This window comes from Triturus cristatus, chromosome 2_1, assembly GCF_964204655.1.
Source record: "Triturus cristatus chromosome 2_1, aTriCri1.1, whole genome shotgun sequence".
NCBI classification, from domain to species: domain Eukaryota; kingdom Metazoa; phylum Chordata; class Amphibia; order Caudata; family Salamandridae; genus Triturus; species Triturus cristatus.
In genome coordinates, this window is record NC_140581.1 from 618869606 (window position 1) to 618941694 (window position 72089).

General features: G+C 44.5%; 1 pseudogene; it reads right to left on the reverse strand.

Annotated features, from left to right (window-relative positions):
* Positions 1-17754: 17754 nt before the first annotated feature.
* Positions 17755-46090, reverse strand: LOC146865690 (zinc finger protein 821 pseudogene; annotated as a pseudogene).
* Between the last annotated feature and the right edge of the window lie 25999 nt (positions 46091-72089).

A 72089-nucleotide genomic window follows, 5' to 3' on the forward strand; every position in this document is an offset into this window, starting at 1 on the left:
AGTGCGCCTCTTTTCATATTTGACAATCTATGGGAAGTTTTTCCTTGCTCTAGTTTGCTGAACTAGCTTCTACCATCCTGTTCAGCATTATTTTAATTTCTCTTACAGTGAAGATATACACACCATTGAAGAGAGGGTTGATTCAAGATCAGGGTTAGGCAGGATTTACTCTGGTGGATCAATAGGCTTGAAAACAATTAGTAATCAGTGGATTGTAGGGCTGCGTGATGCATGAGAGGAAAAAACAGATTTTGTATCCTGGAAGGATTAAATGAATTTATCAAACATTTAAGGCATATATACAAGTGAAAAGGGTTTGGTCAAATTTGAAGTCAGGATTCCACTAGGCTAATATACATTAGACCTTTTTTTAGACTTCACACTCTTTTGTCACAAATAATTCTAGGGTCGGGAATATTAAATTCAATTAGAATATGCCTAGATCCTAGATATTTACTATCCTGTTCATAACAAATAATCCTACTACAAAGCATGATTGCAGAGAAGAGGCATGGTATGAGAAAAACAAAGAAAACCACTCTGATCAATATTCCCAAAGCAAAGAATAGTCATTGGGAATATAATTATAAGCAGCACTACCTAAATCTATTTTAATAGCTAAATAAATGGTGTTGGGACAGAAATATTCCCTGCATGGTGCTCAGTCATGTCACCTGCCCTAACTGTGAGTTTCTGGAATCCCGGTGTTTGGATTTTGGCCTCATGTTGAAGTGTGTGTGAAGGCCTAGGCCTTTCCCTTGACATAGGGCAGCCCCGGAACTGTCCGGGACCTGGAGAATGCCCCAAACACGCTCTCCTTAGTGGAAATGGACTATTGTTCCTGGTTGTACAATGTATAGCCGTGGTTGCAGAATACGTTTTTTGAGTAATCCTATGGTGTGACTAGCCCTGTTTGCCAGGGTCACAGGAGTGGTAATATAGCAGCCCTCTCATTCAAAGTTCAACTGCTACAAGCTTACCCGGATCATTTCTCTAATATCTTAGCATGTGTGCATTGTATGTTTAAGTATGGTCTGCATGTTACACAGCTATTGTGTGTCTGAGTAAACCAAAGTGAATAGGCCTGTGGGTCTCATTGTGTAAGCCCCTTCCTGTTCATGTACCAAAGACAGTGGAAATGTATTGCTGGAAATCCTGAGGCTGAAGGAAAGGGTCCTAGACACTGGAGTGGGGAAAGAGGAGAGAGGAGTCCATTTAATAATTCAGTAAAATTATTTTGCTTTAAAGAGCTGCTGATTAGTCTTCCCGAATACTGCTATTTGTTAGATGGTTGGAGTGAAAGGTTGGACTCCAGTCCCTATTGTTCAAAGTCTGAAGAGTCCTTTAGAAGAGACCAGCCTTTTGTTTCTCTTCCTAATCACTGATTGTGAGACTGATAATCAGGTGCAAGACTCCTCACGCTTATTTGTGCCTTGATGTAATGTGCACCGATGTGGAGAAGACCCTGCTGTGAGGAGCATCACTCAACACAAAGGCTGAGTCTACAAGACAGCCTAAACAAGTCACATGAAAGGGGAATTGATCCAAACCAGTTATGACTATGGAGGCAGTGAATACATATCCCTTTCCGATGTAAGTCAATAAGACTGGAAGCTGTTGACCCACTTGTTGTTCCAGTTCCACGTTTTCTCTGACCAAGTTGGGGTGCTTCACATCGTACCCAGAGGTCTACTATACAACCTGAGCTGATGTCTGCCTGACAGCCATCTTTCAAGAGGTATCATCTGGTGTCTGATCTGGAGGAAGAGATGTCTCTCCACGCTAGAACATCTCGAAGTACCTAGTCTGGAAGAAAAGGGATGGCGTGAACCAACCATGCTCTGGGAACTGACTACCAGCGGGGGCATGAACAGTCAATCTCCGTGCTTTAAATCAATCTAAGAGAGACTCTTGAGATTGTGAATGGAATGCACCTAGTTTCAGCCAGTCACCCTCGCTGAAGCAAATGTTCTGTGGCACTGCGAATGTATGCCAAAGTGTATTGCTGCATCAAAATCTACCTGCACAGTCCATTGGCACTTGCCCCAAGTCTGCCGGAGATGGACTGTGTGCCAGAGTGCCTGTGCAGCTGTCTGAGGCAAATATAGCACCTTACATCGCACGCATATACAAAGCATGCAATTACAACAACTGCGTTATTACATTGCAGTACATTACTTGCTGTAGGGGGCGTGCTGGATTTAGGAATAGTATAATTTACTATTACAACGCTAGAATTCACAACAGTAGGGAAGGTGTTGGAATAGAGAATTATACTATTCCTTAGGTTAACACGCCCCCTACAGTAAGTCGATGTAACGACTTGCGTCGTAATGTACTGTGATGTAACAACGTGGTTGTTACAACGACTGCGTTGTAATCACATACGTTGTAATGCATGAAATGTAATGGTTCTTTCCCATCTGAGGCACTAATCAGTAGTGTGCCTGAACAGACACTGCAGACCTGTAACTGAAAGCGGGCTGCCTTGCCATCTCAACCTGAGAAGTCTGCCCAGCTGAGTTGAAAACTCGCCAATCAGCCCAAATGGAGGAGGCCCTTTCGAGATGCATTGGGCCCAGCATCCAGTCGACTCGTCCTGTTCCTGGAAGAGGGCTGCCGAATTTTGCTGTCAATCCCAGACGCTGCAGCACAGCTCCACACTTGCTACCAGAACCGAAAGAGAGGACTGGTGCGCATACCTCCAGTGCTTCTTCCCACCTTAAGAGGAAGGCAAAGATCAAATCACACAGAGACCTAGTCACACACAGAGGCCAAGTCAAGGCCTACTACGAACTCATAGTTCATGACATAGAACAGGCTCAGAGACTGAATGCATGGTACCCCCAAAGAAAAGGAACAAGAGGACTACACCTGTGCTTTAGACCCACACATGCATTGTCGAATGCTAAGAGAGAGTGTAGGTAGCTGTTTTGGATGTCTCTTTAGTGCTGAGCCAGCTAAATCCCCACAGTAACCTCCATGATAAAACTTTGACTGCTACCCACCACTACTACTGACAGTCAAGTGCTGAAGGAAGCCTAGTTTGCAGAACCGTAGTTGGATGGACCACAGGCCATCAGAGGAAAACAGCCGCAGGCTCCACAGCTTTGGCCCAGTAGCCCAGGCCTACCCCGAGTGGGGTATGACAAATCTTGAAGGAGTGAATTAACTAAGAATATCAGATGAGCTGGCTACAGAGAGCTTTCGCTATTTCGAGAAATCTCATGTCATCATTTATTCAACACACCACACTTTGGAAGTGCAGAAAAACAGTGGTATTTGAATCATCCCCCTTCCAGCATTCACTTTCATGTGTTTTTCATGGTTTTCCATTGCTAGGAAAGACTGTCCATCAAAGACTTGGCATTTTGTGGATGGATATGTCATACTATTTGTGTTCCCATTACTCTTTGGTGACGGGACATGAAGTAATCCTTTTTTAGACTGCAGATGCAACATAACATAAAGGTAGCAACTGAGAGCCGGTGCATTATGTTCCTTGATGAGTAAACATTTGTTATTCCGAACCAAGATGTGTCATGGAGCGAAGATAAGCTTTACAATTGCAGGTTATGTTATATTCTGTGCTTACTTTGCTGACCTAACAACGTTTTAACTAGTGATTTATTGTTATATGTTTGTTTAGGAAATATATGGTGCTTGTATGTCATAATGTCATAAGACACAGAGCTATAGCTTTACATATATTATTGTTCAGAAGATAAAGACATCCATGCATAGGCTTTCTTAAAAAGTCAATAAAAGAACTAGCCCTTTCTCTTTGTCCCAGGTATGCGCTTTACAATATTTTGCTGCGTAAGGCCAGGGGGCCAGATATAAGATTGGTTTCTAGCAGTCACGAACGGAAAATCGGTCCGTTTGCGACCGCTAAATAGGCTTTTCACAGGCACTAACCCTATTTTGTGAGTCAGTAAGTTACTACCAACTTGCAAAATTTGGTTTGCGAGTCACTAATAGGAAGAGGCATGACAAGGGTGTCCCTTCGTAATAGTGAGTCGCAGGGAATGTACGATTGTTCTGTTTAATTTTTCTTTTTGAATCGCATCCTGTTTTTTATTCGAGGAAAACAGGCTGCATTAGCTTTATTTAAAAGCAAAGACAGACATGGTGGTCTGCTGTCCCCAGCGGGCCACCATCCCTGTGTTATTGCCCATTCCCAATGGGTCGCAAATTGCGACCTGCCTCATGAATATTGATGGGACAGATCCACTGCGACCCCATTGGGAATCAGTAATGTGTCTTAGACATATTAGTACATTTCATTATGGGAGTCTCTAATTGCGAGTCGCAAAAAATCACAACTTGAGATTGTATTCTGAATCACTGGTTCCAGCTGGTAAACTGCAAACTTGAACTGCGCATTTATTAGGTATTATCCTAAAAAAAACTGATTAATCAGGTCCTTCTCCTCGTGGTGATCTCAGATTCCAATGTCTTTTCTGCTCCCCTTTATCACCTGTTTTCAGCAGGTGGTAAGTGGGTTGTTGGAATGGCAATGTGGGTCACATGGTGGGAGTTAGGGCGGGGTCGGGTTTAGGTTAGGCCATACTGTGCCTGGGAATGTTGCTTGTTTCCCCTGTAGACTAGAGGAAGAAAGGCAGGTGGGGGCCAGACTGTACCTGCAGTCCCTGCATTAGAATCTGAGGTGGTTTTACTGTTATTTCATGCACTTGGTAAATTAGCGCCCAGTGTTCCCACATATGGTAATTTCGGGTGCAGGAACCCCGTCTCAATCGGATGGGTCCTTATGTCTTTTAAGTTCATCCCTTGCAATCTTCTGACTCATTTTCAAAACACTGTTCGTTGAGAGTACTGCTTGATCGGGCTATTGCAGTCTGCTCAGCAAAATGGAAACTTCCTTATATGACTTTATTTCTCGGACAGCAACCCACACAAAGTCGTACATCGACAGCACTTCCATAAACTGCTAGAAGTTTTGGCTTCGCCAATGTAGGTTCTTTTTCGCCTCTGTCCCAATGTTTTTTAGTTTTAAAGCACAGCTGTGATTGGCATGTAGTCCTATGTTGTACTGAATGAAGACAGAGCGGGGTGTTGAATTATTTTAATACGCAATTACAGTTTCCAACTATTATTTTTAATATTACAGAAAATTAAACAATTTTGAAACAACGTGATTAAATTAATGTTCCTTGCATAATCCTATACCTAAATTACAACCGTATCCAGCATGCACGGCATTAATCTAGCCTTACAAGATTCACTACTGAGTTATTGAGGTCACTGGAGAAATGACACAAGAATATTAGGTCATAAATATTTAATGATTTCAGTGCAGGATTCACAAGGAAGAGAAAAAAACAGATACTATATCTCTGAACCCTGTTATGAATTTAATTACGTACGTGGTTGTTGTTATTTTAAATTAATCTACCCCAGGAGACAAAAAAACTGCTACATCATAATCTGTGCAGACTTGAAAAACTCAGTCTTGATCTTCACATAATTACACATCTAACACTTTTTCACTCATTAAAGTTATATATGTAGGTTTGTAGGCTAAGTGCCCGTTCACAAACAAACAAATGCATAAACTACACTTGAAGATTTGTACTCCTGCATTAGCATATTCTTATGTATTTTAGGTATTCACAAAACTTTCTTAGGCGATGACTGGAAAGTTGCTCCAGTCGCAGCTTTCCAGGTGTAATAATGGAAAACCGTTATGCTTTTTAGGTCTGGTCTGCGTGAGCATGAGCTTTTGCATGCACTCTCTCTTGTGAGACTCTTGTATTCTATAATGGACTCGGTACCCGTCAATTGCTTACTGTTTGATTACAGCGTTGTCACCCTTCATTTCTGCCTTTCAATTGGCCTGTGCGTGCCATGTGTCACTTCCTTTTCAGTCAGCACTCAGTGCATGGAGCAAGCACAGATTACTGACATTTAATTAGTGTCCCTGCGCTGCTTGCATTGTGATTCAGGTATTATTTCTGGTAGTCAGCACTGGCCGCATCATAGCGCTTTTTTTTTACTATCCTCCACGTGCACCATCCTGCTTCTTCGCCCCGTATTGCCCCAATTTGTCTCTCCCTACGGAGGCCGCCGTTACCCACCGTCACACAATTACCAAAGCCAAGAGCTCGCTCCCATTGGCTTTGCCAAATCATTTTTTGCATTTTCTCGTCTGCTTCCAGAGTTGTGGATTTTTTCCCCAAGGATGACGTTGGAGAGTATTTTAATAGGAGGCTGCATGACAATGCTCCTGGATAACCAGCGCAGGTCTGGCAGGATGTTTCAGACAGCATTTGCAAAATGTAATTTGAGCCACATGTGTCACTAAAAGACGATTTGTCAATGCTTATCTTTCTGGTGAATGTCTCCGAGGAACAGCACACTGAAACTACCCCATTTGTGGGCCACCGCTTGTGGATATTCACAAATATATTCATGGTCCATTTCTAACCTAGACAAAATGTAGGAACAAGTGTACTTGTGTTGAAAATGTACACAATATTCATGAAAAACTGCAATTCTTCCAAAGAGCCTCCATGCAGATTTGGTGAATTTCAAATTAAATCATACATTTTCTCCTGTGCACAGCTGCAAAAATGTCATATTTTAAGTTTCTATTAATATAGATGAGTGATGTGTCTACTTTCTTATATTCTGGTTGAAATGCTTGTCATTTAATTTGTTGAATTCTATTTTGTTTCCATACACACAGATTATCAATGCAGGTTGAGTTTTATATTATCCCTGGGAAAAGATTTGTAAAATGCAGTAGCCAAAGAGTAACAAGCACTGTTTTTTCATCAAACATCACTGCACAGCCACAAACCATTGCTGAATGTGTCAGAAAAACATCCTTAGCTCTCAGACTGGAGGACAGGTCCAACAACGGCAAAGAGCTCTTCAACATCGTCAAAGAATTCTCTAACCTCTCAGACGCCACCAGCTCCATTTCTTCTTTGCAAGAATGCTGAGACAACCTCTCCAATTTTTCCACAACAAAATCCTCAATATCTAACGCAACTTCAACCCCCAACACAAGAACTCATCGACCAGCTGCCCCTACACCATCACCATATCGGACTACCAGATCACAAACAGGAAATCCCTCACCCCAGTAGACACAGCTGAAATCTTGAGCATCTACTCCGAGGCCCCAACTGGCCCCTGCCACCACATATCTTCACCCTTGGACGAACTCTGATCACTTCCCACCTAACCGCCATCATCAACACCTCCATCCAAAGAGAAATCTTCCATGGGAACTGGAAACATGCAGAAATCATGGCTCTCTTGAAAAAAAACACAGCAGACCCAAAGGAGCTTAGCAACTACAGACCTCCTCCTGCCCTTCTCATCCAAAGTTGTGGAAAGAGCTAGCAACAAACAACTCTCCAACCACCTCGAACAGCATGACCTACTGTTAAATGGTAGCGGCAGTTTCAGTCGATAACCTTTCAAGTATTTGCCCGGCGGTAATCGCCTCTCATACCACTCGATAATTTACCAATAAAAGAGGCAGGCGCCGGAGACTGGAAGGCAGGAAACAAAGTTTTATTCCGTCGGAGCAGAACACATCAGATCAGACAGCAAGGTATCGTCACGAGGTGCTCTAACTGCATCTCTGAGACCTGGTCTCTTATACACTGGTTTATTGCTTTATTACACATAGTACATTCTTGAGATTCCCTTGATGCATGGGGGAATATCCCCTGAAGCCCCGGTTCAGATCCGATCCCATACATAGATACAGTAGAAGTTCCCACCCCACCCACAGTAGGAGATGGCTATTGCGCAGCAGGGTATTCCGTCAATTCCCGGGGGTGTGTGTGACGGGTCGGGTCTCAGGGGGTAGGGGCTTTGATCTACTGTAATCCCTTTGATGTGGGGTATTTCCCTTACAGTAGGGGCAATAAACTGCATCCGCAGGGCTAGGTGATGGCCTGGGACCAGTTCGGACAATGGGGCGCAGAGGAAGGGGGTTATCAAAGGAGAGGCATGACCATGTATGGGTTGTCGGTCGGAAGTGGTTCCGTAGCAGGGTCGCGCAGAAGGAGAGGGTTTATGGCCTGTATGAGAGAGCGGGGGTGGCCGGCGCGCGGGGGATGCTTGCAGCGTCAGGGGAACGCACTGGCGAGTGACAATGAGAGAGTGGGGTGCCTAAGATGGCGGCCGTGCATTCGCTGTGCGTGGTGCTGGGGAGAGGCAAGATGGGGCAGATAATGTTCAGTTTGTAAGCTAAATTTCCACAGTCCTCCCTTTTAACATATCTCGCCAGCTTGTCTGGCCAATATTCACCTTTGTTAGCCTTTCAGTTACAGTATCGTCAATGTTCGTCATACATTTCTTAAAGATACAGAGTCTTTAGGGCAGGCAGGGGTAATCTGACACTTTTGTACATTGTCTCATACAGTTTGATAAAGTAGGCGAGGAGGAGGTACATTCAAAATTACATTAGCTGTGCCGCAGGTCAGGCCCAGGCGAGTGTGTTCGAGTATGAATAGGATACTGTCCCAGTGTATAGTCGGAAGTGTTTGATGCAGCATCATGAAAACTCAATAGGAAGATAGTTAAAAAAAAAGGTGGTTGGGAGAGGATTTTCTACTTAACATAGGTTCTTCTTTCCAGTGTCCTATTATAAAGAGCCATCACTGGTAAGCTCTTGTTGTTGTTCTTCTTTCGTTGGCACTGTTGAGCACCGGCGGTGGAGCTAAGGTCCAGCTCAAATCCGATTTCTCACGTGGCAGGGTGTGACCACTCACTGTTCTCTGATCACAGTCCTGTTCCTTAACACAGTTCACCACAGGTACTTTGAGACAGGGTGCCTGCCTTTTGTTCTTTGGTAGTAGGTCAAAGTCATAGTCCAAATGAAAGAGGAAGAGAGAAGGGGGTGGCGTGGGATCGGATCAAAAATGCGGACCAAGGAGAGCAGAATCTTTCAGCACTGGGCCCATCAATCGGGCCCGACGGGTTGAGACTTCAGGCACGCTGGTCAGTGAGCAGGGGCCTCGATGTAGCCCTTCGCGCTTATCGTTCTGATAATGGTGTCTCGTCTCACGCCCTTTTTGCTTCGTCGCTTCCCCCTTGGTCGATGTCATAGATGCTTTATGATCCGCAGCCAGGCTGTGCGTCACGTCCGACCCCTCTCTTCCGATGGCTGCAGGTTATCTTTGAATGGGTTATAAGAAACGAAAGTCTTAGAGATTTTGGCAGGGAAGACATTTACATACTTCATCCTCTCTCCCAACCACCGAGTAGTTGCGGAAATGCTCTTATCTGTTACTATATGATTGGTGTCTATTAATTCTGATGTTAATGTGCGTGTTACTAATCTATTAATTACTGCTGTGGTGCAGGGTTCTGTGGGTGTCCCTGTCCATCGTCTGGCCTTCTAGGTGTCGGTTTCTGCGCCCTATAATCGTTGCAGGAAGCCTGACATCTGTCAACTTTCTGGTTTATTAAAAATTCGAACCGGCTTCTCCGGTGGAGGCTCATTCGCCTCAACATAAGGTTTGGTAGTACACATCTTCCTCCGAGGACTACTAAGTTTATGAGAAAGTAAGTGCGAGGTGCTACTGTCATGCGTTCACGAGTATCCCTTTCGGGGAGGAACATAAGCTAAGCATTATCTTTGTTGGGGACAATAGGTAACCCTGTATCAGTTTAGGCGATGGATTATTAGAAAATAGGGCCATCAGCCGTTTCGTTCGAAATACTCTGAGACGGCTAGTATAGGGCTGGGGTTATTTTTGGGAGAGCAGGGTGCTTTAGACATTCTATTTCGGGCTAATTGGTCAGGGGTAATTCTGGGTGGTGGAGATGGTATCCTTTAAGAACAAAAACCACTGACATATAGTCCCCGTGTTGAGGGTCAGATTGGGAGACATCAGTCGTCTTACCTGTCCTTTCCTTCTCAGCCGATTAGGCTTAACGTTTGCAAAAAGGAGAGGTAGTAACGTGGTAAAGTATGGTCGTTTTTGTTTCTGTCAATTTGTTCGAACACCACTGTGTTCAGGCCAATTATACACTTACCGAAGAGGTATGTGTCGTTAATTTATTCAAAAAGAGAGAGAGAGCAAGGAAGAGCCCTTTTTGAGAGGGAGGGGGAGAGAGAGAGAGCGAGAGAGAGAGACGTGTGTATCAAGTAGGCTATTTGGCATACATACGACACAAGACGAGAGAGAGAGAGACATGGGTAAGATAATAGGCCACTTGGTGCACACACAACATGGAGTAGCATGGGTTTGTTCCATGTAAGAAAACACAGGCGGGGAAAAGACATAAATTCGGTGATCACGTGAACACAAATGCCGGGCAGGGTGTGACAGTACATGCATCAAGACGGAGACTCAGGGCTGCGTTGAGCATGGGGACCTCTCCTTTCCTGTCTTCTATTCCTATGCATGCTGCGTACCTTAGTATTTTGTAGTTTATCTTAGGGGGTGTCTGACCCTTTATTCTCCTCCCTTTGATCGGTGGACGAGCGCTTCAATCATACAGTGACGCTCTCTTCAAGTGACCCAAATATAAAATGCATACACATTCATGCCGTGTAGTCGTAGTACACACGCACAATCATATCATACAGTTTTTCATGTCCCCAATGGTGGTCTGTAATTTTACGCACTATCTCACAATGTTTGTCTATGTTTTCCCTGATATTGAACTCGGTGCGGTCCATGTCCACTCCACTCTCCAGTCGGAACTTCGTTGTGACCTATAGAGGGGAAAAAGAGGGGAGGGGAGGTGCAGTATTCAAAATACCCCAGCGCGCGCAGACACGAAAAGGTTCTACCTACCATGTACCAGGCTAGCCGCAGGGGTGGGTAATACCACGGACCTATTATTCTGTAGTTCGAGGCAAAGATGCTCTAGTTCATTCATCTCCTAAATTCGGGTTCCCTGGTCGTACATGTATTTCTCAATTGGTCGTGTATTATGGTGCAAGATACCATACCTTGCGTGCGACATATACCTTAAGTTATAGTTGATTATTGATTTGACAATTCTTGGAAAAAGGGCAGGCGTGATGGGTACAAATTCCGTTAAACAAAAATATTTTAGGCAAATTGAGTCTGTATTATCTGTATGCTTTCGCTTAGGAGTGACAATCTTTTATTTAAAAGAGAAACCTTCAACAACCCAGATGATTAGTCATGACACTGATTCCGTAATTCCTTTTTAAGAAGCCCTTTATTCAAAACAATGTCAGTGTAGAAATACGGGCCTACAGCCGCTATAGGCCGGCCACGGTGTGAGAGGCGTCGAGCAACATGAGCAACACTATATTAACATAAAAATCGGTTCCCCCCTTTCCCCCACCATCATGTGTGAAAGCATCGCGTACATATATATATATACCTCTTTTTAACACAAATGTCACGTGACTGGAACGCCACAAGGAGTTGTAGGCCACTCCTACATCAGCGCCATCTTGGGGCGGGGTCGGGCCAGTGCACAGTCTAAGTCTTTCCATGAATTAGCTGTTGAACCAGAATTCCTTTCGGTAGTTCGAGAACTTTCGTTAGCGTCAACTTTGCGTCAGCATGGCGTCACTGCAACCTTGTAGCAATGCCATGGTTCGTTCTTAGGGCGGGGCGGCAGGCGGGTTCTTCCGCCGACGCTTCGAACCAGTCTTTCTCACTGCACCAAGCGGAGGCAAGGTGGCTGCCGTCCGGGGCAAAGAGCAATGGCGGCGGTTTGTCCTTACCGGAAGTCCGCGGGAGTCGAGTGTCAAATGACTCCGGCCGATACTGCAAGGCTGAGGGGAGCATCTTGTCAAGGGTGGGGCCCATGCCCAAGCAGACAAGCTTTCGAGTCCAGAATTGTCTCACGGTGGGCTTTAGGCCTGGATCCGGAGGAGTCGACCGCCGGAGTTCAAGGGCAGCAGTAGCAGCAGCTCTTCGGTACAGTCACCGGAGAGGAGCCAGCAGCAGTAACAGCGGCAGTTCGGATTGTACTGCCACCGGGGTCATTCCAGTAGCAGTGACAACAGCAGTTTGGATGGTACCACCACCGGGGTGGGTCCCCGATTACCTTGCTGCGGGGGCCCACTCCCCGCGTCGGGAGCTAGTGGCGATCCTGGTGAACCCGTGCTTGGGCTGTTGTCCGGTGGTCGCGTGCAGCGGCAGGGTGCAGCTCAGCTGGCCGGTGAGTCAAAGACTGTTGGGTGCAGCTTAGCTGGCCGGCGAGTCAAAGACGGTTGGGGTGCCCTCATCAGCTGGCGAGCCTCCACCTGGGGAGGTGGGGGAGGCCCGTCCGCGTCGCTTTCCCCGGCCAGGGCACCCCTCCGTTATTGAAGGAAGAAGAAAAGAATGGGAGGATCCACACGACGTGGCAGGGTGCGATCCAGCAGACCGATGAAAAAAAGACGGTTGGGGCGTCCTCATCTGCTGGCGAGCCTCCACCTGGGGAGGTGGGGGAGGCCCGTCTGCGTCGCCTCCCCCCGCCAGGGCATCAGCCCTCATTAAAGAAAGAAGAAGAGAAAGCGGAAAGGCCTGCACAGCGTGGCGGGCTCCGCCTTGGGGTTGCCAGAACTTCGGCGCTTCGTATAGCCTCCGGCCTATTCGCACAGTCGTCCGCCACTGAAGTCAATGGATTTTTGCATGGCTTTTATAGCCCAAAGCTGACCAAAAGAACCGCCCAAAACAGGCCAATGTTGCAATTTCGAGGAAGGAGAGGCGAGGACGGTGTCACGTGGACGTTAAGGCTTTGGGATGGAGGTTGCAGCAGACTGTCATGTAAATAGTTGTTTTAAAAAGTGTTTTAACCTGTTTACCCTGTTGGTGTGTTTGTTATATCTTATAAGTTATTAAAATGTTATAACTATACTACTTCGTTGGAGTGTTTGTACATATTTGCAATCTGATGACGAGCACAAGGAGGTTACTGTGCAATCGGAAAAATAACATAACCCAATTGTGCGCGATCTAGCCCTAGTTTGGTGACGTCGATGGTGGGTGTCAGCAGGCTTCCGTTTGTGCGGGATTTTGTCATGCTTATTGGGCGGGGTGGGCAGTAGGGCAGACATGTTTAGGTAGCGAGAATAATGGAGTTGGGCTACCTCGTGGTCGTCTCGACCGTGAGCTTGACTCCTTCCCTTGGTTTCATATGTCCCACAGAGAGCTAACTCCTAGCGTTACTTTAGTTTTTGTAAGGTCAAAAAGGATCCTACCAGTGCCTTTACTATCTTGTCGATTCCTGTTCGTTCATCCTTCGCTAGCCGATTCATTCTGGTGGACTCTTTCTTTCTCATCTCTGGGTTGTCTAACGTTATAGCCGACGTTGTGTTCAGCACAGGAGGCTCGGCCAGCGCGGAGGCCGTGAGGACCGAGGCCCCTGTACTGCTTTCGCTCGTGTTCGGAGGTTGTGGGTGTTGCACTACTGATTGGGAGGGTGCATACGGAGGGGGCATGTAAATGATCGGGGGACCTAACAGTAATTCGTCATTCGTTCGCTGCTTGGAGGACAACTCAGGGTAGAGCAAAGAAGGGGTCCTAACAGCGTACTGGCCTGAGGTTTCGGGCTCCTGTCTTAGTTTAGTTTCCCTTCTCTCCTTTATGTCTTCTTCTAACTTTCTAGCGGCAAGGTGAGCTGCCTTTCGTAATTCCTTTTCTGCTTTTACTTCTTCCCTCTTTTTCCGTTGCGTTGCTTCTTTGCGCCACATGCCGATACTGTCAAGCATAGTAGGCGTCGTCTTATTGCTATGCAGAGCTATTTCTAGCGCTTCTATCTTATGGTCGTCGAAGGATCCCATCAGTGGCCACTGACTTTCGGGGTCCTTCTTGGTATATTTATGCCACAGCTTGCTATAAGCTACGGCGACTAGTCCATATTTAGTGAACATGTCCTTATTAGGGGTGCCTTCCAGTGGAGCCGGGTGGTTCACCTCTAATAAGCGGTCCGGGCAGAACCAACTACCAATCAGTGGGGAGAAGATAGGCATGACGGGTTTCAACGGGGACAAAAGTCAGCACTGCCTATCTTTTCACCGCTTGCAAAGACTAGACAGAATATCTCTATTCTTCGTTATTTGCAAGCAGAGAATACCTCCAAAGAACCAATATCGAACAACTAGTGTTCGGACAATCAATCAATCAATCAATGGGGAGATAAAGATGGGCACGACGGGTTTCAACGGGGACAAAAGTCTGCGTTACCTACCCTTCACTATTTGCAAAGACTAGACAGAATATTCCTATTCTACGTTATTTGCAAACAGAGAATATCTCAAAAAGCACTATTCTTCAAAACAATCAATGTTCGGACAATCAATCAATGGGGAGATAAAGATAGGCACGACGGGTTTCAACGGGGACAAAAGTCTGCGTTACCTACCCTTCACTATCTGCAAAGGGAGAGAGAGAGAGTATTTCTACTCCTCCCCGTTTGTAGACAGCGAATATCTCAAAAAGAACAATCAATGAGCAATACTAGTATTTCCAAAGCTTCAAACAATCAATCAATTATTTCTCAATTTGTCGTGTATCACGACCTTACCCGGACCGCGTGGACAGTTTCTCGTCTTCCGCCTCCAGCGCCCGATCGTCCTCTACTCTCCGGCACTCCTGATGGTCCCCAGTCAGGACCGTAGATCACTCGAGAGAGGTCTGCTCGGAATCAGTGAAGTTCGGATGATCGGCTGCCAGACGAGGGTCTATTGGGCAGGAGCTCTCCCGATCGTTGCAGTCGTTCACTCTGTCGTCGGGACCTCTCCCACTGGATCCACGTGTCGCTGATGGGCCCCACGTTTGGGACGCCAATTGTTAAATGGTAGCGGCAGTTTCAGTCGATAACCTTTCAAGTATTTGCCCGGCGGTAATCGCCTCTCATACCACTCGATAATTTACCAATAAAAGAGGCAGGCGCCGGAGACTGGAAGGCAGGAAACAAAGTTTTATTCCGTCGGAGCAGAACACATCAGATCAGACAGCAAGGTATCGTCACGAGGTGCTCTAACTGCATCTCTGAGACCTGGTCTCTTATACACTGGTTTATTGCTTTATTACACATAGTACATTCTTGAGATTCCCTTGATGCATGGGGGAATATCCCCTGAAGCCCCGGTTCAGATCCGATCCCATACATAGATACAGTAGAAGTTCCCACCCCACCCACAGTAGGAGATGGCTATTGCGCAGCAGGGTATTCCGTCAATTCCCGGGGGTGTGTGTGACCGGTCGGGTCTCAGGGGGTAGGGGCTTTGATCTACTGTAATCCCTTTGATGTGGGGTGTTTCCCTTACAGTAGGGGCAATAAACTGCATCCGCAGGGCTAGGTGATGGCCTGGGACCAGTTCGGACAATGGGGCGCAGAGGAAGGGGGTTATCAAAGGAGAGGCATGACCATGTATGGGTTGTCGGTCGGAAGTGGTTCCGTAGCAGGGTCGCGCAGAAGGAGAGGGTTTATGGCCTGTATGAGAGAGCGGGGGTGGCCGGCGCGCGGGGGATGCTTGCAGCGTCAGGGGAACGCGCTGGCGAGTGACAATGAGAGAGTGGGGTGCCTAAAATGGCGGCCGTGCATTCGCTGTGCGTGGTGCTGGGGAGAGGCAAGATGGCGCAGATAATGTTCAGTTTGTAAGCTAAATTTCCACACTACTGGACATCTCAATGTCTGGATTCTGCAACAACCACTGCCTGGAAACTGCTCTCATCGCAGCAACCGACAACATCTGGCCCAGTATGGACAAAGGAGAAACCGCCTCACTTATACCACTCAACCTCTCCAAAGCCTTTAACAATGACTGCCACAGCACCTTTATCACAAGACTCCACAACTCTGTAATACATGGTCCCGCCCTGGGATGTCTAGCCTCCTTCCTTTCTGTCTGGACCATGTTACTCAGTTTCCCATCCAGCACCTTCAAACCCAAGAACCTCATCTGCAGAGTCCCTCAAAGATCAGCACTAAGCCCTACCCTCTTCAACGTCTACATGGTACTACTCACCCACATCATAAGATCCCATGGAATTAACATTGTATCCTATGCAGAGGACACCCAGCTAATCCTATCCCTCAGGGACAAGACCGACTTCAACACCTGCATGTCAAACAGAGAAAACAAAACAGTTGAAAAAGGACTGCCTAAAGCTAAACACATATAAAACTGAAGTCTTGATCTTCTGCAACAAAAGCTCTCCATGGGAGTCCTCCTGGTGGTCAACAGACCTGGGTCCCACGCCCACCCCCACCGACCATATCGAAAACCTCAGTACCATCATGGATGGCAAACTCACAATGACAAAACAAATAAACCCTGTCACCTCTTCCTGCTTCTTCATCCTATGCATTCCCTACAAAATATTCCACTGGTTACCTACTGACACCAGATGTATAGTCACCCAGACCGTCATCACCAGCAGATTGAATTATGGCAACACACTCTATGCCAGTATCACAAATCTATTCTTACAAAGACTCCAGACTACCCAGAACTCAGTCACCAGACTCATCCTCAACATCCCCCACAAAGCACACATCATGCCCCAGCTCACTGTCTACCAATCCAGAAGAATGCTAATTCAAAATGCTCATGCACGAATACAAAGCTCTCCACAACGACTGACCTGCCTACCTCAACCACCGCCTCAACTTTCACCAACCCACCAGGCAACTGTGCTCATTCTCACTCCTTCTTGCGCACATAGCCAACATTCGCAGGAGAAAGTCAGGAGAATGCTCTTTTTCCTACATTCCTGAAAAGGGATTAATTCCTCTCTTGACAGCAGGAAATTATGACCATTACCAGTGTGGGATGGGTTTGAGGAGTTTGTACATTTGTAATGGTTCCTTAGGTGTTCACAAACTTTATGGGCTGACAATAACTTGTAAATCCAATACCCAACCAACACAGTCCAATACCCAACCATTGCAAGGCATTAACTTCCATTTAATATCACACCATCAAGGGGTATTATTATGCGAGAGCAGAACAATTTCTGACTCCAGTGTTACCTTTTGTGGATTCCTTGCAGTCGTAAACCCAGGCTATAGCATATGTACACAAACTTCCACATGAAATGGCTTATTATAATCAGGCCTACATGTTTCCTCTGTCAGCTTTGGCCATTACCTTTAATCTGGTAAAGATAGCCACCTAACCAGTTCCTCCTCCACCCAAATAATATGCTTGTCTCATGGAGCGATGGAGTTGACCATTATTGTCCATTTATTCTGAAACCTCCTCCACTCCCATGTTGTAGTCATGGAGGGTGTCAGGCTTAAATTACTCAGCAGCAGGCTATCCAGAATTCCCTGACAGGAAAATCTACGATGGTGTTAGTGGGTTTCCTACTTGTCCATAGTGGCTGCAATTTCCTTTCTTCTACCAGCTTTGGTCCCTTATCCCTTATATCCCTGTGGATGAAATTTTCCCTTGACCAACAATGTAACACAAGAAAAAGATGTGGTCACCTTCACTGCCACTACATCCATGCACAGACATCAAGCTAATACTCACAGGAGAAAGCTAACACCATGTGTAGGAGGGACCATTTGTTTTTAACTAGCTACGGTGAAATAAAACCTAATCTTGTTGTATGGAATTGCAAATTGAATGGACTTTAGAAATAAACCAGCAATTTCAAGACCAGGTATCCTTTTAACCTATGAAGATTCTCAACAGGAGCACCAGTTAAGCCTTAAAACCCTTCATTTTTACCACCTTTTGCTAGATCTAAGATATGAATGTGCCCAGTCCTCGCGGAGAATGTCGTTCACTTTATTTTCATCCCAATTTAGTACCCTCACAGTTAGCACTTATCAATGCAGTGCATTACTTGACTGCTCTTCAAAGACCATTTTTCCCAGCAACTGATTGTCCAGGTGAGTACCGCTGACTGCAATTTAAAATAAGTTCATCTAAGCGGGCAATGCTACCATAGCAGAGGGATCCTGCCCACAGCATCATATCTTCTTCTTCTAGTCCCCGCATTAGCTGTTTTGCCTCACGGTCTTCGATGAGAAGGGCTTGGCTTTTTCTTTTTGTGGCCTCATTAGCACATTTCTGCCACAAGCCCTGAGGTCTTGCTAAAGACGTTGAGTTTGCTGCTTATCTGTCTCTCGCTTCCGCTGCAATCTTTTAGCTTCACTGTCAAACTAGCTCTTCACTTTCCTCTCTTCTGGGGCCTCACTGTCTCTACTGCTCTATTTGGCTGTTCGCTTTAGCCTCTATAGCCTCACATCTACCGATCAATTCTGCTGCCGAACTGCTCTTTTTGTGCATGCTGGTGGGTGTTTTTCTATTAGCTTCCTGTATGCCACACAGTTATTGCACATCAGCAAAGTGCGAGCAGGGTAGACAGCACTGAAATTCATGTCATTGGTATCCGAACTCCTGGAAACATCGCTGATATTCTGGGTCCATGTGTGTGGGGTGAGGGCCTCTGGCCTCACTTTTGAAGGTGTAATGGTTGGAGAATCAGGCACCACACAAAGCACAGTCTGATCACTGTATCGAGTGGCACAAACAGACAACTCCATGTCCTCAGGAAGACCATAGAACAGTCAAGGATTTCCTCCAACAGGCTACTGTATTCTGGGAGGAGTAGTCTTGATTCATTGTCATCGTACGGGGTCATTACCCTATTATCAGGCACTAGGTGGCTGCTGAGGAGATACTGACAAGCCACTCTTAGCCAAGGTGGGTGAAAGTTCCATTCGCGACCTGCACCACCATGACAGGCACACTCTACAGACAAAGCGCATGGAGGGGTGTAGTGCTAACAAAATTGACAATATTCTCGTAACACTTTTCCTAGTAACTTCATGCCGATTTAATGAAAATACAAATCAATTTAAACTATCCTGTTTCCTTGGCAGACGACACGGTTCTTACCTGAACATTTCTTGCTGAGAATTCACGAGGAACTGCCTCCTGGCATGTCGAATGGAGCCTTTGCGACCACGCTTTGTTGAATAGCTTGGCCCTCCAGTCCCTCCCCTGTGTCTCCTGACTCTGAGCCAATCTAGACGCTGCTACTTGCTGCTTTGTTAGTAAACAGCATGAGAGCAGCGAGAGGATAGGCTTGGTCGGGTGAGCCCAGCGCTACTTAGGAAACTTGGGGGCTCTGGCTGTAATCGCCCCCGGTGACCTAACATTCTGCAGATGGTAGAGAGTTCGAGTGCGCATGTCTGGCTGGGTACAGCAGGGCAACTGGCCAACCCGGCAGGTGCACTTCACTTCAAGGCCCAGCTGTCAATCTGAACCTGTGTCTGTTAAGCCCCACCCACGTCCTCCCTCACTGAAGTTGAAACTGAAAGGCAAGCTCGCCCGTGCTGCAATGAAATAAGCAGTGCACTACTGTGCGCTAGGGAAAGGAATTATTGAATCAAAGCATTTTTGGGGCACAGGGGCAACAAAATAATCAGGTGGGCAACACCCCCATGCCCAAATAAAAAAACACCCCTGCAAGCCCCTCTTTTGTGTGATTGTCTGAGAGGAATACACGAAGGCTAACTGCCAACTACATCTAGTCTTATCACCAAGGAAGCAAGCTGCAGGCACTAAATGGTTAGGATAAGAACATTCAAAATGTCTAAATTTGGCATTTTCAGAATTATGATTTAAAATCCGACTTTACCAGTAAAGAGGATTTTAAATTCTGATTCCTTAGACACAAAACATTATATTTCTACCTGCTCCCCAACAAAAGTTATCACTTACTAAATGTAATAAGATAAACCAATATTATCCTATGGGAGAGGTGGCCTCACAGTAGTGAAAAATGAATTTGTGAGTTATTCACTACCAAAACATGTAAAATATTAAAGTATATGACCACCTTTTTAAACACAGTGTACCTTGCCCTGTGTGCAATTTAGAGTCTATCATAGGGGTGACTTATATGTATTAAAAAAGTAGTTTTGGGCTTACCAAATAGTTTATTTGGCAGTTTGAAACAGCACCCATAATGCAATGGCAGGCCTGAGACATGTTTTAAGGTGGTAGCACAATAAGTGCTGCACACCCAATAATAGCATTTAACTTAATGGCCCTGGATGTATGATACCACTTTACAAGGAACATATAAGTAAATCAAATATGCAAATCAAATGTGAGTCAATTTTATCACGTTTTAGTGAGTGAGCACAAGCACTTTAGCATTGGTTATCAGTGGTAAAGTGCTAAGAGTCATCAGGCCAACAAAAACGAATACAGCAAAACAGGAGGGGAGAAGGCAAAACGTCTGGTGGAAGATCACCCTAAGGCTGGCTGGCCTAACACTGATGATGCAGTATAAGGGAGAAAGGGTCCCAGGATATACAGACTTAATTAAAAGCTGACACACAAACAATCACAAAAGAATACAAAAAGAATGCTGACAAAGTGTTATTTAATCACACTTTGGCAAAGTACACATTTGCTAATAAATACAATAGACTTTGATCAAATAGTGCGGAGTGCCAAGGAAGGGAATAAGGGGATAGTGAATTGAGTGAGGTACGAGGGGTAAGTGACATATAAATTGTATAAAAACGTCACAATTCAATTGCAAGGCAAAACAATTTCAAGCCATAACATCCAGATCAAATTCATTGGATTGAATAGTAGAATTATTTACAAAGACCATGTACAAGCAAGAACACAGTGTACATTACACTGTTGGAAGTACTGGCGATGGAGTATTGTCGACGTTTCGACCCCTGGACATAGGTAGGTAAGTAGGCTCCTTACTAACGGGGTCTTCTTCAGGACAAAGACAGTGTGACAAGGGGAGTGGCACCTAAAGAAATATATATATTAAAATATTTTCAATTCGGAATCCCAAATAGACGGAATCAAAGGGACTCAAAATGGGACAAGTGACTATATTTACCCAAATAGAAGGTGAACAAGTATTCAATAACTTCTTGGCGTCAAAAGGCGCAGGGGCTGATAAGCTCCCGATGGGGGTAGAGTGAGTGACACCTAGAAAAGAATTATAAAGTGTCATAGTGGAGATCCATAAAGCACATATAGGATTCAGAAATGATTAAGTTAGAAGAACTTACTTAATTGGCAATGTCGAAAAAGTCGGGGAAATTAATATCTCCCGAATCAGAAACCATGGCGCAATCTCAGTGGCGACAGTGAAATTAATCACAGAGGAATCCAGCCTCTAAAAATAAAATAGAGGAGTAATAATACCAATGTCTTAAAAAGCCCAAGCCTAAAGGAAGTACAGCTTAAGGGACAGGGAACCCACACACTTCCACCAAACAACATTGCTTTAAAAAGTGCGCTGATGATGGTCAGCTCCTTCTTATATACCTTCAGCTGAGTCTTTCCAGTGATATAGAAAGAACGTCCGAGAATGCAATTCAGCCACAGTCCCAAACTGGACTCTGATAAAAATATAGGTTACAATAATGGGGGCACTGATCTGTGGTCAGTATCCTGCCGACCAGCCACAGTGCATACATTCCCTTGCCTGTTTGGGAGGTATGGGAACTCAGATTTAAATGACTGTATCATTTTCATCAATAGGCTGTACCTAAGCAGTCTGAAAGAAGCAGAACTGTATAGATATTCCAAGTTTGAAACAATAGCATCTACGGTACAATAGTCTATACTAGAGAATACCCAAATGTAGTGTCTAATATACTCCATCTGGAAGGCCTGATATTTTTTGAATAACCATATTTTGTTATACAATTTGATGATTGGGATATGGGCATGACCTGAGACACAGATCACCTCCCATTGGCCCACCACACAACATGGTTTTATCCTGTTGTCCTGAAGGAGGAGGAATCTTACTACCCTTTTCCCACCAAAATGTACATTGACTGCCCTTTTGAGAAAACCTAGGCCACAATACCACAATGCAGAAATTGGAGATCTTTCCCTGTTGAAACAGGTAGTAAATGTTAATTGTGGATGGGATTGGAATGAGTGGTGTATGTGAGAGAATATGTTTGTGTTGTGCATGTATGAGAGATTGAATTGCGATATGGGGTTGGAAAAAAGTTATAATTGGGAATACAATTGATATGTACACTGTGTAATGCTTTTGATTTGAAATGTAGGTGAAATGTATGAAATAATCTTTTTCTTATTTTTTTGTAAAAATGTGTGTTTGACAAGTAACAAAATCGAAATGTATATGGCAATAATTGTAAATAATGTTTTGAACATGTAACATGGTCTGGACACATGGCCTTTTAATATTAAATGCATACATTCTGCCTTCAAATCAGACTTTTATATTTTTCTCAGCCTTTACAACTTATGTGATGTTTTGTAGAAAACATGGTAGCTGTCTGCAAATATTTAAATCCATGTTCTTAGCAGAGAGCTACTTTTTAACTATAATAAAACTACTGCTTAGATCAAGTGGTTTATCAATCCTTAAACTTTTCCTGTCTAATGAATCAATATAAAGCACAGCAGCATGAGATTTAACAGCTGAACAATTTTCCATTTTTATGCTAATGACACTTAAAGACATTTGAATATGCTTTCTAATTGTGCTATTCAGAGCCTTTAAAACGAATGCATTAATGGAGAATGTGGTTTCTCAGTTACTATTGTACAAAGACAATGTGCAATTATTGAAATTATTAAAATGGCAGACAATACAAGTAATTGAAAATATTTCAATTAGAATTTTTCTTGTTATATGAACTAAAACAATCAAACTCTAGGAACAAGTGTGTCAACATTATTATAAAATTGGCTTATTCAAGTATAGATCTTTTTAAATACACTGAAAAGTACAAATACTAATGTGACAAAAGATTTTGTACTGGTGCCTGGCAGTTCCTCCATCATATTTGTTTTAATGAGGAGAGTATAAATTAAATTTGTTACCAGCTGGCCCATGCAAATATAAGTTTACGATTAGCGAAGAAGCTCGTATGAAGCGGAAAATTATTTGGCAAGTGTACAAAATTGCAAATGACATGGTCAGGCCTTACTTTTTACAGCACAAATGTTATTAACATACCCTTTCTCCAATCTCCATTAAAGCAAGTGGGAGTGATGGAGAGAGTTAAAGCTCTCATTGCCAATTACCTGAAGAAACTGTGCAGCCTATTTCGGGTATTCATTCAACTGAAATCAATTGTGAAGCATTGCTTCAATGCGCTCTATAAGCCACTCTTTGAACTTCAGTGATTTTTAGTGATTGAATGACATTTGTCGATAAGAATGCACAAATGAAATTCATATAAAGAAACTTCTGCAAATGCAGGATGTGGCTTCCAGCTCCATATATTTGAGAAATTTTGAACACAATGTGCAGACAGAAAAGTCTGGATTAGAATTGGGGTATTCATACCTATTTGGCCAGACGCAGAAGCTTTTACCCAAAGGATTTGGCTTTATGGCCGGAGCTGCTGACTTTATAACTGGGGAATACATTTGGAGCCTTGAAGTCGGCTGAACATCCTGTGATTCTGTGCAAATAACTTAGGGCCTCATGTACGATTTGATTGATTTGATTTGTGATTTTGTATAGTGCTGCAAGTACCCTGGGTGTCTAGGCGCTGCCTTTGATAAATACTGAATGGAGGGAAACAAAAAGATGGAGTTATGCAGTAAACAGCCACGTTTTTAGACCTTTTATAAAATTAAGGAGATTAGATTCTCTCTTCAATGAGGTAGGCAAGGAGTTCCATAAACTGGCAGTTGTAGCAGCGAAACTCTTTCTTCCCCATCTAACCTCTTTGACTCTAGGGACAATTACATTTCCCAGTTCTAAGGGCTCTGGTTGGAAAGTAAGGCTTTAGATATTTCTTCAGCAGTGTGGGCCCCATATTGTTGAGGGATTTAAACTAGGCCTGGGCCAAAATTCCGTTCCGTTCGTGGAAATTGCGATAATTTGGCATTTTCGCGTTCCGCGGAAAGCGCGAAAATGTCAAAATTTCCACATTCCGCAGCTTAGCGATAATTTGTTTCTTGCTCGCGCTGTAAAATAATACATTCTCGCGTGTGCGCGATCGCCTTACCTGAATCTCCGCGTTCGCCGACAAGTTTTCCCGTTCCAGTCACGTTCTCCACGAGATGTTGGATTGTTGGTAGCCATTTGCGCTGTCTCGCGACAGTTCGCGCCCGCAGTAACGTCATGCGTCACGCGATCACGTCTTTCTTCTCGCGATTATGCACCGCGAGACAAGTGAAAACAAGATGGCCGCGCCCACGAGCAACCGCATGGGTAAGTTGGCGAGCCGCGACCACGCAGAAAAAACCGCGAACGGGCGGGAAAAAAACTTCGGCATCTTTGCGATATTTCCGCATGTTTGCGGAGATTTTTAACATTTTCGCGATAATTTGCGAAAGTGAATTTCGCAAATTCCGCCCACCCCTAATTTAAACGCGATACATAGTGACTTAAATTGAATCCTCTTGGCCACGGGTAGCCAGTGGAGTTGGGCCAGGGCAGTGGAGACTGAATCAAATTTAGGTATGCCCAGCAGCATTCCCACTGCTGAATTCTTGGCCATTTGAAGTGTGTTAATGCTGTGCCTCGAGGCACTGGAGAAGAAGGCGTTGCAATAGTCCAGTGTTGAGGTAATCATCACTGACACGACCATCTTCCTTAATTCCAAAGGTATTGTTGGGAGAATTTTCCTCAAAATTTTCATGATGAAAAATCAAGCAGAGGTGAACAAATTGATTTGTGCCTCAAAGGACAACTTGGTGGCAAAAAAGACACCTAGATTTTTAGCCTTGTGCACTGGGTTAGGTAAGGGGCCAAGTTGAACCGGACACCAATTATCTGTCCAAAATGATGGATTATTCCCCAGCAAGGACTTCGGTCTTAGAGGAGCTCAATTTCAAACAGTTGTTTGTCATCCAGTTTTCTATGTGGCTCATACAGTCACAGAACCTCAATGCTATCTGGCTGATAGAGCTGCTCACCGAGACAATAATCTGAGTATTATCCGCATAAGACACAAAGGCAAAGCCATAACTTCTTACTAGGCTAGCAAGAGGAGTAACGTAGAGGTTAAATAACGTTGGACTCAACGAAGAGCCATGGTGAACCCTGCACGGCAGTGTAAAAGGAGGGGATACCCTGTTCCCCAAAGCAACTTCCTGAGATTGCTCATACAGAAAGGAGCCTAGCAGGGATAACGCCTTGCCCTTGACTCCTCCCTCTGTATGAACCGCCAGATCAACGCCGTTGCCTCCACCAGTTTCAACTACCTTCTGATCCTCCGTAAGACCTTCAAATGGATCCCCTCCAACTGCAGAAGGACCGTCACCCACGCACTCATAACCAGCAGACTTGACTACGGCAACGCACTGTACGCCAGAATCAACAAAACTCTCCTACACAGACTCCAAACCATCCAGAATGCTGCAGCCAAACTCGTACTCGGAACACCACGGCACGAGCACATGACCCAACACTTGCGCAGCCTGCACTGGCTCCCCATTGAGAAGAGTCACTTTCAAGCTCCTCACCCACACTTACAAAGCCCTGTACAACATCGGACCCAAATACCTCAACGAGAGAGTCTCCTTCCATGCACCCAAGTGAAACCTCCGCTCCGCCGACCTTGCCCTAGCAGAAGTTCCCCGCATCCGCAGAAAGAGAACCGAAGGAAGAGCCTTCTCATACATCGCAGCCAAGATCTGGAACGAGCTACCGGTGAACATCAGATGCTCCCCAACCCTGCACATGTTCAGGAAGGACCTCAAGACCTGGCCTTTCGACTGATCCGGAGCCAATTTCTTCCCCCCGCGCCTTGAGACCCTCATGGGTGAGTAGCGCGCTATATAAACCCCTGATTGATTGATTGATTGACTTTGCTGCAAAAATAATGTGCGTCATGGACATGGTGCCAGGTGACCATGACCGTGTTTTGTTGGTCTTATATTGCACAGTCTTTGCCAACATTGTAAGGTACAGGCAGGTGTCCCAACACACAATAGAGATGGCTGTAGACTCCAGTATGAGACAGCACTCTCTCCAGCAAGGTACTCTACAGCCCTGTGAAGCTGTTGGTGGGAGGCCACATTAGATCACAAGCACATGGGTGTAAAACTAGACTACAGTCTGAGTTAACTATCAAGGCCAGCCCACTCCTGCATGGGCCTTCCCAGCTACGACCTAATGAGCATTAGTACCTCAACTGACTCACAAGGGCATTCATTCTAACAACCGACCTGTCAATTTAAAAGAGGCTGAGACAAAGCTGCAGACATGTATAACTGCAGGTCGCCAGGCTAGAGGAATTATTAAGACTGCACTAAGGCACTAAAGCCACACACATTTCAGTTTTAACTGTGTGATAAAGTCTGGTCCTATGTGGAAATGCGTCAAAAACAACTACATACGTTAATCTGAACCCAGACACGTAGCACATGTCAGATCTGCTGCAAGTGTCTAAGCATCTAATGTTGCTGTCTCTGCAGCAAACACAACAGGCCTATAATTCCTTAGAATGCAACCCCCTGCTGGTGGGGCTACATGAAGCACTGGTTAAAGATAATAGAGGCAGCTACATTTCCCCTAGTGAAGGCCCTCGAAAACATACTCTCTAAGTGGCCAAAATTCTGCAAGTGAGACAATTGCAAACAAAGCACAGGCCCACAACCATTCAACTTTGAAAAAACAAAAGCCCTACAACTTATGAAGGTTCCTTGAGAGAGCCAAAATGATCCTTTGGGAGTCCCTGAACCTCCTTCCATCACTTACAGTACACAAGGTCATTTTTTTTGACACAGGGAGATTAAGGGACAGATGTAAGACACATTTTAGTTGTCCTAAATGGCTCATTGGGCCATTTGTGACCAGTAAAATCCATTTTCAAATGTACCAACCCTATTTTGCGAGTTAGTAACCTATTACTGACTCACAATATAGGATTTGCAAATTGGTATTAGGAAGGGGCATGTCAAGGGCGTCCCTTCCTAATACAGATTCGCACTGGTGAGAGGAATGTTTTGTAACATGAATGCGGTCGCAACACATTTGCAGTTTATCACCAATTTCAAATTGGTGGTAAGCCATGTGCAAACAGAAAAGAGTCCCCAAGGGACCCCTTCTCCTTTGTGAATGAGGGTGCCTACATTTTTTCAGAGCGGGCAGTGGCCCCATGGACCACTACCCACTCTGAAAAAATTAAAAGAAAACTTTTCATTTTTGAAAAGTATCCTGTTTTCCTATAAGGAGAACAGGCTGCATTCCCCACCCCTCTATAAAAACTGCTTCATTTAAAAAGCAGTCACAGACATTGTGTTCTGCTGACCCCAGCAGGCCACCATCCCTGTAAGTGCTGGAAATTCTCAATGGGGTGCAAATTGTGACCTGCCTCGTGAATATTAATGAGACAGGTCCCTTGCGACCCATTTGGTAATTGCAAGCATTGTCTCAGACACTGTTGTACGTCAGGTTTTGAGACTCGCTAAAAATCGCTTTTTGTGATTCACAAACCCTGATGGCCGTACAAGTGACCCCAAGGGTCACATGTACGGCCATTGCCTTTTGCAACTCGCAATTTGAACATTTTAGCAACTCACAATTTGGGAGTTGCAACAGCAAAAGTACTTATGTGTCTCAGACACAATCTGCAAATCCCAGTGGGGTCGCAATTGATCTCCTTCATCGATAGTCATGAGGCGTTTGTGACCCATCGGGAATGGACAATAGCACAGGGATAGTGGCCTTCTGGGGACAGCAGCTCAATGTCTGTGTTTGCTTTTTAAATAAAGCAATTTAAAAAAAAATGCAGCCTGTTTTTCTTAAAGGAAAACTGGATGTTTTTCAAACACAAAAATGAAACATTTCAGTTTCATTTTTTAAGAGTTGTCAGTAGTCCGAGGGACAACTGCCTGCATTTAAAAAAAGTTTTTGCTGCCAATCACAAAGGGAAAGGGGTCCTCTGGGGACTCTTTCCGATTTGTGAGTGGCTTAACACGTACTTGAAGTAGACAGTATACTGCGATAGTTTTGCGACCCCATTCTGGTTGCAAAACAATCGTATATGCACTTGCGACTTGCTATTAGGAAGGGACGCACTTGCCACGACCCTTCCTAATAGCGCCCCGCAAACCCTAGTTTGCATTTTTTAAAATAGGGTTGACATATGCCACAACCATTTTAGCGTACGCGAGCGCTTGAATCTCCGTTTGCGATAACTAAAAATAGTCGCATAATGTAAGCTCTGCGCCGCTTGGGTTAGCCTTGATCTTATTATTTGGGAAGGAAACAAGTATTAGGATATCACTGCGCTCACGCTCAATTTTTATCTTAAAATATTTGTCATTGTTTTTGTATTTTTACTGCCATCTCTTCATCATAAATTGAATTTTTGCTCTCACGCAGCGGTTGGTTGCTGCAGTCTATCTGATGTGGGTTCGGCTCGCCGGTCCGCCGCCGGTTTTCCGTTTGTTGAAGGAGAGCTGGGACATTTAGAGCAGTGCTTGACTCACTTCCAGCTGACAGTCATCTTGGGGAGGTGATGGTCTAGCCTCTCTTGCTGCTGATCTTTATTTAAAATGGGTGAAACCCGGGTGCACAGTGGACACATAAAGTAAGCTCTGCACCACTTGGGTTAGCCTTGATCTTACTGTTTGGGAAGCAAAGAACTATTAGGATATTACTGCACTCACACTCAATTGTTATCTTAAAATATTTTTAACTATTTCTAAATTTTTACTTCCATCTCTTCATCATATATTGAATTTTTGCACTCATGCAGCAGTTGGTAGCTGCAGTCTATCTGGTGTGGGTTCGGCTCTCCGGTCCGCCGCCGGCTTTCCATTTGTTGCAGAGAGAGCTGGGATGTTTAGAGCAGTGCTTGACTCACTTCTGGCTGACCGCCATCTTGGGAAGGTGACGGTCTAGCCTCTCTTGTTGCTGATCTCTATTTAAAATGGGCGAAACCAGGGCACGCAGTGTGTGCGCCGCCTGCGTGCTGACGGCAAGCCCGTCTGCGCCTGGAACGCGTTCTGCGCCAGTCATGCTGCCGGTTTTGGCCCAGCGACCCCTGATGGGCCATAGTCAATTGTTGTGATGTTCCAGAGGTGCACAGTGCTTAGCCATATCTGCAAGGCCACGTAAAGCCACTTTGCATGGCTTTTCATGGCACTGCGTTGCCTCACACTACGATGGAGAGGCATACCATGGGCATTACAGTGAGTGTTTCCACATGACACCCATAACATTTGCCACATTCCCAGATTTGCAACGGGCTGTAAACCTGGGAATACGTCAAAAACCTACGCCTCCCCAGGGGAGGTGCAACAAAGAGAAATAACTTTATTCCTCCTAGTTTGTTCTTCTTTCTATGTGTGCTGCATTGAGCAGCACATATTGAAAGAGGAAATAGTTTCAGTTGATTGCTTTTGTACAGGATGGTGTCTATTCAACGCAGACACCTTTGCAGCATGGTACAAGGGTGCCTGCATTGGAGCAAGGCAGCCAATAGAGCACCAGCACAGAGAAAGGGGACAGGAACTCGTTGTATCTGATAGATACGGTGCATTCCTGACCTTTATTTTGGTGTAGGGCAGCACAGCGGGAAGGCTTGCGGTGCTGCCCTATGCCAAAATATTGTAAATGAGGCCCATGGTGTCTCTGCAGTACTGTGGTTTATAATGCTGATAACAAGGTGGATATTACTTCTCACTGTTCAAATTTTTCCAAGTAATTCAGAACTACTCGACTGCCCAAGGAAAGAAAAAAAACATGATTAGGCAACAATTACCATAATCCATTGCTAATTAAAAGAGTGCCTTAAAATCATCAAAATGCACAGCACTTTGAATTCAAAGGACTCAAATAAAAAGCTAAAAAACCTCAAGTTCCGACATAGCAGGTCAGCTGTGACTAAATATAACTTCATGCAGATTTTGAATAAATTAGCCCCTTGTATTCTTTAGGTTGTAGGTCGTTGACTGCCCCAAGAGTCCTCCCTCAGTCCAACTGACAAACATGGTCAGGACCTATGGTCTGCACCTCAAATCATATGCAGCTGACACCCAAGTTATCGTCTCTCTGTCCGCAGACCCCTCCACTACCAAGGCCAACTTCCTCCTATGCATAAACAGCATCTCCAGCTGGATGCAAACCAACTGCCTCAAACTCAAAACTGACAAAATGGAGCAATACATCCCCATGTGACTACTCCTTGTGGCCAGGAAAACTCGAACTCTCACCCATTCCCACAGAAAACGACAGGAACCTCTGCATCATACTGGACAGCAAACTCACCATGAAAAACCAGATCAAAGCAGTATCCTCAGCATGCTTCCTTACTCTCTGCATGCTCCAGAAAGTCTGCAAGTGGCTCCTAGCCAGCACCAGAAGCACTGCCACTGATAGCCCCATTACCAGCCGCCTCACACCTGCTAAAGAGACTACAAACCATTTGAAAAGCAGCAGCCAGACTCGTCTTCTATCACCCCATATGGGCCCACATACCCCCACTCCTCAGGAAACTCCACTGGCTTCCCATCCACAAGAGGTGCCAGTTCAAGATGGTAACCTCCAATACCCAGCAGAATCAGGGACCAGCCTACATCAATCACTGTGTGAACTTCCATCAGCCCCCCAGACAGCTGTACTCCACCTCCCTCTCCCTCACCTAAACCCCCACATCCACTAAAGCAAGAGCGGCAGTCGCTCTTTCTCCTGCCTGGCCGCCCAGATTTGAAACAGCTTACCTCTCCTCCTCCACCTCCAGACCTCCCCCTCCCTGGAGGAATTCAGAAAGTCTGAAAACCTGGATGTTTGACTGACTCCACCCAGCAGCAGAAACCTCCAGCACCTAGATACCCTCTCTGGTGATAAGCAGTGCTCTACAAATCCCATTTCCCTAATTGATTGATTTAAGTAAGCATTTGCATTTTTTATGCACATTCCTGCAACTGAGATGCAATACATTTTCCAATTGTAGTTAATTTATAAATGCTTGGGCTCACATCATTTAAATCAGCCAGTTTTGCAACAAAGTGCTGCGTAGTGTGTTTTGGTCATGGACACCGATTTACAAAAATGTGCAAGGGGTAGCAAAGTTAAGTCTTAGTGCTGACACCTATGATTTCAAGAAGCATGTCCTTAACCCAGGAATGTGCAGTAGCATTTAGAGCAGGGTCTCATCCTGCAGCATGATCTGTAACACATCGAAAGCCAGAGTGCTGAGGAGAAATAACTCCAACGTGCCTGGATGTCTTGTACCTGCAGAGCCTCAAAGTCTGGTGGCCTGCATATTGGGGACTAATAATACTTCATCCCAAGCAATGCAAGGAATGCAATTGTCTTGCTCTCTGCTTTGCACAGTGAATGGGCTGGACTTGGTTGGAATGATACAGCATCGGAAGTGGGAAGGTATTGCAAAGGTCATATCCTGCTGCTTATACATTCTCTCATGGGGGTAGGGATGGAAGCTTCACTTAGAGTGAAAGCTGTTGAGTTTGACTTGGCATGAACAGTTGGGCCACAAACAACTTTCAGCTAACCTACCACATCAAGTCCAAACTATTATGTAAGATGTTAAAATTATTCAGGGGAATTGTCTGAAATACCTAATGATGCATGAGAGAACTAGTGTCAGATGTATCTAGAACTAGTCACGAAATACTGGTCTCAATTTGTGATAGTATTTTTGTGACAAGTGTTTTTTTGTTGCAAACTGACCCATGTAAATACTTGTGGGTCACAATTTGCCCTACATCATGAATATTAATGAAGTAGGTCGCAAGTTGTGACCCCCTCAGGAATTGCAACCGTCACAGAGATGTAATGTAATGTAATGTAATGTAAAATGTATTTCTATAGCGCTGCTATCACTCCAGGGAGTATCTTGGCGCTCACCCAACCCAGATGGAAGAGTTGGAGGGAATAGACACAGTTTACGCTAAACACTACACATTTACACCATTGCTGCACAAGCTGCGTCGGAAAGAGAAAATACCCATGTTTTTAATGCCCTCCTAAACTGAGTTTCATGAGACAAGGATCGTAAGGAAAAAGGAAGCTTATTCCAAGCCTTGGCACCCAACACAAAGAGGGATTTGCCGCCTTTGGTTGCTAGCTTGAATCTGGGGATTACAAGCAGATTCTGACCCACAGACCGTAGGCAACGTGCCGGATGGTAACGTCTGAAGCCATTACATAAGTATTTGGGTCCTTGAAGTTGAAAAGCCCTAAAGGTGATTAAAAGGATCTTAAAAAGAATCCTTTTGCCGATTGGTAGCCAATGAAGCGTGTTCAGTGCTACTGAGGCTGATGACTTACGTGGCCAACGTAATACTAGGCGGGCCGCTGCATGTTGGACCATTTGTAATCTGTGGAGTACCGATTTATTGGCTCTGTTGAGGTTAGCAGACCATTACGGCTGTGACTGCTTTTAAATAAAATAATCTTTTTTTAGAAAATAGGCAACCCATGGGACATGTTACAAAAAAAGAAAAGTTAAACTAACATTTTATAAGAGAAGGCAGTGGTCATTCGGACCATTGCTTTCTCTTAAAAAACATTGGGGCTTATTTACAAGTCCCTTGCACCACAGTGCATCACTTTTTCCCATATTTAAAGTGATGCACCGGCAGCGTAAGGGACTTGTAAATAAGCCCCATTATTTTTAGCATGCACAAAGGTGAAGGGGTCCCATGAGGACCACTTCTGTTTGCAAATGTCTTTCCACCTCCTTTGAGGAGGTTGCAAAATATTAATGTTTGGTGACCAGAATTTTGTCATTATACATTCCTCTACAATTCTGTATTTGGAAGAGATGCCCTGAACATGCCCCTTCCAAATACAGAATTGGTATTGGGTAGCAAACCCAAATTGTGATTTAGTACCCTGTTACTGAATCACAATTCTTCGTTTGTACATAAGAAAAGGCGTTTTTACTATGGCAAATTGTCTCCTTCTGTGAATAGGTCCATTTGTGCTTCATACATCTGGCGTTAGTGGGGTGGAGAGTTAAAAGACTATTCATGCCCTGTACTTTAAGTGAACAGTTCTCAACCTTTTGGTGTCAAATAGTTTGATCTGGGGCTACTTGGTTGATCTCTTAAGTTTATCCAGCTATGAACTTGAAACATTGCATTCTTTAAGAGTATTACTGTCGAATGATGCAGGCAGTCAGATCTGTGCAATTTGAGCTATGGCTGTGTTCTCCGAGGCCTGAGTCTGCAAGCTTTGTGAAACCTGAGCTAAAGCTCAACTCTAAGAAGCAAATGCCTGCAAAATCTGATTAACCTTAGGAATAGTTTTGTTGTCTTAAACTAACTCCAGAAAATACTGTGAAACTTAACTCATTATATTGATGTTACTTTTTTGTGTATTTGTAGTAAAAGTTCACTCATCCAGGCCGATTACAATGTCGGTCGGAAATCCTCCAACCGTTAGTCGGAAGCCTTCGGACCGCGGTTGGAGGCTTTACAACCGTCAAGGTCGGTTTTTGGTCCAACCGCCCGATTACGATGTCAGCAGTTGGAACGTAAACCAGCTGGTCATGCTGATACGTTTTTGACCGGACTAATCCAGCCGGTGGGGACTGCACCGTAATCCCCCATGGATGGTGTTTCCGCTGTTGGGATTACAATGTTTCCAACAGCTTTCCTGTGCCAGCCTTTCCAACACGAAAAGGCTGTTGGAAACCGCCCCTAGCAGTGCCCTCTTGCCTCTGTGGCCTATGGTTGGTGGTCAAGGGGGTACCTAGGGTAACCCCCTGTAAATACCTGCACTGTGTAACATGTACCATGGGGTGCCTGCCACAGGATGCAGGGTTTTACAAACACTACCATTTCTCTATTGGAGCCTGTATTACAGCCAGTTTATGGTTGTTACACAAGCTCCCACAGAGAAAAGGGAGTATGCGACCAAACAGTATTCGGTTGCATCGTAATCAGGTGGTCGGAACAGCCAACTGGAGGTCGGTCAGTCCCAAAAGTGCCACTGTGTTGGGTAAGAGGCAACTCTGACCGACATCGAAATAAGCCCCATAGTGTCACACCTACAACACTGACATATCATACATAAGCATGTAAAAAGTGTCAAGGTCACATATAGGTATACTGAAAACGTGTAAATGTCAAACACAGTCAAAAGGATAATTTAGCATCTATGTTGCAGTCTAAAATTAGACTTGGCTCAAACAGTGTACCAGCCCTGAAGTCTGGAGATCATAGAGACAAAAGCACAGTTTTGCTTTTGGCTGTCACCTATTTGCTCACAAGGACAGATAACTGTATGTGACAGCAAAGGGCTGTGATTTCTGTGCGCTAGTTTACTATGAATACTGCTGATTATTTTTTTTGTTTTGTTACAGATGATGTCTCTAAAGTGTTTGACCAAAATAATAGTTGAAAAAATATTGTGCATCATAATTATCGTGGTTAAAGTGTCATGAAGTCAGAAACATCGTGGGACTTAATCTCAAAGCTAAAAATAACTTTTTTTAGGTACTTGATTTAGTATTTCTCGATTTAGTTGTATATAATATTGTTTACTTTAATATAGTTACATAAAATATCATTACTGATTATTTTGATAACTTTTCTATTATAAATTATTATTATTGTATTTATATTCCAAGTGAAGGGCTGTGATTTCTGTGCCCTAGTTTACTATGAATACTGCTAATATTTTTTTGGTGTTTTGTTACAGATGATGTCTCTAAAGTGTTTGACCAAAATAATAGTTGAAAATATATTGTGCATCACAAATATTGTGGGTAAAGTGTCATAAAGTCAGAAATATTCTGAAACTTAGGGGTCAATTAGCATAGCGGGCGGATCGCCACCGCCCGTATGGCAGTGGCGATCTGCCAGCTAAAAATCACCACACACATTGAAATTCCCCCACCACATTACCATGGCGGGGGGGACCCCGGCGGATGGGAAGACCGTCCGCCGGTTTTCCGCCAGTAGGCAATCCGCCCGATGGCCTACCGGGCGGAAAAGCATTTTATATGGTGGCGGTGTCTGGTAGACACTGCCATCCATATTACAATGCAGGCGGTGACCTGCCTTTCCGTGGCAAAGGCAGGTGGTGATTGATATTGGGGGCCTGTAGCGGGCCCCCAAGGATTTTGGGGGGTGGGGGGTGCACATGGGGGGTACCTATGGTACCCCCCTGCAGTTCCATGCACAACATGGCAGGCACCACACGGTGCCTGCCACGTTGTGCATGGAACTGCACGACATGCCTTCTTGGCATTGCGGCAGGAGGTGCTGAGAGCACTGTCCGCTGCAATGTCAGGAATGCAGGATGCGCCCGCCAGTGTGGCGAGCGCATCCTAATTTCACCTATGGGACCCCCGCACCAATTGCGGGCGGTCCCATTCCATGACACGATGGCGGGCGGACAAAGTCCACGTGCCATCCTAATGATGCCCCTAATCTCAAAGCTAAAAAATAACTTTTTTTTGGTACTTGATTTGGTATTTTTAGATTTTGTTGTATATAATATTGTTTTCTTTAATGTAGTTACATACAATATCATTACTTTATTTTGATAACTTAAAATATTATTGTAATTATATTTGTGTTTAATTTGTTTTATATAGTTTTTTATGGTTATATATGTTTTATATTTAATTTCGAAATTGTTATTTTAGTAATGAGTTTGTAGTCTTGTAGGGAAATACGGTGAGAAGTTTTTTAGCATGTAAAATATTATTTTTAATTGATAGTTTATTAATCATGTAATTTAATCATTGAATTGATAATAATTATCTAAATTAATCCATTGATAATTGTTGAATAATTGTTAATTGGTTCATTTGTTTATTCATCAAATCATATGAATTACTTCTATATTAAATAAAGTTACAAATTGCTACTGTTTTATTTATTAATTTATGTAATATTCATATTTTTTATTTTTGTAATATTAGGTGTTTTAGTATTTTAATTGTTTGCACATCTTTGCTTTTTAGTTTACTAGGGCAGGAAGTTTTTTAGTGGAAAATGTCTTTTTATTTTATGTAATTCTGATTTTTCAATTCATTTTAATTTTAATGTTATATTTAATTATTACATTAGTTTAAAAATATTTTTATTGTTTGTCTACATTTGAATGTTTTATTGAAAGACAAATAGGAGTGGGAATAGTAAACCTAAGCCTTCCAAAGTCCAACAATTTACCTACCCCTGCTTACATTGTAGGGGTAGTTGAAATTCTGACCCCTTCAAAGTCCAACACTTTACCTACTGTTGCTCAGATTGCAATAGGAATAGTCAATCTGGCCTCTCCAAAGTCCTCTTTTCCTACTGTTGGTTGGATTGGAGTGGGAATAGTTAACCTTTCCCCTCCAAAGTCCAACACTTTCCCTACTGTTACAATGGTGGGAGTGGAAATACAAAAAATGACCCCTCCCAGCCCCCAAAGCCTTAAATGTTCCCTATTTTTGCCTATGTTGGAGAGGGAAGTGTAACTCTGAACCCTTCAAACTCCAACACGTTCCATACTGTTGCTCGGATTGGAGTGAGAACAGAAAGTGTGACCCTCCAAAGTTCATCACTTTGCCTACTGTTGCTCAGATTGGCCAGGGACCCTCCAAATGTCCAAAATGTTCCCTACTGTTGCTTACATCAGAGTGGGATTAGTAAATTATGTTTTTTAAATGTTGTATATTATTTTTAAATATTTTTTAATTATTTATAAAATAAAAAAATGTAATATCCTTTTTTAATTTCGTTTTTCAATACAATCTGTTATATGTTTTTATTACATATGTATTGTTTTTTCTCACAGTTAATATTAAACATTTTTATGTAAGTTATTTTTTATTAATTGTTTGACAAATGTTTTAATTTTCTAAAATTGTATGTTATTTTTTTTTTAATTTACTATATATTATCCCTGTTATTAGGTTAAACTTTAATATCTAAATGTAATTAAATATAATTTCATATAATATAATTGATATTTTTAAATTATATACCTACCCATTTGTTGATAATATTCTGGACCACATTATTTTTGTCTCCATATTTATTGCAATATTTAAGTATCACAATGTTTTTGTTGCCAATATGATGGCGTAGAACCGATTCTGAAGGGCTGGTTAGCTAGGGTCAGAGTCAATTACTCATCCAGGAACACTGAATTATAGTGTTGAACAACATTTGACTGCATTAGTCCTAGTCCGTCCATCTTTTCATAAACATAGCAGTGTTATAAAATTTCCATATTTCTTAGTACATTTTGATCCTTGCCCAAATTGTTTTAACAATCTAATTTTACTAATCCTGTTCCCATAATATTCCAACATGAACTCTCAACCTAGTATGAGTCTTAAAACACTCAACTCCTAAACAGTGACTGTCACTACATACTTTTAAAAAGCAGCATTTGCCTTAGATGCTTGAAAACATTTTGGGAGAAAACAAGAATGGTCCCAGAATCAGCTTTTAACCTGGGCGCCACAAATCCTTCTGACAAGCCAGCTTTGCAGAGGTGTAGTCAGCTGAGATGGAAGCTGACATCACATCTGTCACCCATCCACAATGGTTCAGCAGCTATCCTTTGATACACCACTGCAACACAAGACCAAATTGAAGTCTAAAAAAGAGGGAATATTAAACAATAGTGAAATTACATAAGCAACCTGAACATAAATTTGCCTTCCCAGGAAATTAAATATAAATGCGCCTACAATTATGAAATAAATATAAATGTGCATCAGTTATGGTTCTGTTTTCAACTCATTACAATGCAATACTATTCCTGTCAAATGCAATGAATGAAGATATGGAATATTGGTGATCATTCTGATTGTGTTTATCATTATTATATAGTTTTTCAAAGCAACTTAAATGAAATATTCCAGTACCTCGGAGATATTGGTACTCTGCACCTACTGTCCTCCTAAAACCCATTGAAAACCTTTCTGCAGAGTTACGAACAGTTAATAAGTGGAATATTTTAGCAACAGAACAAACTAATCAAATCAAAACATTTTATTTACATTTCATTGTGCAGCACTTGTAAACATGTCTTAAACCTCCCCATTCTTTAGAAGTACTAAGCTGGAATAGATTTATGAAACTAAAATAAAGAAACACCAAAAAGGGACCTGTGGGAAGCAGGACCCCTTCCTCACAGATAAGCTTATTTACAAGCCCAGTACACTGCTGGTGTGTCACTTTTTTGGATGCACTGGCGGCGCAGTATGCCTGCCCATATTTACAAGGCCACGTAAAGCCACCCTTCATGGCTTTTCATGGCCTTGTAATATGGCCACCTTTCACACATTACTCTGCTTGAAGGGCTCCTTTTATGGGTATTGCTGTTGGTGTTCCCCTGCAACATCCATGGGGGGACTTGAAACATTCCCAGATTTCCAAGGTTTCATAAACCTGGGAATGAGTCAGATTCCTACACCTCCCCGGGGAGGCTAAGGGAGGTGCAACAAGCTGGGTCAGACTGAGAACGCAAACCAGCCCTGGCAATTGAGTAGGACTGGCCCCATTAGTTTCCGGTGGGAAACACTGCTGCTGCTTTTGGTACGGGGTCCGATATTACAGCACTGCTGCAAATCCGTCCCCCAGTAACAAAGCCCCCCCCAACCGGTCCAGGACCGGCCCCCACCCTTCCGGCCCACCAGGAAAACACCTGGTGCCCTTAACGGCCAGTCCCACCTTGGCAACAAGGAGAAATACCTTTATTTCTCCTTGTTTTTCCCTTTTCTCTGTTCTCCAATCTGAAGCATACATAGAATGAGGAAAACACCTCTTGTGATTGTTTAAGTGCATGAAGAAGTCCATTCCAGGACAAAATCAATCAGCCCTACAATGCAGACACCCTTGCACCATAGTGCAAGGGTGCCTGCATTGGCATATGGCAGCCCAATGAGTGCCAGCACAGGGAAAAATGACAGGAATGCGTCATATCTTGTAGATACGAAGCATTACTGCCCTTTTCTTTCGACATCCAGCAGTGCAGCAGGAAGGCTTTCTGCACTCCTGTTTCTCAAGATATTGCAAATAATGCCCGAACCTCAATCATGCAATGAGTCAAACGTATCTTAATGGTTCTGATGAAAACATATCGCAAAGAAGGGGAAATCATTTCTGACTGACAGCAGAGAAATCCGTTCCCTGCATCTGGATGTTCCAGGACTTCCAAGTGTAGGAAATAAGGTCGAATGATGCAAAACTACAGAGGTAACGTTTGCACATCTCTCGTTCTAAATTGATTCTTGAGGTCTTCTTGGCTTGATACCCAACCATAAGGTAGAGAGATTTATAAATGTCACCATAACTCGAGAAATTGTCTGTTCTGCATTTGAAATGCTGCATGTTGCTGAAGCAAAAAAATGCACATTGAAAAGTGGACTACATAATACTGTTTGATGCTGTGGTAATTTAAAATTTGCAGTTTTATTTGTTGAAAATTGTAATTTGCAGAGCTAATGTGATTTCTGGAAAGCAATACATATTTATGACACAGTTTTTTCGTGAAATAAGGGTTTTGATACCACTACTGAAAGGACAATATTAGTAGGATCCAACATCCTAAAAATGAATCATCATCACTAATTGTGGTTCAAAATGGTATCACAGCGCTGCTTAAATTCACATCTAATGCAATTCAGACATAAACTGTAGTCAAATCCCTGACTGTAATAATCTCTGGGCATAGCTTTGCTTAGTGAGCACTGAGGACAGGTACTCTTGTGCAAGATCTCAAGCTGGCCCAGCGGGCACTGGACACATGGAAGGTTGTGCACTAATGCCTCGTACAGTTGCTTGCAGTATACATTGGCCACTGGCCACAAATTAGAACATATGTAGTCAGGGGCACATTTATTATTATTCCACGCTAAGTGGCACAGCGAGAGAACTTGTTACACCACGTTGCGTGAAGAAAGAGAGAGAGCAGAAATGCTCATATTTACATAGATGTGGAGCATTTCTGCTCTCTTTGTGCTGGCGCACTGTTTGATGCCTAGCACTAATGCAGGCACCCTTTTACCATAGCGCAAGGGTGCCTGTGTTAGGGACAGGATTGTTTTTATGCTACATAAAAAAGATCCTTGAAAGGCGTATTCCTTTTTCTAAAATGCAGCACAAATTGAAAGAGTAAGTGTAGTAAGGTAGGATCCTTCTGCATGTGTACCCCCACTATTTGCCTGGTGCTAAGTTGGTTTTGAACTCACCTGACTGAGATCCTGCTAATCAGGACACCAGTCTATCTGCTTTCTCCCTAAACTGTTATGTTATGTACTTTAGTACACTCCAGATTGCTTACTGGGGTACCCTTGTCAGTCCCTACTATATGGTACCCATGTACCCAGGGCATAGGTACCCCCGAGGCCTCCCATGGGCTGAAGCATGTATTATGCCACCCATGAGAGGCCTTGCAAAATGGAACCAACAGGCCTCCCTTTGCAGCCTGTGTAAGTTGGTGCATGCACCACTTACTTAAGATATAGGTATACTATGTCTAAGGATCACTACACCTAGTCACCCGTCTAGCAGGCCTTTGTAATCCTGAGGGAAGAGTGCTTGGTTCTAAGGGAGAGGGTGCCACTGCATGAGCAGAACACCCCTCAGCTTACGGAGTCCATTCCCCCAGATTGTCAGTGCATCAGCCTTTTACTACATATAGAGTTGCATTATGCGACCACGTGATGACCAACTCTAAAACGGATGAAACTAACCCTATCGTGTTTGGTGTCAAACATTGTGGAATCATACCCCCACAGCGGGGTATGATTAAATACTAAACCTGATGACTGCTCTCTACAGCTACCACTTGGATAGCTTTCTAAGGTTATCTTTGGCCTCTTAAATCACCCTAAGGGTTGTTTGGACTAGTGCATGGTGCCGACTTTAATAAGGGGATAGCATATACCAGTCCAACTTCTCACTGTAAGCAAGGGACAAAAATAAAGATATTTTTTCTTGTTATGCCTTTGTTAGGTTGGCATATAGTTTTGGTGCAAACCCAGATTTACAAGTATTTGTACATCTGGGTTTGCTGCGATATACATGGATGGATGCATGGGAATGTCTATACTCAGCCCATGTATCTCCTACTGAATGCGAAGTAACTCAGTGTTACATTGTATTCACTAAACCACCCAAATTGGCTTTGCATCGCTTGGTAAATACCCAATTTGATTCTGTATCCGAAGCTGTAGCTGAGTAGCAAATGTGATCAACTCCGGTGTAAAATCAAAGTTAAACTGGGCCTTAGAATCGAAAACCGCATCAAATACACTTTGATTTTTGACTGCTCCTCCTTGCATCTCTTGGGCACCGCCATGTGTTTTCATGGCCCTTCTTGATCCAAAGTACTAAAGCAGAACTTGATGTCATGCCGAACCAAATGCATGTCCCGTGCGCAGCTGTGAGAGCAAAACCGTAACCCAAAATTTAGATGCCCCAAAATGTTACCTCATCCAGTTCTCCCACAGATTAAATTGCACATTAAGGCACTGGAGTGGGAGGTATGATTCCACCCCTCATAAGCGAGCTTCGTTGGTTCCCCAGTGTTCCTGGTACCAGACTTCTAGTCCTGGGCAGCACAAAATGGTTGCTGCCGACCAGAGACACTTTTCTGCCATCCTGCTGCTGAGCCGAGCTCGAGCAGGGCAAGGCAGAACAATAGGCATCCTGTCACAGGGAGGTGTGACCACCTCCCAGACAGGATTAAGGGTGTTAGGGCTGGGTGGGTGCGATTGCCAGCAACCAAAAGTCTGCATGAGGGGCACATTAGGTGCCCCTTTGCATAGTCCAGTTCAAACCAGTCCTGGGAGCCTTTGACTCCTGATCTGGCGTGAAACTGGACAAAGGACATGGGAGTAACCTCCCCACTGTCCAGACCCTCCCCTGGGAGGGTCCCCTGAATCTGTCCAACTCCCTCCCATGGGTAAAAAAGGGCTTACCTGGCTGTAGGGCCCTAGATTCGACATGGACAAGATTCTGAACCAGAAACCACTGAACTTTGACCGTCTGGACACTCGCTGGACTATGTTTGGGCCTGACTTCATCTCCCTCTCAGTCTGAAGCATCGTCTGAGCCCCTGCACCATAGAGGATCAGTGCAGGGCCTGTGGAGCATCAAGGACAACTGAAGATATCTGCGTTGGAGGGAAGGAGTCACTCCTCTGCTTTCGCAGGCACCACAACACTGCTGTCCAGTCTGCTGAACCTGAGCTCCTATGGTCTCCAAAGGTTTCAACAGCACAGGAGGTGGGCTTTTACGTCCCTTGAGGTCTGAGCTGCCCTATCACCAAGGTCAGAATCCCATGTGGGGATTTTAATGCCCGAACCCCTGTGCACCGTGTACATTTAGAAGTGCATATGCCTGTTGGCATTTCCCGAACAAGTGCATCGGGCTCCGAGAATCCCCAACCTATGGCACCATTTCCAACCAAGAACTCCCGCCTCCTTGCACTGGGTGCTCCATGGGCTGCTGTTTGGTGAAAGTGCTTGAAGTCTTCTTGCAACTCCTGTGTCTACAGCCAGTGGGTCCACTTGAGGGTCAACTTTGTTTTTCTTGGGCTCCCCTGATTCCTCCAGCCCTGCCCTGACTACCCTATGTTTGGTGGGTCTCCTGGACCTTGCTGATCCAAACCGTAACCATCCTTGACCTTCTGCATGGGTTGCTAATGGAAAGGCTTGTTGGTGCTCCCGCTGGACACCGACCCTGCAGCACTTGACATCCTTTGTGGGACAGCTTGTATCTGGCTCCTGGTCATCTTCAACGTCTCCTTGTCCCTGTAGCTGCAGAGTCAAGAACTCCATCAACGCACTTGAAGCACCTGACATGGGTGGGCATTCGTTTACCGAGCCCCTGGTCACTCCCGAGTGACCCAGACTCTGTCCCCTCTGCTTTCAAGTCCTCCATTGTGTTCAACAGCGGTTTCAGACGCCACTTCAGACCTTTGCACCCGGCTTCCCTCGGATAGGTAACTTGGGTACCTCGATATCCACGGGTGGGGTGGCCCTCCAACCTCCTAACTTCCACAGGGTTTCTTCGAAGTCCACTGGGAAGGGTCTATAAACTCTAAAATTTCAACTGCGATTTTCCCATAGATTTGTACGGAGCACGCAATCGTGTTTCCACACTGCACCCGTCCTCCATGGGGTCCCTACTTACTCACCTTGGGTGGTTCCTTGGGGTCCCAGCGATTCTACAACCACTAGACACTGTCTTGACTCGAGTTGTGGTTTTTATACCACTATTTCAGTATATGGTTTGGTCCCCCCTGGGGCCCACGGTGTATTAGTGCTATTTACTGTCAATTCTGTGCCTAAGTATTGTGTGCTTTGTGATTATCTCTGTGTAGGAGATACTGTGACATACTAGATAGTGTTATATTAATAAATACATATTTTTATAACTACTGTGTGGTTCTCCTTTCATTTAACCAATACTATAAGATTCCATTCTGGTAAAACAAGCTGCTTAACATTCCTTCAAGACTAAGCCTGAAGGCTGCTCTCCACAGCTACCACTTGGATAGCTTTCTAAGGTTATCTTTGGCATCTTAAATCACCATAAGGGTTGTTTGGATTAGTGCAGGGTGCCGACTATAATAAGGGGATAGCATATACCAGTCCAACTTCTCACTGTAAGCAAGGGACAAAAATAAAGATATTTTTTCTTTTTATGCCTTTGTTGGGTAGGCATATAATTTTGGTGCAAACCCAGATTTACAAGTAACCACCCACATTGGCTTTGCATGGCTTAGTAAATACCCAATTTGATTTTGCATCCGGGCTGGGTAGCAAATGTGATCAACCCCGGTGCAAAATCAAAGTTAAAGTGGGCCTCAGAATCGAAAACAGCATCAAATACACTTTGATTTTTGACTGCTCCTCCTTGCATCTCTTGGGCACCGCCATGCTTTTTCATGGCCCTTCTGGATCCAAAGTACTAAAGCAGAGCCTTATGTCAAGCCGAACCAGATGCATGTCCTGTGCGCAGCTGTGTGAGCAAAACCGTAACCCAAAATTTAGATGCCCCAAAATGTTACCTCATCCAGTTCTCCCACAGATTAAATTGCACGTTAAGGCACCCCCTAAACATCCATTAGCTCAGGAAAACAGTTCAAAGATGTAATGGGGCCCACTCAGTAATTGAGTTCTAGATCAAGTAAAAATTATGAAGGACTTTATTACAAGATTCAAAAATAGGCCGTACAGAGTTAATGCCATAAACGCTCTCAAGTGCAAAGTTATCCAGAGTATGCAAAATCAGAAACTATTCTAGGGCCATATGTATGACTGTTTTGTGAGTCGCAATTCGGTTGCAATTCGGTGTGTAAATAAACAAGCGGCTGTACACGATGAACGACAAACATTTGCAAATCCACAATACCAATGCAACCTATCTGCGACTTTAAAAAAATGTAGAGTGGATTTTGCGAGTCACGGTTAGAGAGTTCCTAATGGCGATTTGCAAACCAGCATGTACAAGTGAGTCGCAAATTGTGAATAGTCGCAAAATGGCCTGTTTGCCCATGCAGTTTACCACCAATTCAAAACTGGTGGTAAGGGCCCAACCTATAAAAACAGCCTCAGAATGGATGAAAGAGCTTTTAACAATAACTGCTCTGTAAGTGATAGTGAAAAGGATGTGGATTCTGACTGTCCAGCAGAGGAGGCGGAGACAGGAATGGATATTAATAGTCTGGGTGACACTGTTTGAAAAGACAGAGGAAGAGATTTATGAGCAATACAGACTGAGTCTCAATGTGATTCTAGAGATAATAGCTACCTTAAAGCTAAACCTACTAAGCAGTATGCAGTGCAGCAATGCTATCTCCACCCATGTCCAGGTGTTGTGTTCCCTCCATTTATTGCCCATTTGTGGTTACCACGATGTCATAGCAGTGGCCAGAGGGGATTCACAGAGTGCACTTTCATGCTTCTTTTGCAATTACCTAGAGGCCATGCCCCGCCACATACACCAATACATCTACCTGCCGATGAAGTGGAACAGCAAAATACAAAAATGCCATTCTACCCGATAGCTAGATTTCCACAGGTCATCGGGTGCATAGACTGGGCCCATATGTCCTCCATCTTCCCAGGAATACATATTCCAGAACTGCAAAAACACCCATTCCCTCAACATTCAAGTTGTCCACAACGCATTCAACATAATCACAGACATTATGGCCAGGTTTCCAGGGAGCACCCGTGACACCCACATGGACTAGAAAGAGGGCATTTTGATGACGGATACGTACTAGGTACTGGAATGTCATGTCCACTTTACAATGTATTTGCCAATCATTACTCTCCTGTATGTTGTCTCACGCTTATATGCATCTCACAAGGTGACAGTGTGCATGCCCTGTGGCCATGGATCCTCACACCCTACCTGTCTCCCAACAACCCACATGAACGGTATTACAACATGGCACATAGGCCAAGCAGGTCCATGATTAAGTGCACAATTGGCCTCCTCAAATTGCGCTTTCAGTGCCTTCACAAGAGTGGTGGAGCCTTGCAGTATGCGCCTGAGACTGTGTGCAAAATTGTGGCAATCTATGCCATACTCCACAACAATAATAGTAGGAGACACTTATCCATAGAAGTGTCTGGATCAGACTCGGAGGATGATGGCCTTGGCCCACCTGCCCAACAGCAGAATGAGAGAAGCAGAGCAGCAGAGGGCAGAAGGCACAGGAACCACATAGCCAGACATAACTTACATGATACTATCTATCCATTTAAACACTACCCTCTACAAATGACAAAAAGAAATGTAGATTTCACAATAAAGATAACCCTTTATTTTCAGGGCACACAACAATCTTGCTGGACAACCGGTCCATCATGAACATCATAACAGAAATAAATGTACATGTTGTGTGGTTACACCGCCACCAACATAAACAATAATGGGGCAACTGCATGGTTAGTGGGCAGTTATTTATTCCCTCTACATCAGGCATGGGGGATCTGGCAGATGGAATTGCTGGCTGGCGGCTGCTGCTCCTACACAGCATATGTGTGAGACACTACTGCGGCTAGACACCTCCCTGTCTGTTGCCTCTCTAGTTGCTCAAAAGGTAATGCTGGCAGTCTGGATCGCCTCAACAGTTGCAGTGATCTGTTGCAGGCCTCACAAAACCTTACCATTGTCATGGCCCTTCTCAACCTGCAGGCCCAGGGTACACTTTGAGTCATGGGTGGTTGCCTGCACTTGCCTCACAATTGCCCAGGCCATTGCCTCCATCCTGCTTAACCTGGCCCAATTGCCCCTGTAAGGGTATTACATTTTCCATTTAGCTGTGCCTGGTTGTCAGCTGACTGATAGCTTCTGTTGTTAAATCCCTGGCTCAGCTTGTTGTTAATTAGCTATATTTATTTTTTCTGCAGGCGCTGAGCCTGCAGCATGGCATGTTCTGGGCCACCAAACACTGCCTGATTGCTGGATCCTGCCTGGGAGTGAGCACCAAGCCTTGATTGCTGACGCCTTCATGCTTGATGTGTTGGACTCAGGTGCCGGACCCTGGTAGCAGGACTCCGTATGATTGTGGCTGGCTGGTGCGATGCTGGGCCTGAATTGCAGATGCCTGTGGTGAACTGGATGCAGCACCGCCCTGGACATTGGAACAACTTGGCTGAATCACTGTAGCCCCATCCTGCCCTTCCTCCATCTGGCCCTGGTCTTCGCCTGCATCATCAGGCCTTTCCTCTCCTTCCATGGGAATAGTCCACTTTTTTACGCATCCTTTTTCCCCGCAGGGAATTACCCTATAAGCCATAACAATGACTTGCGGAGGGGGTCGCTGGATGTTGGAATAGTATCATTTACTATTCCAACTCAAGTCTGTGCGGGCAGTAGGGAAGGTGTTGGATTTCAAATCCAACACCTTCTCCCCCCCTCCGCAAATCATTGTTCTGTCTTGCGGAGTAATGGTAAGCGTGGTTACAACGCGGTCGTTGTAACGGCTGCGTTGTAATTCCCTTCGGTGAAAAGTTTTCATGGAAAATTATGTTTACCCTCCCACAGGTGGATCTATGTGGCTAAAGAGGAGATGAATAAAATGAACACATGAGGCACTATCTCAGTGGCCGTACAATATTGTTCAGCTTATGTCAGACTGTAACTGCACTGTTTGTCACTGACTACATTTCCCTTAGTGCACCAGCTGTGACCTTCTGATCATCTAAATGGAGCATCTAGGTATTTCTGGGTGAGGGTGTGTTGCATGCACATGGAGAGCAGGGTTTTGGCAGGGATTTTGATAAAGTAGGCATATTGCATTCAGCGGGCTGGTGGTTCATACGTGACAAGGGATCCAAAGCGGCACACTGCCTCCATCTCCAGTGTACTCTCCACCATTGCTTACACAGATGAGGGTGGGGGGACATTAGATGGACCTCCCCATTTCCCTGGATGCCCAGCAGCCGTTATGCCACTCTCTCCTTGGACTCAGAGTGTAGGTCATACCACCTTTTTTTGATCTTGTAGATGGACCTGTCTGCCACACCCAAGCATTGGTGCTGCTGCATGTCCCTCCAAATGTTTCTCTTTTCAGACTCTAGGACAGTATGAGATGCACACCCAAAAAGCTGCTCATGATTTTTGCAGCAGTCTTTTGTCAGGATGTTCAATTCCCTCTCCAAAAACGTCAGTTTGTGACAGAGCTCCCTTGCTGCCTTCTCACTATGCTGGCTGACCATTGCAGTGCTATGCTTGTAGCCTGCCTGCAGTGAAGGTCTGTGCTGCTGCACTTTACAATGTGTTCTGACTACTGATCAGGATCCTCCTAGACAACCACTTCCTGTTCCAGGAAGGGATAGTACATTTCTTACAACCACAGTCGCTAATTGCGACCACAGTTTTCACCTGTAGTCGCCATTATAGACTGATTACCAACTTGCAACTTTTTTCATTGCTAATAGCAATCCAACTCCGAATTTGGTGGACAGTTTTCTGCGTACATTAGATTTAACAACTCACAATTTGCGAAATGCTAATTTTCGCTAATTGTGAGTCACTAAATATAGGGGTCATACATCTGGCCCTTGTTCCCAGATGAGCAGCACAATCAAAAGGACGTTGGGCAGCATCCGTGGCTGAAAAGGAAAGTCTTCTGGCTCACCCCCAAAATCAGGGGGTTCTTATATAGAAATATTGGATAACAAATAGACAAACAACAAAATCCACATGCTGTGAGCAAAAGTATCATTTCTTTAGCACATCCGAACACACACATCATTACCGCAGCAAACAAGTACCATCCCATTCCTGTATTTAGTACTCTCTAAGCTATCATCCAGAGATGTTTTAACTAATATGAAACATTTAGGCAATGAAACTTTTAGCGAATGAAAGGACTGGTACAAACAGCTGAAGGCTAGGGAAGGGAACTTGATAATATCTTACATCATAGAGAACAGGGAAAATCTAATGGAAAACTATGTAATCATAAAAGTGCTGATAAACTACTATACGTCAGCTTGACTATGCTCTGCAGCATTTGTGGGGAGAAGGCGTTTGCAGGTGGAGAAGCAGGAGTGAGCGACAAACATTGCATCCCATGTTTCTTGAATCGCATCTAACAGAAAGATGTGGCATAAGTTAAAAAATATTAATAAACACACTAATGATTCAATTACTATCTTCTTTACTAAGAATACCATTTTCCTCATACTAATACTTACTATATTGTCTTGTAGTTCCTAGGAGCCCCCCAGGACCTGCTCGTTTTGGATTACCTAAACTGAGGGATTGGTGTCTCAACCACTTCCGGATACCCCCACAGGATATGTCAGCTGTTAGACCAGCTAGCTCTACAGTGCCACTACCACATCCCTGTATTCTACATTGGTGCAGATAGTCTCTGGCAAACACTGAACATGACAACCCTGATCCCACAGGAATCATGGAAAACAGTACAGTACGTTTCGCTCAGACACTCGTGCTTGCTTACTCTCAGAAAATACACAGGTTGCCGATTGGACATTTCAGTAAGTATTCATTGGTCCAGCAACAGCCACGTGTAAAACATATGTGCTGCAACAATCAGGAGACAGAAGCATACAAAAGAGATTGCTAGTACCAATATAGTAAATAGTAGATACATTTCTACCACAGTGCTAATAAGATGAACAGGAGCAGTTCAGATAAAAACAGAGCACTTGCATATTCCTAAAATGTGCGCCCTAAGTAATTCGCCTAAATATACCTAGCCTAACCTGGTTGTGTAGCTATATGTGTGTATAGCTATGTGTATCTGTAGGCAAGATACCCCTAGGAAAGAACCAGCCCCCTCGTCTGAAGGTTTAGAATGAAGGACCCCGTCCCTGCCTTGAAGAGGATAGCTCGCAAGGGATGTCAGGCCGCTGCGTGTGGAAGATTCAGCATGCAGGACCTCCTTTTCAGCTTGGAAGGAATTCTCTGATTGTAGGGTGGAGTGAGGGTCTTTTATACTAAAGTGGTCACTTCAGGGTTTCTTGTAGAATCAATATGTTTTTAAAACAATCGTGGATGTTTTAAAAACAATTATAAATGTTTTGTAAACAATGACCAATGCTTTTCGAAATAAGTACGATCATGCACAGCTGGCTGTAGGCCAAGGATGAAAAAAAGTGGTGACTCTTATACAGAAATAATTCTGCTGTGCCTTGGGACATGTTTATGTATGTCAGGTACAGGGATTATGATAGAATACAGAGCCTGGTGTTGAAGAGACAGGAGCAAGCTACTAGGTAAAAGGTCACCTGTTTCGAATCGTTATTGTCATGTGGATGGGACAATGTATGTAAAGAATGGGATATGCATGACGGGCCTATCCTAAAAGAGATGAGACCCACTCCTCGACCCTCAATTTGGTAAATGTTTAAAAAGTTGCCAAACGGTTCCCAGCCCAGGAGAGGCCAGATTGTTTTAAGAATCCTGTGCTGAAGATTCAACATTGCTGAACATCGTTTCCGCAGGTGGCAGTCACTCCAGAATTTCCAGTATCATATCCAGTGAGCAAAGGTGTTCATCTCTGGTTCCCATGGCAGCGGCCAGGGAAGAATTAGATGCATGCACACCTGATACCGATGCCTGTAACTCCGAAGCAGAGCCAATATCCCTTCCAACAGGAGCAGAAGCATCCCTTGGAGGCTCTAGGAATGCCATCATCAACATAGGAATACACTGGGGACAACTGCATGCTTGGGCCTGCAAAGGCACCAGTAGTGCTTCTATGTCCGGTGGTGCAACAGATGGAAGTGTCAAACACAGGTCCAACACGCAGTCAAATCCGCAGAAGAGGCTACGGAACACAGGCAGGACACAGTCTTGCCAGACCGGTCTAAAAGAAAGGAACGAAGGCTCACTCAGCTCTTGAAGCCGACGCATAGTCAGGTAAAATACTATACTCTCACAACAACGTCCTTCCAGCAGTGTTCTCTCCATTTCATGATGGATTACGACTTCCATTGCGAAGAAAGAGTATTAAAATCAGGATGTCCACTACCGAAAGCAGGACCAAAGGAAGCCCTCCAAAAATGCTTCCAAGTACGGAGTGTATGAACTCTGAATTACTCCGAGGATGGTCTGAAAGGTGGTTAGACCTGATCCAAGTCGCTTAAATAAGTGTACGATTCCACTCGTATCACACATGTTAAAGATACGATGAACCATTTCTCCGAAATGGATCAGGAAGTTCATACGGACCGTGGCCTGTATCTCTGCTGAAGACCTTTCAACCTGGAGATCAAAAGTCTCTCAGGCTGAAGTTAAGGCCACATTTTGTTGAAGCAACATGACTTTCCGTCTGCTCAGCAAATCAAACCTTATACTAGAAACATTCAATGAAGGCCACAGTGATGCCTCCCTAACTGTGCGAGCCGGGGTAAACAATAGTTGCTTGCAGCAAACAACCCTGAAGTTTACCGTGACTAGATATGCGATGCCTGGTGCCATTCCACAACAGCCTTGATCATTCAGCACTAAATTACTTTCATTCGAAAGCAATTCAAAAACCGCATGAATCACGGCTGCTGAGGAGGAACCTTTCAAGTAGCAAGATGAGTTCGCTTTTGATGCATTACACGTTCCATGAAGCAACACTTCTTTGCACACTAAAGACCCACTTAAAGCCCGCAGTCAGTACCACTTAAAAAAAATTCAGTGTCCATATTTCTGCATCTATATCTAAACGGTAACTCCCAGGTTCTCTATATGTACCCTTCACCTAACGCTTCATACCTGGCTGCTTGGATGTATCTAAGGCACTATTGGAACTGAAATATTGTGATTGGCAGTGTGATATAGCCATGAATTAACCATTCTGTAGACGGTGACTCTGCTACAGTGAAAGGTAACTTCTCTAATTTTTCAATGAACAGCATGGTGTATGTTGGATCTCTGTGTGCCATAGTCAACTGTCTGATGGTCAGATTGTAAGCCGAGAACAGGTTTGTGCTGTAAATGTATCGCCATGTCACGTGGACTGAGCGCAGTGACTGGAGCGTCCATCTCAAAAGCATAATGGAGCGAAATTGAGATTTCCCATGCTGTAGAATATACACATTTTGTTCCATTATGTTGATTGCCAAGGACACAATGTTGCTTGTTGAATAAATATGTGAAGACCACCCACCAGCACCTTGAGACCCTCACAGATGAATAGTGCACTTCACAAACCCTGATTTATTGATTGATTGATTGATTGAGAAAAGCAAAACACTCCAAAAGTAATAAAATAGCATTGGCCGGAAATAGGATCTGATAAAGATGGAATATGCCCTGTGATCACATCAGATGTGCACTGCTATCACACCAGGCTCTAAACACAAAGGTTTGAAGTTTATTTTTTTATTTCTATGAGTTAATTAAAACCATTGCATTACAATAAAATAACATTTAAAAAGAAAGCATTATTTTTGAGTCCTAAAACTTCTGATTAGGTGCAAGTGTTATGGGCCATCATGTGGCTCAGGGCGTATTTTTGTATTTACGTTGATCCGTTACTCTGCGACCGGCCCCGGTGGAGTGTCACCCGTCTGGTTCATCAGTTGTCTAGATCTTCCTTCCTTTCCATTCTCCTCGGGTGCCACTAGTTCTTATTATCAGTCCTAGTTCTCTTGTAAAGTGCTTGTGCTCTGCAACTTTATTATTATTTTTTTTTTTGCAGAGTTTTTTATAGCGCAAACTTGACCCGAATCCAATCAGGTATCAGAGTGCTTTACATCGCACCAGTTACGTTATATGAGGACACACATTCATTTTTTGTTAGGCACTCAGCGTCATTACCGAGACCCGAACCCAGTTCCCCAGGTCCGAGGTCGAGCGCCCTAAATCCGACTGTTGTTTAGTTGAAATTGTTGAACGTCTCCAGTCTCCGTTTTTTCATCCAAGGCAGAGTCTACATTCTTTCAGCGTCCTATGTTTAAAGTAATCCAGGATCAGCTTTTGAACTATACGTGAGCGAGGTCATGGACCAGAGCGGGGCTGGAGAGAGTCCCTGATAATTTGTGTAAATCTTCCACAGCACGCCAGGATGTGGGGTTCCTTTTGTGTGAAATATATTGCCGAAGGCTCATGGCAAGTGCTTGCTTTTTCAATCGGGTATAAATCCCTAAGAAGGATTCTTCTTTTGCTTGCTAAGGTGTGGCAAGAGTACAGAAGGTGTGTCCATGTTTCTCGATTGTAATCACACAGTCGACATTCTCCTCCTGTATGTTGGTTGGCCCAGGCCCAGCTGAATTCTGCTATTGGCAATGCCAGCAGTCGCATATACTTACTTAACTGGAGCAAGTTTCAAGTTTCAAGTTTATTGTTCTAGTGTTTAGTCTTCTTAAAACCATTACACTGTATGCTAAATATAAAAACATGTTAGAAACATTCATAAAACCTTTTGTGCACTTTGTGTATATATTATATACATGATCTCTCTTCTGGTTTTAGGGTCCAGCGAGGCGGAGAGGTAAGGCTGGAGTTTGATGACCTAATATGAGGCATTTAATGTGGCCAGGAAAGGTAGTGTTTTTAATGTTGTCTGATCTTGCAGGAAGGTAGCTAATTGAACTTGTTTATTGAGGCGCTTTTTCCAGATAGCATATGAGATGAAAGGCAGAGCGAGTGCTGGTTTATTTATTTCTGTGGTGGCCAAGGCTCTCTTGAGCGGTGTATTCCACGGGGAACCAGTTTTTTCAAATATGTCTCTGAGCAGCTCTTTAGGGATTGCTCCGGGGATTTCAGAATTCAAATATAATATTTTTAGAGGTCAGCATCAAAGGTTAGTGTTTGTTTGACCAATCCGAACACCAGCCTGAGTCTCACCAAGGAGAGGTGCTTTGGGAGTTGAAAGATCTTTTTGTAGCCCATGCACTGTACCCACTCCAGAATTTCCGAGCAGGTGCCTGGGAAAGCATGATGCCCATATGAGAGTGCTGGGAGGAGGGAAGCTTGGATGACTTTCCTTATACCATCTGCTGATGGACTTTAGTTTTTAACTTATTGTTACGTTTAGTTATACCATAGGTAATGGCCGTCAATTTCTTAGTCATATCTTTTTTGTTAGTGGAGGGTTGAGCAGATTCTGTAAACCAGACCCCCAGGTACTTGCATTTCTGCACTGAGTTGATTGTCATGGAGCCTATGGTACATGTGGTTTGTTTTTTGTACTTTTGCCGTCCAAGTACAAGGATCTTGGTCTTGTCTGAGTTGATGATGAGGTAATTCATTGTACTGTATTTGTGTAGGCTGGTAAAAGCGCATTGCAGTCCCACTTTGGTGTGATCCATGATGACAATGTCATCCGCTTATTGGAGAATATGTAGAGGACGATGGCCTAGATGAGGAGGCACCAGGCAGCTGTTAGAAAGAGCTTTTCCCAGATCCGCTGTATATAGGTTGAAAAGTATGCAAGGGAGCACGCAGCCTTGTTTCAGACCACCCGTCATGCAGATTTTAGCTGAAAGGGATGACGAGCCTGTTTTCACTCGTACCCAGGTTTCCGAGTATAGGGACATTATGGCTGTTAGGAGCGAAGGATGAATTCCCCAGTTTGCTAGTTTCTTCCAGAGAGTTTGTCTGTCAACCTTATCAAAAGCTGTGGTTAGATCGACAAAGCAGCAAAAAAGTGGAGGTTGGTTCAACTGGGTGGATTGATGACAAAGGGCAGATAGAGCTTTTAGGTTGTCAGTTGTGGGAGCTCCTCGGCGGAAGCCTGTTTGAAACAATCATTTGCAATGCAATAGGTCTAGCATTTATGAGAGTTTGAGCTATTGGCGTTGTAAATGTGTTGTTTTTAAAACAGATAAATAAAATATATTGTCACTTACAATGCCAATAGCTTAAACTCTCGCAAATGCAAGACCTGTTGCATTGCAAATGCGTAATATATATTTTTTTTAAAGCGTTAGGAGAGAGCGTGTCGGCAAGACAAAGTTATTTGAGAAAATAGTGCTCCGAGGCTATAAATAAAGCCTACTGAGTAACAACACACCTACCAGGGGATGTTGCCGTGTGAAGTTACAAAATGAGACAAGGCGGTACTAAGGAGGGACTACTAAGTCTTTTGACCAATGAACAGTCACAGTTTACAGTGGACAATGACACAAGCCAATGAAAAAGATGGGCGGAGAGTGGGCGGAGTTTCATGTCCCTACCTCAATACAGCATGCCTCGTAGAGCAGCACATGACCAGCCCAGGCTCGACCTAAAAATGACTTAAATCTGCACCCAGACCGTTCTTATACCTTTGGGTGACTGCAATAGTATGAACTGTCACACTTCTCACAGTGCGATGGTTAGTAGTTGTGTTGGATCTGTCATTGGAAGCACTGACAGGTGCAATGGGTGTGCAAGATGCATGGCCTCCGGAGAAAGGCCCTGGCACCTACACTTTTACAAATTAAGCACTGATGGTAAGGCACACATATGTAGGTATACTGATAAAACTATACAGAAACAAAAGATAATGAGTGGAAATTGGGTTTCTGTGAATATTTTCATGTGTGCATCATCAAGTAAAGTGACTGGATTTGTATTGATCCTATTTAAAGATTTGTTTCCATCAAACTTTAAAATGATAAAAGAAAGTACTTAATTTTTGCTTCCCTAGCTGCTGAAGTATTTGCAATATGTGTACAGTTCAAGTTTTTGGGTGTGTTAGAAAATATATATATTCTATGCCCTTTCCTTGCACACTCAGCAAGATTGTGACACACTTCACATTACAAAATCCTCCAAGTTTGCGGCTAGAGACAGAAAAGTAAACATCAGTTTCCATTTTAAAAGAATAATCAGCAATTTGGCAGAAGACGGAGCCTAACATTTGACCTTTGCGACAAGATTAAAACAAAATGCAAGGACGCCTTTACTTCTCATTAATCTTCTGAACTCCAGCTTGGTTATTGTTGGGGTGCTGTATCATCCGTCGCACCCCTGCTTCTAGCGCCTATGTATTATGGATGCACTCTGCTGAGGCTGAAATATATGCGCACAGATTGACGCACAGAACACTTGAAAGTTGCTTTGCAAAAGTAACTTAGCAGAGCTGATTGGAACATGACCTGAATGTCATGTTTCGATCTCCTCAGAAATCATATTCTGTGATTTGGTTTAGAATGCGCGGTTTCTACTATAAAATAAGGACTCTGGCAAAACGTAATTAATCAGGCTAGACACCTATGATTTGACTGTATTCTACCTTACATCCCAATCAATCATAAAATGGATGAAGCCGGATTAACCATCACTGTAGTCGGACTCAAAATAAAAACAAGCCCTGGCAGAAAAGGCCAAATCAACTTCATCCTGCAGGAGGCACAATTAAAATGGACCATTGGAGGATGGGGTGGGAGGGGGTCCGGGGCGGGGGGGGAGCGGGGTGTCTTGGGTCGTGGCAGGCCATCCTGCTCTGAGCGCAGCCAACAAAGCCAGCTGCCGACCGGGAAAATGCCGGAGTAGAGTTATTATTAGCGGAGGCCTGCTTTCTGTGAAAAGTGTATTACTGTGTGTGGCCTTTTTATTTCGTACTGCACAGGAGTGGGAAGTACCAAAAAAAAAAAAAAAAACAGCCTCTATGCTACCATCTCGGGACTTCACGCATTTAAATAAAATGAGCAATACGGGAAAAAAGGGTAGAAATAAAAAACAAATGTGCTAATTATTAGCCTGATCTTTGTAGGTCGGTATATTTATCAACTCTTAAGACATTCAAATTCATATTTTTAAAGAATAATTTGGTAAAATAGAAGTATCTGTGTAAATAGCTAGGCGCCCTGAAATCTAATATCCAGCAGCAAACCGTGGGCCAAAAAATTGTATCATCCACAAAACCGCGTTTGCACATTTTTTTTTTTTTAACGTTGTTTCGAAATGCATGTGCATGCAATCAAGGTGGTTCGGCGGGCAGAAACTCTCTTGGTCGTGGCAGCGACTGAAAAGGCAGAGCAAGCATTGACTTTTCGCCAAATCAAGCACTCTTAAAATAGGTCATAGACACGTGTTACTGTTGACAGAGCTTAAAAAGTCTGGGGTGCATGGAGCGCTACGGTGCCCTGCACAGGCTGCACGTACATTCCCTCGTCCCCTGTGTCTGGAAGCTCAGGCTGCTGCCTGCCCTCGGTAAAGCTGCACCTATCTTCTCTCATCCCCCGTGGCTGCAAGCTGAGGCTCCTTCCTGCCCTCGGTAAAGCGCACCGCAGGACACGCATTAGCATTACAGCCGCCAGGCTGCTGCTGACATTGACCCTACTGCCTTCTCACAGCCGCGCTTCCGCTTCCAGGTAACGTCTGTATTGCGCATGTGTTCAGGACAAGTCAGGCAAAATAGAGTGCGAATGCACTCAGCCAATCCCAGGAGAAAAAAGTATTTGCAAATGCAATAGGACTTGTATTTACGCGAGACCTATTGCATTGTAAACAAAAGTGCGGGCGTCCAAAAAGGCATGAACGGGAGTAGGGGGGGGGGGGGGTGTACAGAGAAGTCACAGACTGCGGGAGGGAACGGGTAAAGGCAGGGGAACAAAAGAGTTTTTAAAGTAAAGGGGTTGATAGCCATGGAAGGAGAAAAATGACGACATGTTCGTCAGGAGGGGGACTAACTTGCCGAAAAACAATCACAATGCAGCATTTAAGATTTCGGCCAATCAAAAAGATAGGTAAAGCTAGGAGGAAAGTGGTCAGAGCTTCCCCCGCTATACTGTATACAGCATCTCTCGATGAGACAACACATGCACTGCCTAGACGAGACCTAAAAAGGGGAGCAGCTCATTTTCTTCTGCCCAAGTTTCTAGTTTTTCCAGTAGGATTCGGGTGTATGCTTTTGCTTCCAGGTCTAACAGAGCTATCAACCGGTAATTACTTGGATTTAGGAGATCACCTTTTTTGTAAATCGGGCATAGTATTGAACCTCTCCAAGATTCAGGTGTTTTGCCCAATATGTTAGTAGCGCAGCCCAGCATTCTGGAGCTGATTGAAAAATCCCTGAAGGGAGCCCATTTGGGCCAAGCGCCTGCTGGCCTTCATAGACTTTATTATTTTTACTATTTCCATAGATGAAATAAAGGCTTGGTGTTCTTCTGCTTTCGGCGTGACGGGGGCCGTAGTTACTGTAAGGTTGTATGCTAGGAACTGGCTCCTCACATGGTTCTCCCACACTGATGCCGGAACTGCATTTGCCCTTGGAGGCCCAAAGGATTTTAGATTGTTCACATTCTGTCAGAATTAGTCTAGGGATCCTTCTTTCAGCAATAAAAAAAATTAATTCCATCCCCCCTCTTGTGCTTGTTTCGCAGCCCAGACATTTTTTTGTGGGCTTTCTGGGCCTCTTTTGCTGCCCATAAGTTTCCGGCTGTTGATTTTGAGCAGGCAGGTTCTCTTTCTCAGGTTCTTCCGTGTGAAGTTAATGCTCCGTTGTGGCAGAGGTTTGTTTCGATGACTGTATAGCTGCTGATATTGCTTGTTTTTCTTTTGGGGGCCCCTATGATCCTGGAGTGATACTGCCAGATTTCTGGCCATAAGGTCCCAGTTTGTTAGAAGTAGGTCTCCTGGTTGGTCCTGGAACCAAAGTCTCCCCTCGTTGAGCCATTTGGGCACCTGGAGCTAATGGTAAGGTTGCTACTAGATTCTCCTTACTAGGGTATTTAATTAATTTCCTGTAGAGTAGCCTAGCTCCTGGCCAGTGTCAGCTATTTGGTGGTTTAAGTTCAGGCTTATGACCAGAGGATTATGGTCGCTTTCTGTGTGTGTTACTATGTAGAAACTCTGGAGATGATTTGTTAAGCAGTTTGACATAAAGATGTAGTCAATTATGGAGATTTTTTTTTTTAACGTGTGGCGGGTCACCCTCCCAGCATCCGTCGGAATCTGGTTTTCTGATTTTAGATCAAATGTGGTGAGTAGGTTGTTAAACTGATCTTGTTTATTGCTAATTTTCGCGACGTTGTGATGATGACACAGGTATTTGGTGTTAAAGTCCCCTGCCAGTACAATTTCATGAGTAGGATAAGATAAGATTATTGCTTTTCTGCTCGAGCACAAGGACCACATTGCGCGCGCTTTTGAAGTTTTTCGGGGGTTCAAATAGCAATTAATGAGTAGCAGGGAGAAGGGCTTCTGGCTGCTTTTTAGGCCTTCAATTGATAGGGCTTATAAGCTCTTGTTGAGTTGTATGGGTGATGAGATCGATACTATTGCTGGTTGCATTAGGAATATCGAGAGGCCCCCCGACGGCCGCCTGAATAAGCTTGTTTGCGTTGCCAGTTAAAAGACTTTGTAGAATCCATAAATAGCCATGGGGTTCAATGCCCTCGCCTCCTGAAGGCATATGATGTTGCTACTGTTTAGAGAGTTGTGTCCTTGTTTGGATCGTAGCATTGAGGCCAGCTCCGCCATGCTCCAGGAAAAGATGGAAAGTTGATCTTTGATGCTAGTTTACTGTTCTGCAGGACCAGAGGATTTAATGAGATAGAAAATTCTGTTGTGCCAGGTGGCATGATGAAAGTTGCTGTCCCTGGGTGTTGACTGCAGGGTTGTCCCCTCATGGTTCTGGTTTGCGGGTTTCCAGCTGATGGTCTGGTCCTTGGTTCCCCAGTGGACTATTAGGGTGTTAGATGCCAGCGAAGACCTTACTAGCCAGTCGTGGGTGGCACCCCAAGCTCCCTTCAGTATGCTTCTTCCTGGGGGGATTCTATGGAGCTCGAATAAAACATGAGGATATTTCCGTGGCTGAGTGGGTTCTAGCTCCATGCTCCATTCTTCGGAAGTAGGGGCCTCTTCGACAATGTCGTCTCTGGTTGCTATTCAGTCCCAGTTTGTAATTGTGGATTTGGGTTCCCTTGTCCCTGGGATATGGGTTAATTTTACCGATTGAAGTTCCGCTGAGGTAAGATGGTTCAGAGATGGTATATGTTGGAATAGTCTTAGAAGGATCCCTTTTTTTAAGATTTGCGCTGACCCGCTAGGAGCATAATGGGGGATAAATATAAGACCAGCCATGGGGTTTTCTGCCCCCTTTCGCCCAGCACCTTTGAGCAGGGATGCATTGGTGCTTCAGAGTGCTGGGTTGGGCGTACTGGGCATTCACTTTCTAACGGACCTGCTTGCTTGAAGTCCCTGAGTGGTGTGGCCATGGACGCTTTTTTGTAGCTGATCCTCCCGTGTATATAGTGCCGGGAGCTACGACTGTACACCCGTGTGTCCTTATTCTCTGCTGGAAATTTACTGGGATGGGATGGGCTAGTTTGTTTTGTTCTCGGGACTGGGCCCTGTAGGATGGTCCTTGTGAGGTCCCAGGTGTTTGTACTCCCCCTTATCAAATTAACCTGAGCCTGTGCTATTCCTCATTTATTCAGCCATGGTGTTCTTTAGGGCTCCCCATGGGGGTTCAGTATGGATAGGCATTGCCGATGTGCCGGCGGATGTGGGAGTTAGGTTGGTGCTGGTTTGTGCTCCATTTGGTGAGGCCGGTCTTTCCGCGCTAGAGGAAAGGCAGAGAGCCATAGTTTGGGCAGTGTTCAGGCGCAAGCTGGGATGGTAATATTCACTCTAGTTAGTTATCACGTTTCCTGTGCTGGACTGGTGCACAAGTGGATTTGCTACCATGGGCCACAGAGTATCTGTTGTTTGAGGGGGAATCGGCGGCAGATCGCGTATGTTGCCATGTTGGGGTTTATTCGTGTTTGCCATTCTTTGGGCGGTCTGTATGTCTCCTGTTTTGGAAAGCTGTTGCTTTTTCTGGTTGCAGGCCCCTGTGTCTTTTACTACCTAGTTATGTGCATTGAAGTTGTTGCCTAGATTTAAGACTCTTGTTGAAAATTTGAAAGAATTTCGTTGCCTTTTCTTGTTGTTTGAAAGGGCCTATTCTGGAACCTAAGCCTGTTGTCACTGGATACCTTTTTTGTGGGCGCTGTTTTTTGGAGAGTTTTTTCAATTTCTTTTTTGCTCTCTCTTCAGCAGAGAGGGGGTTCTTCTGAGTTGTGAAAGTTAGGGGCTTGCTAAGTAGAGCTCACAAGTGACAGTGGATGTTTGTGGGGACTTAAGGTTGCATAGGCCTTGGCATTTGCAGCCATGTTTTGACTTCGGCAAGAGATTACTGAATGATGTATTGGTTCCCATGATGGTGTGGGGGGCTAGTTGCCACAGCTGCAATATCTTACGATCATATGGTCAAAGTATCTAAAAGAAACTGTTCCTAGACTAACCTCTATTTCAGCAATTGCTAATGACCAACTCAATAATTGGCTACAATCCTCATTGGACATGGTATTGCCCAAAAAAGTCATTCATAAAAAAAGAGGGGGTCATCATAACCTATGGTACACACCTAAGTTACGTACCCTTAGACAAAACGGCAAGCAGTTAGAACGTTGTTGGAGGAAATCACCGACAGCTGATAGGAAGAAGGATTATAGAAGTGCAATCAGAAGCTATAAAGACGAAATAAAACTAGCAAAATCTGCCTTTTATGAAAAAGAAATTCTTTTGGCTGAAAACAGCCCCTGTGAAATTTTTAAAATCGCCAAATCCCTCCTTACCCCACCCGCCCCCCCCCTAACAATGATAAAGATAGCTCTCTTCACTGTAATTTAATTGCTGAGTTTTTTAATTAAAAAATTCAGGCCATCTATCAATCCTTCCCCACTGGCGCAGAATCACAAGTAATGCCCCCTATACAGGCTATTACTAATCAACTCAAATTTTTTCCCCCTATTAATTTAACTATTCTTCAGAACATTTTTAACCAGATTAAATCTGGAGCTCCGTCAGACGTGGCCCCCTTTTCTATCTTAAAACGAGTTTTTGAAACCATTGCTCCTACTGTTCTTGAAGTTATTAACACCTCCCTAAAATCAGGCTCTGTTCCTCTCCTATGGAAACAAGCTATGGTCAGAGCCTTGTTGAAAAAACCCAACTTGGACCCTGAGACACTATCTAATTATCGCCCTATTTCACTACTGCCAAGTACTGGTAAACTGGCAGAGAAGTATGTTAATACTACGATTGCGTCCTTCTTGGAAACAAATAACTGCTTCCATCCAACTCAGACAGGCTTTAGAGCCCAACAAAGTACCGAAACAGCGTTGCTAGTTGTGATGGAAAGTTTAAGAAAGATCACGGACAACGGAGGCTGCGCTGCATTAATTTTATTGGATCTCAGCGCAGCCTTCGATACCGTGAACCATCAACTTCTGATTCAAAGAATTTAAAGCCTTGGAATCACTGATCTGGCTTTAAAGGGGATACAGTCCTACCTGGAGGACCGCTCATTTGTGGTCTTCGATGGGAATGTCACTTCTAAACCACTACGTTTGAGCTGTGGAGTGCCTCAGGGCTCATCCCTGAGTCCCACCCTTTTTAATGTGTACATGAGCCCCCTTGACGAACTGGTGATTCCCCATGGAATTCAGATCGTGACGTACGCAGATGATACCCAGTTAGTGGTATCACTCAGCCAAGAAAATAAGTCCGCTCCCAATCTCATGCTGTGTTTGCAAGAAGTTTCAAAATGGATGGATGCTTCTTATTTAAAACTTAATGGGGAAAAGACGGAACTTATGTTTCTTGGGAACTGCCCCCCATCGTCGATAGCCCTCTGCTGGCCGAATTGTCTTGCCCCCCCCCCCCCCCCGATTCCTAAAACACAAATTAAGAGCTTGGGAGTCTGGATCGACCATGAGCTGAATTTTAAGAAGCAAGCAAATAAGGTAGCTGCTAGCTGCTTTGGACTGATCAGAATGCTAAGGAAGATTCTCCTTTTTCTTCCCTCTACAGTTAGGAAAACAGTGGTCCAAGCGCTTATTTTATCACGTCTAGACTACACGAATGTGCTATACCTAGGAGCCCCTGTGGCTGCCATTAACAGACTTCAAGTTATCCAGAACTGCGCATCATGACTTCTCACCAACTCTGCCAGGTGGATTTCTGCCAAACCGTTTCTGGCAGCACTTCACTGGCTGCCGGTTCCCCAAAGGATCCAGTTCAAAGCCTTGTGCATTGCTCACAAGGCACTTTCTAACAAGGGACCCCCAGTTGTTCGATCTCTAATTCAGTTCTACCACCCAACTAGATCTTTGAGATCAGAAAAAAAACACCTGGCCTTAGTACCAACTGTAAAACGAATGTGCAGTGGAGGACGGCGTTTTGGTTACAACGCTGCAAAGCTTTGGAATGGCCTCCCACTGACTATTAGATCTGAATCCAACTACATGCTGTTTTGCAAATGTTTAAAAACTTTCCTGTTCCCTTAATTTGTCCACCTGGTCTGGGAGTTGCTGCAGCGCTGGGATGCTCTAGGGTAGCCATGCGCTTTATAAGTGCCCTTTCAATTCAATTCAATTCAATTCCTGAGTGTTTGTGAGTGAGCAACTCTTCTTTATGTTGTCTAATAAGGCCCACAACATTTCTGGTAATGAGATCAGTTTGTCCATTAATTGGGTGCAAGAGCAGAATTGGCCCACATCTGTCTGGCCAAGTTTGTGCTCAATCAGGGTTAGCCTGTTTTCCAAGACCACTTGGCTTGTTGCTATCAACTGAATTAAATCAATCGGAAGCTCCATTTTTTGGGATTGCCAGAGTAGGGCTTTGGCTATTGTATCCTGTTTATAAAAATAGGAGTTCCCCTGTTTTGAAATTGCTGGGCTTGCCGGGCTAGCTTGTCCGCTGCCGCCTTCATATGACTGGTCCTGCAAGTAGTGATTAATGGTTGTTGTTTGCATGATTGGCGGCATTTGGGCCAGGGATACTTCCATTTGAGCATCTATTTGGGCTTCTAGAGTTGCTAAAATTTTGTCTGATAAAGACCGCTGCTCAGGATCTAACATGCTCCGTCGGATTTGCTCCCTTTGTGGAGATCTTGCTCCAGAGGGGCTGGAGGGCTTGGTTGAGCAACAATTCACTGTGATGGGTGATCTGTGTGAATTTACGCTGCTATTTTGATGTGTTTTTTTTGCGTAACCAATTGATGATTGACACAATCTTGATGGAGTGTGAGATGGGAGTTTGATCTCCTTAGTTTGATCCCCGTGGGCTTATGCGGGTCTGGGATCATTGAAGCTGTCCTGGTTAGGGATAGAGAGCCTCTTGCTGTGGTTTCCTTGGAGCCATTCACGGGGTTGGGGCTGGGGTGTATTGTTTGTGTGATTAAAAAGTAGCTCTGAATTCTGCCCCGTGGAGGATGGAGCGGGAGCTTGAAGAGTGGTCATTCGTTTGGTGGGCTCTTACTCTGAGGGCTACCAATTTCCATTGTGGGTTGGATTAGTGGCTGTGCATAAATGGCACCCAGAGGCTCTGGTTGGAGCTTGTCCCGCCCCCTTCAACTGCCCCAGGCTCTCACACACATGGTCTTTTTGCCTCTTTATGGCTGTGCTTGTGGCCAGGCATCTCTTTTTGACCATGTTTTTGGCCGTGCTCCTGAAGCATTATAATGCGCTGCTCCTTTCGCCAGGAGGCTGATGATGCCTTTCTCAGGCCCGCTGAGCTGTTTGGACTGGGGCGTCTGGGTTGTGGGGAATGGATAAGTTGTTTGCTCAATGGCTGGATGAGCCTGGCTCTGGCATAATAACGGTGAGGGAAGGTTAGGTGGGGGGACAAGGAGAATACAGGTGGAATTCTTGGTCGTGCCCCCCATTTCTGCGTAGCTCTCGCTGTATTCTAGGTCAATCTCTGATGCTCTGTGGTCACCTACCTCTAGCCTCCTGTGACCCTGCAGTTCTTGAAGCAGGTTCTGGATCCTTTGTGCCGAATCTTGGTGTTCTGAAACCACTAGCCTGAACTTTCCAGGAGTTGCCTTGGCTACCTTTGGTGGAAAGAATCCAAATGGAGGGGCCAAGCTGGGGGGCATGTTTCCTCTGCTCCCCTCCTTCAGCGGGTTCTGGCAAGAGTTATTGGCGTTATTGAGGGAGGATAAAGCTTCAGGAGGCAACCGGGGCTGGCGGAAAGCCACAGCAAGAGCAGCGGCGGCAAGTTTATGGGCCAAGGCGAGTGGGCCCTACAGGCAGGCGCAGGCCACACCCAGGACTAACCGGGCTGCGTCCACGTCTGCCTGAGGCACGCTCTCAGCAGCTGCCATCTGATGGCAGCTGCACTCGTGGGTATGGTCGAGGTGAGCTCTTCCGGCCACAGGTTCGGGGCTCAAATCGGGTCGGCTCAGGCCCCCCTGGGGCTCCAGGTCATCGGGGGGGGTGCCGCAAGTCAAACTGGAAAGGCGATACGAATCCCCGCAGCTCCTGCAGCCCCTCCTCCTTGCATCCTCCTTCGTCCTCCTCTGTCGTCCTGCTGTCAGCTGAGCACAAGCACCATGAAAATCACAAAGGTGACACTAAAGTAATTATAAAGTAAAAACAAAAACACTGGCACTGAAGGGAATTAGCTCGTGTGCAGATGTGCTCCTCATGAAAGTGGAAAATGCAGTCAAAGTGAATTTTGCCAGTGGCTGAAATAGGCTAACCCACTGCCCCATGCTATAGTGGCCAGAAGCAAAATGTGAATGGTGCAACGACACACCAATGGATGAAGAGAGGGGGCTGAAAGTCCCTAATATGTAAGTATATTATACATAGTTTAGTAAAATCAAAATGTCTTGTCTAACTCCAGACTTACAAACTTGTGTGTATACAAGCAAGGAAGTTAGCACGCAGACGGGGAAGGCGTATATTTTCTTTGAACATGCTGAGACGTCGTAGGTGCTCTTGAGAGTCTATACATAGTTATAGACTTTTGGATCGTCGGGCCTATGTGTTGGTGTCATATTTACAGAATGTGCATGTACTGTGCTACTAATTTTGTAAATATATTTGTCCACTAAAAAATGTCCAGCATTTGATAAGGTCATATTTTTTTTAAATGTCATGTCCTTGGTTTTGACCCCGTAGTGGTCTGTGCACAACAAATGCTCCACTTCCAGCATAGAAACGCACACACCGTGGCCTACAAACGTGCTCACACAGCAAGCATCATTATGCGTACTGCAATGTATCAACATGTAAGGGGAGATTGAAGCTTCAATAGCAGTATATTCTCTTCAAGGCCGGTAGACATCGGATTTGGAGCTATGCTAGGTTAGTAAATGCAAGCCTGTTTAATTTTACGATGCTAATTACTCTATTCACCCTTTTAAATTGCAAATGAACACAGAGAACAAACAAAGGAGCGCCCTTCAAATTAATAGGTTCATTAGGAGTCGTGATGTATCTTTACTATTTGTGTTCCTTCCGATAATGATTATATCTTTAATCGGCTTTCCCAGAGTAAATATTTGTCCTATGTCCCTGCGTGCGCTCGGATTAATCAATGGAAGTTTTATAAAGTGTTTCCAGCTTGACTTCGTACTGCTAAACTGCATGCCAGTGGAATACATTTGTCCCCAGACATTTCTCAGCAGAGAGAATGCCTGCTGGTTTCCATTATCTATGTTTTCTGCACTGGTCACAGTTTATGTTTTTAGTACTTATTGATTTGGTAACTTGTGCTGGGGACTTTTGTCTTGGTATTTCTTCTGAGTTTGTTTCTATTTTGAAGTGTGCTCACAGCTGGTGTCGTTTTTCACTCTAGCCTTCTGCAAATATATGCTTGCGTCGTTAGAACAGGTAAGTGCTGATAAATATAGTTCACATTTCCCAATGCACCCATAAGTGAAAGATTTATGAAACAGTGCAGAAAATGAAAGTTTACAGCAAGTTACAAATAGCGCATACATGAAATAGGTACTAATTTGAAAAATGGATTCAGCAACCAAAGAACATTGAATGCTGGCGTTCAAGACACTCAACTCATAAGGATGAGGGAGACATGGAAAAACAATATTACGTTGTGCTCACATTAGAACAAATATAAGAGACAGTATTCCGATTTAGCTTTGAAATAAAGCCTCTCTATGCATGAAGATGAATGTCCTTGTAAAAGCACTCTTATTGTTCGCCGAAACCGCTGGGGTCGCCCCACCGGTAAGAGGGACAGGGCCTTCCAAAAATACACTCGACCTTTCTCTGAAGCCCAGATCCTTGGAACCATAAGGCCAGATGTACCATTATTTCTTTCACAAAAAGTGGTTGTAAACTGCACACTGACTTTTTGCAAATGGACTCATATTTTTGATCCCACCTATGTCCTGATAGTCTGCTTTACAAAACAACCAACCACAGGGGGGGGGTCACAGAATGGCCTACCTCATTTATTTTCATTAGGCAGGTAGCACTATGTGATTTCCTGTGGTTGGCTTCAATCATAGGGATGGTGGCCTTCAGGGGACAGCACACTATCATCCCTGTAAATTCATTCCAAAATGAAGACCACTTCTCCTTTGTGAATCAGTTATTACTTCCTTTGAGGAGCCGGTAACTGGTCAATATTTTGTGACCAGAATTGCTGCCGCAAACTATTGGTTCATTCAGCACAGAATCATAATTTGGAAGGACTTCCCCATCTACGCCTCTTCAAAGTTTTGATTTGGTATGTGACTTAGAACCCAGTCTTTGGACACATTCTGACTTATAGTAGAGTTTATGACTTAAAAAGGGCTTAGTACATCTGGGCCATAGGGCCATATAACATTAAGTGAGCCCAGCAAGTCCTAATTTGAGACATGGGGGGTATCAAATAAAGTAAGCACTAGGGGCCTAATCATGATGGGCTATGCTGGTGCAGCGCAGAGTTAAGAGCCTGTTTTATGCACCTACAGTTTGTAAAGTGAATTAACTTAACCCAATTTTTCTCTGAGTTAGACGTTTATTTGCAGACAGCACAGCTAAGAAACAGAAAGAGGCAAGCTTTGTTTACTGTTTCTGAGCTGTACTATCGCAACATAAAGCACTTATTCGAAGAAATATTGGATTAAATGAACTCACTTTGCGTGCTGCCGGTGCATAAAACAGGCACTTTGATCTGCATCAGCAAATTTGCATCAGGAAATCCGTCATGGTATGGCCCCATGAGTGTTAAGTTAAGACTCAGGGGCATATAATCAAGGACTGGCGATAACTAACGCTAACCTAGCTTAGCGCTAGTTTTTCTATCGCCTGTTTCTTCCACCCTGGTATCGCTCTATAATCAACACGGCGCTAACAGGTAATAGCTTCCGCAAAAGCTGCCGCTAACTGCTGCGAGATGGCAATAGGAAAACCGGCGATAGCGGACAGAAACAAGCGATAAGCTCTTACCGATAAAAAAACGTATGCTGTGTGGACTTGTGAAAAAATTGCCTATCAGTCCACCTACCATAGAAAACAGTTAAATGCAGATTTGAGCACCCAGGGCCAAGTGCAGCACACATCAACAACCCCCCTCAAGTCCCCCAACATCCAGGATTACCATGATGAGATTCCGGATGCCCCGCTGGACTTGCGCTTGTGATGTCTGCGCAGTACCCGCTGTCTTCTTCGTTGCTGCCTCGGGTGTGGTCCGGGGGGGGTGGCATTGGGAGTGGTTGTTGTTGCCTTCGTGGGACCCCTAAACTGCATGATCACCACCTCCATGGCGTCTGTGACTCTTCTGATGGAGCTCTGGTCTAGTCTTTCCTATGTAGCTCCATTCATCCCAAGTTTAAGTCATTTTTTTATCTGATGTTAAATTCCTGGTGCTAACGGGGCTTAGTGCAACATTTCTTGACACTTCGCGGGTCCGGGGCATCATTGATAATAGTGCGATGTTGTGTTAGTGACTTTTTCCGTGAAGTTTTGGGAAGGAACGCCTGCTTTGCATGTCATTAGCGATAAATATCGCTGGCATACAAGGCGATAAAAAATCCAGCTGCTATCGACGGGAAAGCTGTCGCTAACGCCTGTTAGCGCCGGCTTGATAATAGCGTGATGAAAAAAATGGTTTAGCGGCACGATAGAGCGGTGATAACTTGATAACTCGCTTGATAATATGCCCCAAGGTCTCTGTCACAATTTTGGTCTGACTGGTGACTTTAGTTGAAAAGCAGGAGTGCGCTATTTTACTACTTTTAGGTAACGGTAAATGGTTGCTTGTCATGGAATCTTTATAGGGAAGTGCTTCTTTTATCTGGAAATGTAGCATCACGTGTTGTTTGTCTCAAAAGTAAACAGCAGGACATAATGAACTAACATACACAAAGCAATATAGCAACACAATTAAAGCATAATAGGCAAATAATATCAAAACAGTAAAATCAGAAGGCAACACTACAGAGTATAACTAAACATATTATTACAATAATTCAGCACGAAAGCACAGCAGCACATAAAACTAAAGATTCCTACCACAACAAAGTGGCAAAGAACAAATATATGCACAAACACACTTGCCATGCATTGCCAGCTCTAGCATCCTGTTTTCGTAACAAAGTAGTAAGAGGGTGTTTGGAGCAAGCACTACCTTAACCCCTTCAGTGCCCCGCCCTTTCCCCCTCCTGTGCCGGGCCTTTCATTAGCGGGCGGGGTCCATGACGAGATAGTCTCGTCATGGGCACAGCGCAACCGTGCTCCATGACGAGACTATCTCGTCATGGGCATAGAAGAGGTTAACATAGAGTCAAGGACCTGAAAATGGAGCTGTTTTGTGACCATCCTCCTTCACTCACTTGTTTTAGCAGTTCCTACTGCACCTGCATGACACTTAGCAAGTAGGCTAATTTGTATAAATGCACTAGTGCTGCAACGTTTTTTCTGTAACTAACCAGTGCCATACAAATCAAGCAACTAAATAAATAAATATACAACACTGATTCAAGAATATTATTACAAGAACAGAGAATTTATTTGATTTATTGTCTATGACATTTCGGTGTCTAGTGTTCATGAAAGAAGGTAACTTTTCAGAAAGTGGGGTAGGCCATCATGCAAGGAACACATTCACCCAAAAAACTAAATATTTTTTACTTTTCCAGTTCATGCTCGGTAATTGTATTTTCATTTTTTTCAGGTCCACAATATATGATTTGCTCTAAATAATGATATTTCATTTTGTCTTTCTTTGCAATTCACTTTTGTCCTTCATCTAAGTGTTCAGTTATTTATTTAGCTGCGTTATATGTTAAATGATACAAACCTTCCCACAGGTGTAATGGTTGGCAAAAATGCACGGGGCTTATACAACAGCAAATGTTAAATAAAAATCATGTGTTGATTTTAAAAGCGAGTATTTTATGACACAATAATTTTTTATATTGTATTACTTCTATTTCAACCTACAATTTTCAATATATTGAGGTATATTGAAGGGCACGTCTTTCTTTTTCATTAGGTCTTGCCTGTAGACAGGTTTCTCATTTGCTTGATTATTATTTAATGGATTTCTTTCCTTTTCGTAATTTTGGGGCTCATTATGATGGCGGAAGGACCACCACCGCCTGGCTGGCGGTGTGGTCCCCCGGCCCTGCGGACCGTGATTCTCCCACCGCCATATTTCTATCGCGGTGGGATTCAGACCGCGGCGGAGTCAAAGCCCGTCCGCCACGAAACCACCCAAGGGAATCGCTACAATTGCCCGGCGGAGCGGTCTACAACCACAAAATGGTGGCGGTGCTTAGCAAGCACCGTCTGCCAAATTATGATGCGGTCTCCAGCCAGCCTTTCCTCGGCAGGAAAGGCAGGCATGGTTTGGTCTTGGGGGCCCGTTGCGGGCCCCCCTTGTGGTGGGGGGAGGTGAGTGTGCACTGGGGGGTACCCATGGGGCCCCACAACATTTCACTGCACCAAGTTACAGGCACAGTGTAGTTCCTGCCACGTAGTGCAGTGATATGCACAACATGCTCTTTTTGGCATTGCGGCAGTGCTGCTGTCAGCAGCCACCGCTGCAATTTTAACAGTGCGGAACAAGACCGCAGCGGTCGCGGTCCCATCATAATAGGGTATGCGGGGCCACCGTATGCATGCATGGCGGACGGTCCCGGTTCATGCCACTGTCGCGCAAGTAGCCAGTCCATCTGCCATCGTAATGAGCCCCTTTGTTCCTCTCATTCATAATTGCTTCTTTACAATCCTATTGATCGGATGACATGGACAGCGGTCCATGCTGTTGGGACGCTAAGTGTTTGTTTTAGCCAGTGGGTGTACTGCTGCCTTTCCGTCTGCACTATTGCCACTTTTGGGAGCCTGCACACATTTTAATGAGATGTTTTTAACTTTATGTTAATTTTACTTGTTAAATTATATTGCGCTTTGACCTTTTCCCTATCTGCCTCTTGCACAGTAGTTCTGGTCTTCCCCGGTCCGCCACGGCGTCAGCCGATTGATGCAGAGGGAAGACCACAGTTGCTACAATTCCGGTGAGACAGTTTCTACCTGGTGTGCGCTCTAGGCTCCAGAAGCACCTATTTAGGTGTAAGCTGGAGCGTACGAGCAGCGGTCTATGTTTTTGGGACGCTAAGGGGCCTATTAGGATGGCGGTCGGAAAACCACCCTGACTGCCATGGAAGCAGAAAACAACCGCCTGCCGGTACCGTGGAAAAACAGGTGACCAAATCCGGATCATCCACCAACAAACACCGACCGCGGTGGAAAAAAACTGCCTGTAGCAGGCGGTGATTGCCAAAATCCGTCCGCGGCGGTCAGATACGTGGCGGAAGAACACTAACCCGCCGCAAGCATAGTGGAGACACCGCACGGGAAATTAGGATATCCCCGACGGTCTCGCGGTACGTACCGCTGTTTCCGACTGCCGTGGTCGCACAATGGGATGAATGGGAGAGCCAGCTGAAGAGCTGCAGCACAGCCACCACTGCGGACGATCCGTGAAAAATATGTCAGACGAAGCAAAAAACCCACAATAAGGCTAAAAAGTGCACACAGCAAACTAGCCATGCCTCCCAAATACACAAAACACACACCAATGACACAACCACATTGCAAAAAGAAAAATACAATTCCCAGGACAACACACACACACCACACCTGACAGCAATACCCCTTTTGGACACACCCACATAGCTGAGTATAAAACCAGCTCCTACTCTGACCACAATCCTTTGCAATACTCCAGGAGAGACGGGACACACACCCCAGCTTAAAGGAGAGGTATAGAACACAACATCACTAGCCACACCACACACAGCACCACCACTACCACCACTTCCACACCTGCACCACTAACCCACTGCACATCACACACCATACACATCACAACCACACCCACCACTCACACCCCTGCACCCACAACCACTTTGCACACCACACACCATGGGCCCGATTCACAGAATTAACTTACGACAAAATCCTAAACCTACTACTTTTGGTATTCACAGAATGCACTTACTACTTTTGGTATTCACAGAATGGATTTACGACTACTAACTTTACGTCCGCACTCGGGCCGGAAATTCCGGCCCAGAGGCGGGGCTTCTGGGCCGGAGGTGGAGATTTTGGCCATGGCTAAATCTCCGCCACTGGCCGGAATCCCCACCTCCGGGCCAGAAGCTCCGCCTCCGGCCCAGAAGCCCCGCCTCCGGCCTGGAAACCCCGCCTCCAGGCCGGTAGCTGCCCGAGTGCGGACGTAAAGTTAGTAGTCGTAAATCCATTCTGTGAATACCAAAAGTAGTAAGTGCATTCTGTGAATACCAAAAGTAGTAAGTGCATTCTGTGAATACAAAAAGCAGTAAGTTTAGGATTTTGTCTTAAGTTAATTCTGTGAATCGGGCCCCATGTCAACACATAAAATGCCCAAATTCACTGACAGTGAGTTGACAGTCATGGTAAATGAGATAGTCAGAGTGGAACCACAACTGTTTGGCAGCCTGGTCCAACAGACACCCTTAGCCACAAGGACACAAATGTGGGCAAGGATAGTCCAAAGGGTCAATGCAGTAGGGACCACCCCAAGA